Below are 60,948 nucleotides of genomic sequence, written 5' to 3'. Positions count from 1 at the left end.
GGTTATGCTGACCTAATTTGTGGGTTATGCTAAGTATCTTATTTTCCTCCTTAATCCAATCACTATTAATTGATAATAATTAAAACAAATGTTTCCAAATCATTAATGTTACAATATAATGTTTTAAAATCCATCCAATGGGCAACAATAGCCATGCAAAAAAATAAAACAGTTCGACATTTATTTATTTGGCAGTTTATTTTTTGAACAGATAGCTAGAAAAAGCTTGTGATACTTCCATGAAGGCAGGCAGATTCCACCGTCCGTTTTGGGGGTCACCCCAGAATCAAAGAACAAAAAAAAAAAGAGTGCATTAATCACTGTTATTTACAGAACTTTATATCAAGACTTTCATGAACCATTATCATTGAATGATGTTGACAAACATTAAAAATCCACCAGGAGACAACATATTAGCGCAACACACTCAGAAACCATGACCACCTATGGAGTTGTTCTAATAACTTGTAGATGCTACCGGGTAACATTAGCTAAATGACTGTCTGATAATGCTACAACCAAAAACATCCAGTAACGTTAAGTTGCATGGCTATAATATGAAGCTACCCTGAATGAATTAATAAGATGTTGTTTGCCATTATTAATACCGTACGTGTGGCTTGTGAAGACTAACATTACTTCAACTGTGTTAGCTAATATTAGCTGACAAACGTTAGCTGCTGCAACCATAGGCTACAGCCAGCCACCACGAAGCAATAGCATAGCTTCTAGATAGCTATATGGTCGTCTGCTAATGTTAACCAGCTTGGTATGTCCATTTTACCGTGCTTTCGAGATGTCTCGTAAATCCGCCGCCCGAGTTGGAAAGTGTAAATTACCCAGCTTTCTTGCGGCATTTTGGGCAGGCACGCCCACTTCACCTGAGGGTACCCCGAGGTGGACGTACGACCTTACAACAAACATGGCTGCGCCCATAGTTGAGATGAGATTACATGTATTTTTTTGGCCCATGTACTGTGTTGGTCATGTTAATGTTGATGTAATGCTCTTACACACTAGATTACATTGCTGCTTCAATCCGGTCACCAATTCACGCATTGCACGGTCTTGCTGTGCCTGCAATACAATGTAACAATTTGTTTTCCAGCCGTTTAGCTAGGGGCTACATGTAGCACAAAACAATAACAATGACTAGCCTCCTGCTAATGCCGCTCGTGGCTCGAGAGAAAGGCGTTCCTAAAGCCACTCATTCCTACAGTACATGTTGTACGAGTGGGTGTACGATGATACACAAGACAAATAAAAAGCAGCATTGCGTAGTGATATGAAAGAATTGACTTAGAAGCACAAAGCCCATTTTCCTTGACAACGGTCTGAAATACTTAGCAACGGTCTGTTATTCAGAATTAGCAGACCGCCGAACGTTGGGAAGGCCCATTCAAGTGAATGGAGCATTCTGCAGCACTATGAAGAGCCGTGTAATAACGATGTTTTTTCGAACTCTCAAATAACTACGCAGCTGTGTTAAAGTCACCCAGTGCTGGGTAGTGTACTTCACGTCAGGTGGGAGGGAGGAGGGGCACTGTCCCAAACTATCAACCCAACAAGCTGGGTTACAGAAAATAACCCAACATGAGTAAAAACAACCCCACAAAATGACCTGACAGCCTCAACCCGGCGTTTGGGTTGTGATTGTCGATGGGGAATGTCACTCTGGCCTGTCCTCAAAACTTGAGAGCCCTGTGCATAGTAGGGCCTAGGCTACACCCCCCCGACCGTCGGGAACCACCACTGGCATGCTGTGACGGAACGCAAGACAGGCCCCTAATTTTCTGTCTTGACTCACCTCACGTTACCCCATGTATTATAGCCCGGTTTCTAACAGGTTTCTGTGCCAACATGTAGAAACACTACTCCAGCGTTTATTTGGTGAATAGAGGTGCAAATTCCTTTCTTTGGTTGTTGTCTGTGATTCACATTAACTGTGTCACCGCCAGTGCATTGTAAACGTTTTTTCACAAATTGTGTGCCGTCGGACTCCTACGCACATTCCTACGTTTTGCCTGTATGGATGCGCAACATCTAAATGTAACATGCAAGATGCAACAACCATTTCTAAGAGCCCTATAAACAGGTTAATTTTTGACATTAGCCTACTACTAGCCTGGGTGTTCCCATGCTGCCTTGCGCGCGATTTGATTCACGCTGCTAAGGCAGCCTGGAAACTACCGCCCTAATTTTTGCCTCAGATAGGGTACCAATCACAGAACAGGGGGGAAAGCTAGACGATGATGAGCTATGCACAGACGCATTTGATAGACATCCGCGGCACCCAATAAACGGATCTGGGCATTTTTTTCAAATACGAGAAAATAAACGTTTGGTTCCCAGACCACGTCTCATTGAGAAGTGGTGGCGCTAGCCAGGCTATACTACTAGCATATGAATGCATTATTTATGTTGTAAGACGTGAAAGAAATGAATGACATAGGCATGCACAAATTCATCATTTAAACTAAAAGGGCATAAGTTTCATTTTCGCTATCATTGCAAGAAAATAGACTACAATATGGAAAATGCTTAAAAAATCCCTTTGAGTCTGATCAGCTCCAAAAATTAATGGGGTTTCCTTAGCCTGTGCTACACCTTTCCAACAAGTTTTGTGAGAACTGGTACCGGTACCTTTTGAGATATTGTTGACATGCCTATCGCACCGCTACCCTGGGAATCCAGAGTTCTCGCGGAAGCATTTGCTCAGCGAGAGACTGGCAACGAGTAAAGATGCACGGAACTTTTGCCCCTTGCATCGCGGGGAACCAATCATATCTGTGTATCTGATATAGGCGAGCCAGAGGCGAGCTAAACAGATGACGGTCGTAGTGTTATCTAATTGCATCAAAGTCAGAATCAGTCAGTTAACATTGGTCGTATTGTGTTATCCAATTGCGTGCAGTGAGATTTTCAAATGCATGCTTGGTGCCGCCCCTCGAGTTGGGCCATTACATTATTCGTGGCCAGACCCATAATCTTTCAGATTTGGATCTGGAATCTCCAGGCTATCACACCGCAGTATGGTGCAGTAAATGGAAGATTTTGATAGCGCACGCCACTTACAAAAAACGCAAACCCACCAGTACAAACCCCTCAGGGGTATACTCTCTCTGGAACCATCTACTATTTGTGCGTTTGATTCACATTTGATTACATTTCAGTTGGTGGTGCTTGTTGGTTTCCTATAGTAGCCTGTAGTGTTTGTTTTTCTTTCTTTACTTTTTTATGTCTGTATATTGGGGGGACATTTTGGTCATATTTGAATATGGGGGGGGGGGTCTGATAGTCTGGGGATAAGACATTCTCATAATGCCCTTTTGCCAGCTTGTGTTTACAACCCTTGTTTGTTTGAGCCACATTGATAGCACACTATTAACAATAATATGCACAATATTAAGTTGTTATAAGCAGTCTTCATTGCTTTGGAAATGGAAGCTTGTAATGACATCTTGCTTCACATTTCTGTTTGCAATTAACAGTGAATTATGGGCCGTAGCCACCTAGCTATCTAAATGGAATGTGTTTCAGTTGGCTCGGCATTTCATGTTCTTCATGCCCAGGGTCCTATTTTCTCAGGGTCCTATATGTTCCTGAGGTCCTATGTTCCCCAGGTCTTATGTTTCCAGATTTTGATGCGCATTCCACTTTGTGAGGGCTTAGGGCTGTGCCACTGTAAAACTGTGAAGTCCATGAGGGCTCACTCGCACCCTTTCTGTGTCCTTTCCGTAAGTCAGCATGTATGCAGACTTTACCCAAGGGAATTACCAACATTCCCATTGGCTCTGTTGAGAGGCACCATCCATTCACAGCAGTGAACTGATGCACAAGCTGCAAATCTGGCCTGGTGCTGTAACTTGGTGCTGTAACTTAGCCTACACTGTGAGAGATCTGCCACTGTCGTAGGTCCATCGAGAGGTTGAAGCTGGACTTCCATCCGGATCATTCTTCCATATTGTAGTCTATTTTCTTGCAGTGATAGCGAAAATGAAACTTATGCCTGGACTAGACGGACGGTTGCTGGGGAACTTTGAACTGAGAGCTGCCTTGAGACATCTGTCACAGGCCCATCGGGCTACTTGCCTGTGCAGAGACACTTCATTGGCATGTAGTATACTGTAAATGTGCCTGCGCAACATCTGAAATTTGTCCCGGTAAATAAGATGCAACACATTCTGTAATCTCAAATCCCTTTCTTCATATTCCAATCACCAACTACCGTGTCAAAGGAGAAGGCTAATATTGTTGTATTGACAAAGGGAGGCTTTACCATTTAATAAATGTATTCATTGTGGTACATGTTTTTTGGTAACAATTCCTAATATGACTTTAATGAATAACATTAAATTGTGTCTGATGAAAATATATGACATTCAAACAGTTTGTTTCTGATATATTTAAATAGGGTGGGAGGGAATATCTCTTTGGATATAAATCTGTATAATTTTGTATGTTTGACCAGAACATTCATTTACCTTGTAGCAGTTTTGAGCTGTATGAGATAAAACTTGTCTTTCTTCTTTACATTCCACAACCACATCTCATTACGATTAAGGTGGATACGGTTTTCTTAAATGTACCAATAATGATAAATGTAGTCATTGCAGTCATGTTTTAGGAGTAGTAGTAGGCTAGTATTTTATTAGTTGTTGTGAAACATTTCTTTTTGTAAATATAATGTGCAATGTTATGAATAGAGCTAAAAGTTTTGTGACTGTAATAATATTTTCTTAGAACAGGGGTTCATGCAAAATAACATTTTTTTTAACATTTTAACATTTCCTGAGCTTGTTTTTTGCGGTCTTTACAGCCGTCTGTCACTTCAGTTGGTTTATGTTTTTCATTATGTGCTTCTGAATCATTGTGTGTGTGTGTTTGTGTTTGTGTTTCAGAATAATTATCTGGCATGGCAATTTGTCTCTCTCTTCTCTACACCGTGTTTGCACTGAGCATGGCAACAGGTCAGTCAGTCTTGCTAGTAGGCAATCTAATTATCATGTGTTCTTTAAAAAAATGTTTAGGGAATGTTGCAAAGCGCTGCTGTCGGGTGGAAACCGACAGCAAAAAGTGAAAAAAACAAAACTGTATTAGGCAACTATGAATAAATGTTTCACAATCTCAAAAGTGAAATATTTAAGTTGTCATTCTTATCTAATTAAGTGATAGCCCATAATATCCCCCTTGTTCAAAGTTGTAATATGATGGCAGGTTTAGTGATTTGGGGACTCGGGAAGATATGAGCTCTCGAAGAAAACAGACCTTTTGACTCGAACTTGAAACAGACCTTTTGACTTGAACTGCTGTCCCTCATTGACACATTTTAACTGTGTCAAATTCGTCTTGAGATTCATACTCTCCAAAATGCTTTGGTGGTTTCTCTGGCAATGGCGAGAATATGTTTACTTTCAGAGCTACTGTGTGAAACAAGGAGGGAATCTTGTATCCATCCACGACCGTGACGAGGCACAATTTGTCGGGGAACTATCAGGCAACAGTCGGCCGACATGGTTTGGAGGCGCGGGGACTGCTGGGGTAACTTACTGCAGTGTATCTGTTTTCTTATACAGTAGATGTTGGTTTGATGTCTGTTTGTACTGTCGTGAAGTGATTTCAACATGTCTGACTAAGAGAGTAAACACAGATGTGTAAATGTAGGCCTACTGATGAAAAGATGATTTGTATGCAGGCTTTTACACTGTAAAAAAAGGGAAAAGTCAGGGCTGTCCAATTTCTTAAACCATATTACGCTAAATGACCAATTATTCTAGTTTTGAATAAAACACAAACTTATTGTTCAAATAGTCATTCCAATCGAGCAATCCATTTTTCAACATTTTAAACAAACTCATGTTTTTCTTTCAAACATAATGTTATTAGGCTACGTTGAACAGACATATTTTGCCACAATAATGAATGTATCCAACAGAATTATGTAAGATCAATGTGAAGCAAGTAGTAAACCTAATGAAGGCAAATGAACACATGGTGTCACCATTTCATTGTTTTCCCACAGGCCTTTGCAAAAACACTGAAATAATTATGCAGCTAGCAGTGTTGCCAAAGGTTTTCACATGGATTTTCTTAAAAAGGGTTATGATTAGAGACCAGAATTTGGAGCTGAGTTGTATGTTATACTTTGACACGAGTATGTTAGATATTGAGCACGCACAAAGTGTCAGTGGTTCAACATCTCTGGAATTCAAAGAAGTTGGATTACTATGGCAGTTCTCTTTGAACATGTTCACAAGATTGCATCTTGAGTAATAAATATGAAAAGGATTTTGACCATTGATGTTGCAGTACCAAGTGTCTGACTGCTCACTCCTAGTACAAGTGTCCTCCTGTGGAACATAATGATGGTGGATTAACAGGAATATTTAATAAAAAATTAATTGACATTTTTCATTGGAATTACTTCAGATTGGGTAACCATGGTATGAATCAATTTTGTAAATTGAAAGAGAAATATTGGACTAATTCAAGACATTTCACTCATGTGCAATCGATAGACAATAAAATCAAGTAAATCCAGTGTTTTTTTTTCTTTCCAGTGTACATGGTACTGGACTGATGGAAGCGCATTCGACTATTCCAACTGGCATTCCTGGGAGCCTGATAACTCTGAGGGAGATGAACACTGTATTGGTGTCAACTTGGGTAAATCATTATCCTCATTATCCAAACATTATCCTCATTCTCTCTGTTCTATAAAGGTTTGCATACTATAGGCCTATAGTTCTATGCAATATGGCTAAAACTTCCTCTGTGTTGATGTGGAAAAATAGTGTTGATCATGATTTTCCATGATATGTTCTGTGGCTTCTCTTGGTGGTGGCGTGTGGAATGATGTCCGCTGCAACGTTATTATGCCGTTTGTGTGTTCCACGTAGTAAGGTTGGAGTTTGGGGTTTGGAGTGTGGAGTTTTACGACTTGACTTTTTTTACTTCAATTTGTTTTTTAGTTCACTTGCATACATCTGTTGCTGTTTTGAAATGCCACAGTTACCATATAGCCTTAATGTTCCCTTCGTATCCACTGACATCCAAACATCCAATTTTTGAGGACCTTTGACACAGTCTTGCCTGCAGTCAATGTTGCTAGGAGAAGAACACTAACATCAGTCTTTGATTAAAAAAATGTGTTTCATAGATTTCAATTCTCAAGACATAAGGTGATTTATGAGTTCACGATTTTGATAAAGCTGATTATTGTTCAATAATGTTGAATAAAACGTACTTGCCCATACAAAATTATCTAATATAAAACGTGTTGCTTTACTGTAGTGTGCATGAGGTTTGTCCATGTGTGCTGTCTATGAGTGCCATTATCAGGGGTTAAATAAACCACACCATAGCCTTTTGTAACCTTCTAGTGGTGTGAGCCTATAGAGCACACATCAACTGACACATTTCCTTATTTCATGACATGTCATGCCATTATCTTATGATGTGAAGATTCAAACTTGGCAAACTGCACGATCTTTGACATACTGCATCACTGCCACTTTCTCTGGATACACACAATTCTTTATGAAATTCCATTACTGTAAGGAACACTGTAACTGACATTTTGCTTCAACTGCTTGGGCCCCGATCAGCGCTTGCTGATAATACTGAATCCTTTTTATTTAACTAATGAAATTCAATTACCCATTTTATAATAAGTACATCACTGTTATCATTCCATTTTAGAAGTCATCAAAAAGTAGAGGAATGGATGAATTATTTGATGGAAAAAAAACCACCAAATCCAACAATTGTGCTGATGCATTTATTTATTTGTCGGTCAGGAAGAAGGAAAGTTTCATATCAGAGATATCCAAACACCACTACCTAGAGAAGAAACAGAACATATCTAAATCATGAAAAATCCACATCAACACAGAAGAAGACGTTCTAGCCATCTTGCATGGAATTATATACAGTAGGCCTATGTTGTGTAGTGCAGAGCAGAGTATAACTCAACCAATGCAAACCTTTATAGAACAGAGAGAATCAGAATAATGTTTGATAAATGTTTGGATGATGAGGATTATGAATTACCACGGTTGTTGATGGCAATGCAGTGTTCATTTCCTTCATAGTTATCAGGCTCCCAGGAATGCCAGTTGGAATAGTCGAATCTGCTTCCATCAGTCCAGTAAAAAGCGAGAGTGCATTATTGAAAGGCATTCAATAGCCTACTGCATAGGCTACTGAATATTATCCTATAATACATTCTAATAAATGCAGTGAGCAGAATTTAAACATGGCTACATTACTTTTTTTGAAGATCAAAATGGTATAGGCCTAAGCCTAACAGCTGTTAGCCAAAATGATTTAATCTTTTCATCTGGGGATATTTTTGATAATAATTCTAATTTGATTTATTTTCTTCTAAAAGATCATTACTCAATCCAAAGAAGGGCAGTACTGCATTTGGATTGCAAACGTCCAATAAAGTCACAGAAAAGCCTCTGCACCATGCTCTGCAGTGCACACACAGCATCTTTCACACAAATGCGCTGGCTATCCCCAGTTGCCGAGCAACTTGAATGTACGACAGTAGTCGCTAAGACTTCTGGGATTTCGAGGCCTACTTGGAAAAACGACCGCCCTTTTCTGTCGAGCGGAGTAGACACCGTTGCTGGAGTCACGTTCTAAAAAACTTCTAAAGAAACCTGTGAAACCCTTACAGAGGTAGGTTTTGTGGTTATGTCACCCCAGTAGTTTCTCAGAACTCTCATTTGAAAGGGAAATGTCTGCTTAAAAGCTGATTTTAATGCGCGATTTGATGACGTAATGCCAATGGTCAAATAACAAATGGCGAATACAGTGAAAGGCCTGCTAGAAATGAGCATGGAGCGTTTTCTAAGGTCGGAGCGGCTTTACACAGTACACCACGATATCCAGTTACATTTTCGGAGAGGTGTGCAATGGTTATTTGTAAGTTTAATAGTGAAATTTGGCGCAGTGTTTATATATCTCAGTATGCTGGAAGGCCTTGGTAGCTAACATTAGCTAGCATCGTTGAATTACCCTGTCGTTTCTGTAGACTAGACTGCCTACATATCGTCTCATTGGTCAGCTTGGTAGACTACAGTGAGACATGTGATGTACAACTGGGGAGGCTGAATGACAGCTGTTAAAATAAAGTTGAACTAGTTTGATTATATTACACATCTGAACTCTTGACAAGTAGCCAGCTAAGTAACTGCTGTCCTGCGAAGTGAAGAGCTAGCCTGAGACTATTAACGTTAGCTAGCTAAATAATTAAGGCAAACTGAGCACCATCAGAGCCATTCTCTGGCATCACTGTTAACCAAGTCAACCTAGCTATCATAGCCAGTTCTAATCCAAAAGTGATGTAGCACTGAGGTCTACAGTGCTGTGCTAGTCAGTTAGCAATGACAGATGTAATATTTTCAACAGACGAGGCATTACACTTTGGGGACATATTTTCCTTTGGACTAACGTCAGTGTTAATGTTATCATTAACATACAACTAGGAGTCTGCGGGGGCAGCTCGCTCCACAGAGAGCCCACATTACTAAGGTGTAAGTTCTCGGAAGACCATAGCCCAAGATTTTGTTCTTGAAATGTTACCTACACCACAGGCCACTTAATGATAGTTACTCCTTTTCTGACATGTTTCTGTAATGTTTCTGTTGTTAGGGAAAGGCTTAAGCCATGGCTGATGAGGGGGTGGTGGAGTGTGGACATGAGTTCCCAGCTCATTACAAGGTCATGCTTGACAAGCTCAACGAGCAGCGCCAACTGGACCAGTTCACAGACATCACTCTGATCGTGGATGGTAAGACGCCACATATTGCACACATATTTTGTCCTCTTGGAAGTAGCAACTAAACGCCTGTATTTGAATGGCATGAAATTTGCATTATTTTTTTCTACAACCAAAGGGATGGTTTTCATTCCCAGTAAGCTGTCTGTGTTTCATTTATCTGCTTTCCTACAGTCAGAAGAATTGTGGCCTTGACTGTTTAAAGCAATCAAGTAATGTGTATTGTGGACTAGAGACCATCTTGAATTTCCCCTTGGGGATCAATAAAGTATTTATCTATCTATCTATCTATCTATCTATCTATCTATCTACATTCTTTGGCCTTTCTTATGCCATTCTTATTTTAGGTCACCAGTTCAGAGCCCACAAGGCTGTGTTGGCAGCATGCAGTCAGTTTTTTCACAAGTTCTTCCAAGACTTTAAGCAGGAACCATTAGTAGAAATCGAAGGTAGGTGTCTCATTGCACCAGATTCTCAGATGGCCTTAATATTGTCACTGCTTATATTTTATGTCCCCATTTGCATCACGGTGCTGATTTTACCCGTTCCTTTTCTATATCAGGAGTAAGCAACTCGGCTTTTCAGCACCTCATGGAGTTCACCTACACGGCCACGCTGTCGGTCAACGGCAGCGAGGAGGTCAGTGATGTGTGGAGGGCGGCTGAGTACCTCCAGATGCAGGAAGCAATCAAAGCCTTGAACACCAGGTCCGTCCCTGGGTCTTTTGCTATGAATGATTACTTTGAATTTGAATTTCTACTTGATGTAGATTTAACTCAAGCCTGTGTTCTATATGTGCAATATCATGAGGTTGCTTTCACGTCTCTCCTGTAGAATCAATGGCAGCACGTCGCTGGTCTCCACCCCAGTCCTGGCGGGGAAGAGCAAAGCCAAGAAGAGGAAGATCGCCGAGACGTCTAACGTGATCACCGAGACGCTGCCCTCGGTGGAGGCGGAGACGGTGGAGATCGAGGTGGAGGTGGGCGGCGTGGAGGATGCCTCGCTCGAGGAGGTGGTGGATGCCGCTGCCCGCAACGCCCAGGCCTCGTCCGACGACTCGGCCCTCGCCCTGCTCGCTGACATCACCAGCAAGTACCGGCCTGGGGAGACGGCGCTGCAGGGAGCCGGTGCCGACAAGTCCCCCGAGTTGGCGGCCGTAGCAGCGGCGGCGGTGGTGGACGAAGAGGAGCTGGTGCTTCAGGAGGAGACGGTGATGGCGCCGAAGGCCCTGGAGAGCATCGAGGTGGTGGAGGTGCAGATCTCGCAGCTGGACAACATGTTCCGCTGCGACAAGTGCGACCGCTGTTTCAAGATCTTTTACCACCTCAAGCAGCACATGAAGAGTCACGAGGCGGCCGGCGAGGGCGGCGGCGGCAGCAAGCCGTTCGTGTGCCGCCACTGCGGCAAGGCGTACGCACGCGAGGGCGCCCTCAAACAGCACCTGAACAGCTACCACTATGAGGCCGAGGAGCAGTCGCGGCGGCAGCGGCCGCAGAAGAAGGTGCATGTGTGCGAGTACTGCGACAAGCAGTTTGACCACTTCGGCCACTTCAAGGAGCATTTACGAAAACACACAGGTACGTGCACTTCAATCATTCCATTTGGAACTCTGGCACTCATAGCAGATGTGCGGTTGACGGCATTAAATATACTGTGAACGTTTTGCACCCTCATTGTTTCCTCTGTTATACTTTCAGTGGCTTACTAAGTTTTAAATGATCCATTCAGAACCGCTGAAATGAATGTGTTTATATTGGGTGCTTCTAGTTCAACATGCTGGCCAAGTTTGATCACTCTAGCTATGGTTAAGGGCTATGCGTAGAATTCTGTAGAATTTAAGTCTTGAACACATCATTACATTCATGTACTCAATACACTCCCATAGACTTGCATTGTGTTCTGTACAGCGCCTCTGGAGGTACAATGTTGTATTACAAATGAATATGGTCCAAAGCTAACTTGTTTGCAGGCTAACTTTAGTTGATATCTGGGCAACACAAAGCATAAGTGTTTTTGACAATATGTTTGAAAAATGTAAGTGTATTTTTGGGGCTTGTTGTCTTAATTCAGATAGAATAGTAAAGAGACTGACGGCAAGCGAGTGGGAGAGAGATGGGGCGGGGTCAGGAAATAACCCGGGTCAGACTCAAAGCTGGGCCCCCGTGGGCACTTGGACCCAACTGTGGTACGGGCACTGTAGCCAGTTCGGAACAGCACTCCCGCCCCCCTGTTGTTAATTCTGTGTAGGGGAAAAATCTCCTAAGTGACACTTCAAGTCCCCAAAGTGACACATCTCTAATTTGGAATATTCAGTCTCTCTTCTAGTTTAAGAACCCAGAGATAATTGACCTTGACGTCATTTAGCGTGTGTGTGTGTGTGTGTGCTCTCCACAGGTGAAAAGCCATTCGAGTGTCCGGACTGTCACGAGCGCTTTGCCAGAAACAGCACACTCAAATGCCACATGGCGGCCTGTCAGAATGGTTGTGGAGCCAAGAAGGGCCGGAAGAAGCTCTATGAGTGTCAGGTAAGAGGCTCCCAGCGGGAGTGTTTGTGTTGTCCATCTCAGTCGAGAAAAAATAGTTCTTGCCTGTGGCAGTTTCTTGTGTCCAAATAAGCCCTCAAAAACTTTGATAATCTCTTGTCTCCATTTCTGTGGAATGTTAGTAGTAATGATGGGGAAACCATATCAAGAACTTTCAGGTTGCAAACAGGGATGCAGTCTTAAAGGTTTAAGTTTAAATTGCCCTACTGAAGATGTTCTACAATGTATCTCCATTAAGAGGAACCAATAACTTCTTTTCTCAGGTGTGCAACAGTGTCTTCAACAGCTGGGATCAGTTCAAAGACCACCTGGTCATCCACACAGGAGAGAAGCCAAACCACTGCACGTTTTGTGACCTGTGGTTCACCCAGCCCCGTGACCTCCGGATTCACCTGCGCGACCTGCACGGCATCCAGGACGACGCAGTGACCAGTACCACCGCCGGCGCCGCGGAAGAGGTCGTCCTCACCGAGGCTTCCGCCGCCACCACCGTCCTCTCCACCTCCACGGGCGAGGTGACTGAGGAGGAAGCCGGACTGCTCCTGACCACGGAGGATGGCATCCGGGTGGAGCACGTGACTGTGGAGCCCATGGACGTGGTGGCCGTGGAGGAGACCCTCGTGGTGGAGGCGGAGGAGGAGGAGGAGGGGGCAGTGGCAGTAGTCACGCACCCAGGGGAGGAAGCAGCGGAGAGACTAAACGAGCACCAAACTGTGGAGATTCAGGTCGGAGAGGTCACGCACGTGACCATGACGGACGAACACTTAGACTCTGACGTGCATGTGGAGACCGTAGAGGTGGACGATTCAGGGGAGGTTCAGACAGTGCAAGTATGAAAGCCAGCCTGCAGGGGGACTCACTCTGCCTGCACCCGCTCCCTCTCTCATAAGGAAGAGAGAAACGTCTCGAATAATAAACAAATAGTAATATTTATTTTGAAACTGAGCTCCTCCTTCTGTGTCTTCCTGTATCCGCCACGTGGGGCTGAGGTGGCGTCTATGCTTGAATGCCGTTTGGTTGTTTTAGCAGGAAATGCTGGTAGAAGGATCAAATTTCTTATGTGTTTGTTTGCTTGTTTTGCGCATTTCATAAGACTCAAAAATGCAAAAATGAAAAGAAAAGATGTGCTGTCACCGAAGACATTCAGTGATCGATTGACAACTAAAAAAGAGACCAATGAGCGAGAGTGTAACAAAGAAAAACAGGCTTTATTTTTGTACACTTTCTGTTTGTTTACACACAGTCTGGTGTTGTCATTACCATTGATGTTGCTGTTGTGTCTGCTCAGGGTGGTGAGTGAGTCGCCCCGAGACTGCTCAAGGAAGTGACTGTTGATGATCGCTTACAGCATATGCGTCTCAAACTGCACTCCATAAAAACCCCTTATGCAGATCCGGTGGGACGTGGGTTTGCTTTCAAGCAGAGGTCTCCGGGCATCAACAGACTCGGGGAATGCACGCTGAACCAGGCTTTGTGTTGATCCTTTTGTAAAATGAAAAAAAAAAAAAAGTTTCAATCATCTTTGGCACAGAGCATTACAGTATTGCATTGTCTAATAAACTTTGAGTTTTAAAACAAGAGCATAAAAGGTGGTGATGTTTGATGACGCCTTATGGGTATGCTATAGTGTTGGAGTATTTCTGAACCAAAAAGTAAAAATTCATGTGAAGATATTACCTTTTGTGGTCTTGCAATGTCATTGGCATTATCGAAACATGGAGCATGTAATGGTATCGCATGATGAAGTCCTCAGGCACAAAGGCTGCACAAAGCAATTGAAAGTATTGTCACAATTTTCATATATTTTCATATATCCATCATTGCATTAATACATGAAACAAATGACAGCTTTTAACCATCAGTCAGACGGGGCAACTCAATACAACTCTACTACCCTCTAGTGTTTGAATCCGTTTCCAAACTACAGTCGACTACCCGCTGACTCATTTCGAATGTTAGTGGAGGTTCGTTTGCCTCGGTTCAAGTTTCCCATGCCTCGTGCCTTTGTTTGTTTGGATTGATTTGATATTGAGAGTGTTTTACTGAATATACGCTCCCATTTGACCATAGCTCTGAATGGTCTACTCGAGTAGAGGCATTCATTCAGCGTTAGGTTGCTAGAGTGATGGGTTACTGTATACTGTAAACCATTAGCACTGTTTTTGTTAAAAAGTTTTCATCTTATTTGTAGATGGTTGTTGGCCCTGTAATAAAACATAACACGCTGTTTTAATCCTCACCCGCAGTGTTGAATGTCACGGTGGGTGTAACGAGAACAAGGGAATCACTTCGCCGACCTTCCAGCGCAATAACAGTAAGTACCATGGATAGTTCCCACTGCGCACTAGTTTCATCAATAATGTTCAGTTGTGCACATCTTTTTGTCTGATACTGTTAAACCAGCGTCGTTATAGTTTACACAGAATAGCTCTGTACACCCAAATCCGTTGTCTTTATTTGTGCTGCTATAGAAAAGCAAGTCCGATATCAGCCTTTAAAATAAAATATATTTATGACGTAACATGTTCCCTGGGCTCCCGTTGGTTTAGCTTCTGTTCAACTTCCTCCCCCATACGTCTAATTGGCCACAAAAACTGTTAATCAAGAACATACGACTCCCTGTTGCTGTTCAGAAATCAGTATCATACACTTCAAGAGAATATGACAATACGCGAATAGGAGGAGTCATGCAGTGTCATTGAGAAAAACAACAAGATTATTAAATATGGGCACTGTCGGCTCTCGTGTGTCAGCTAGTTCGGAGGTAAGAGTTATCTTTCTATTTCCCGCAGTGTGCGCTGCAAGCAGATACTGGCATGACCAGTAGCCTACCTGTCGAATTGATTAGACGGTAGCGATGTTCTTTTCAAACCATTTATTTTCGCGTGAATTGAGACTGTTGCTTGACGAAATAAATAATTTTACCAATCATGCAGTCTCGCATAGGCTACTTCTTTCTTCATATTAGCCTATGTAATAGTCCAACACAGTCACAGATGCACAAAATAGCTCGCACCATTAACAGCCAGTTTATTCCATTGGTGAAATGATTGCTATTTTACAAGTAGCATAGTTCTTGATAGGACACAAGAAGTCCAGGTTATGGATGAAATGCAGTTTACTTAGTCTTTGGTACTTTCACCTGACGGGCAGGTGAACCTGGCAGCCTCTGAGCACTACATCACAGCTCGTCTAAAATGACGCATTGATGTTGCCAGTGAGAGTCAATAAAATGCGCTTGTTTCAGCGCATGACGATAGGGGGGATTACCCATACGTGGTTAAGCATTGGTGTGATTTAAGGTGAGCTGTCGCTGGCAGGACAGGGGCGCCACCACCTGCACAATCATTTGACATGAATTGGGTTGTTCGGTTCTAATGAGTATGCAGCTAAGACTCCGAGGAAAGGTTGGAGCTATTACACCATCACAGAGGTAAACTATCTTCCTGTATTCAAGTGTTGAGTGGGGAACATATGACATGAACAAGTAAAATGTGCATGATTCTTTCAAAATGCATGTAGTCTGGTGTATCAGCTGAGGTCTATACAGCCAAAGAAAAGTTAGGTCACTGAGTTCTGATAACATTAATTATTTAAAGAGATAGGCTATTGAACTGTGGCAATGAACAGCAATATGACCTATATGATGCAAAGCATCAGATGAGACCCTGCACATTGAATGGATGTGTGTTATATCACTCCAATGGAAGTGTTCTTGCGTGGAAGCTTCTAGCATAGGTCTTTAAAGAAGGTTGAGGGATGGGTCCTTCCTAATGACTGTCAAATGCAATGCTATTCATTACTTTTGCTTTGATTGCTGGCCTTCGTCGTCCGAGTGAAACTTTTGTGTTTTGGAGCCTTTGAAGGTGCATCAGTTGTGAGCTTTGTTTCATATTGAGGGATAAAAGCCTCTTTGATGCTTCGGAATAAATCAGAAGATGCAAATGCAGCGGAAATAGCTTTTTATACTGGTTGCCCATCATCTGCATGACCCCCTCCCCTCTGCCATGAGCCCTTTCTTGAGGCCAACACATGATCAATTGGCACCTTAATTAATATTTTTTTGTTATGATGATTTTTGACGCATTTGAGGGTTATGTTATAATGACAAACCTCATTTCTAACGATGATTTCTGGGGTAGTTTGAAGTTGGGTGCTGTAGAGAAAATAAGAGATTTAAGATTTATTTATTTTGGTGATGTTAACACCATCACTGCAGGCTACCACACACACACACACACACACACACACACACACTAAGGTGAATACCAACAGCATTGCAAAGATTTCTTCTTCCTTAGCAGTGCCATGGTAACTAAGGACCCTAGAGTATCATGGCTAATGAGTCTGCATGGATTCATTCACTTGGGGGAAGAAAAGACTGTCCATCAAGGGACTGAGATAGTGTGCGTAACACAGAATGTTTAATTTGCTAACTTTATTTGTCCTTGTCTCGCCTTATGTTTTTACATTTCTGCAGTAGATTGATATACAGAATAGTGGGCTATAGAGTAAAGCTGAGTAGGCAAGCTTTGTATACAGTTGCCATTTCCAGTGCATCGCACGGCGAGGAGTAACTCTTACCATGATAGTTTACCCTCTGCTTATAATGGCGATCATCACAAAACTGAGACGTAGTGTCATCACAAAATTGGCAGCTCAGCTCTCCTTACTAATGTTTTGCATTTGTCAATAGTGGAGACATGCAGCTTTGACGTCATGACACAGTACTCTGATGTTATCACATCAGTCATCTGAGGCCTTGGCTGCATATTAAATGCTAGTCAATAACAATGAAGGACTTTATTTCTGGTTTGTGAACACTACCTGGACTCTGGAACTGTAGCACTAGTGAACATAAAGAGCTGGGCACATGTAGAAGTGGGTTCATTATTGCTGTCATTTGTGAAAGAATGTAAACATGCAGTAAAAGAAAGCACTAGTTCCGCGATATTTAAAAATGGCAGGGGGGTGTTTTGTGTACGTGTGTGTGTGTGGTTGTGTTTGTGTTTGTGTGTGTGTGTGTGTGTCTAAAACTCTCATGGAATTGTTTGCCCATATAAATTCCAGAGTGGACCACCTCTTGGTTCCTAGGCTTGCTGGCCTCCTATTGTCTCCCATCTATTCACCCCTGAGCTCTTTATCCTCCTGGACCAGGCATCTCAATTAATGCACATGGGGGAGCTGTGTGTGTGTGTGAGAGTGAGAGAGAGAGAGGGAGTGAGAGAGTCTGCTTTTGTATGTTTTTGTATGCTAAACTTCTCAGTTTTCCCCAATGTGCTGCTCCCTTGCTCACATCACTCTCTCTCTCACCCACTCTTTATCCCCTCTCTCTCTCTCTCTCTCTCTCTCTCTCTTTCTTTTGCTCATTTCCCTCTCACCCTCCCCTCCCTGGTGGTGATTTTGAAGTGAGTATCCCAGAATTCTCTCTGACTGCCGAGGCACATGTTGTTATTTTGTCTCGATGGGGAAGAGATGATGTCAGTAGCTTGATGATCCTCCACAATTTGCACCACCTGACGTGCAGGCTCTTGAGCAGCTCAAAGCCAGCTGGTGAGTAATGTCGCACTATTTGGAATTACATGCTGGTCGTTTTTCAGGAAGGCACATGAAAATGGGTAGATGCTTGTATACTGATACTGTTGTTTCTGTTCATGTACAGTTGTTAAGTTGAAATGGAATGGTATAGTCATTAAATGTGAGTTGATGTTTGTTAAAAAGAATTATAATCAACAGTTTGGTAGCCTTTCAGGGAAATTCAGGGAAACACAACTCTTTTGGATTTTCATCTTGTTTTGTCTGCTACTTATTTGAACTTTTCTAGCACATGTTAATAGTCTGATATGCACATGCAGAGCACAGATTCAACTTTTACTCAGTAGTGAACATTTGATACCATTCTTAAGTCTGTTTGTTTACTTAAACTTTTTTTTGTCACTTAGGGTACTGTCATCCATTCTGTTAAGTGATTGTTTATAACTATGCTTATGACATATACCCACCCAATGTAAAGAGGTGAGGAGTTGTAGCATTTTCCTCTGGTGAATGTCCGTCCAATAGCAAAGTGAAATCTCACTGCAGAAATACAACACCGGGGCAGTGTGTATGGTGAGCTCGCTTCTCTTAACTGATAGCTAGTAATTACAGCCTAATCCTCAGCTGGGGTGGCTACACTCAAGCAAGCACAATGCATTGCCAGGCAACCAGGTGAAATGGTCAAACAGACCATAGATGTAGAAACCTATATACCGCATTGTCATTTGACATATTCAACTCCTATTGTTTTTAAATGTGCTATATAAATAAAGTGACTTGAATTTACTTGGCATATTAGGGAAACAGACCCTAATGATGGCAGGTTTCCGGCCTGGTTTCCATGTCTTCACCAGAAGTATAGAATGTGTTGAAATGGCAGAGTGCAGAGTACATTGGAATCCCTCCAAATCAGCTCTCTTTCTCAGAATGACATCTTTGGAATGTGTTCATTTATTCTAATTTCCACAGATTTGATGTCCCTTTGTGATGTATAAGGTCTGCCTGACACGCCTTTTGTTTTCAATCTTTGGTCTAAATAGTCGATTACCTTTAAGCTCCTCATTTCATGTGACAGATTGTTTTCACTGTTCATGAGGTCTATGGCAATCAAGTATTCTTTCACAGAAATGTAAATGTGCCTGTGTGTGTGTTGCGTGTTTTCACACAGACACACCTGTATCCCACATGAATAAGCTGCTCCGTCCATGCCAGTCCCTGAACTGAGATCAGCGGGGAGCACTCATGGTGTGGAGAGGCACGGGAAGGGTGTTTGAAGGTGGAGGAGCTGGAGTGTTCATCTTGGAGAGGCACACACTTTGATTTCCTCTGCCTTGCTCCCTCCTCCCCCCTCCACAGACCCACTGGCTCTGGAGAGAATCAAAGACGCTAAAACACAAACCTCATGCATGCTAAAACATGGATGGTGGCAGGTCTTTAAATCTTCCAGATTAATTGGATGGCGAAAACCAGTCTGATGCCAGTGGTTAGTTATTCTGTCTCAATTGTTATGGAACCCAATTATTTTATTGTAACTGAAGTGGTCATCAGCGAAGGCTAATCAGGACCGGCCATTTAGCTAAGGATTCTATTTCAAGGAAAATGTTCTTTAGACATTGCTGGCTGTATTGTAACGGTGGGTTTTATTTTAGTAGTATTTTAGTTTAGCATTTAAACTATTTACCGCATTTAGTGGTAAATAATATGACTGCTACACAGTGTTGCGTGTACTGTCCGAAGAAGATAAATCACGCTTCTCAACTTCTCTCCATTCCCCACTCCTTCAACTCCTTGTAAGCTGCAACTCTTACCCTTGGTTGCTGAATGAGTGATGAAACTGAAATTTGAAAATAATTGTACAAAGATATATGTGTTCTAATCCCACATTTATCGTTGTATTCTCTTCGAGGTCACAAACTAGTGTGCACTACCTAACCAAGGTCTGCAGCGATTGACAAAGTATTGTATTATTTGACATTTGGTGGCATCTAAGTATAATATAAGTATATATAATCTTTTGATCCTGTGAGTAAAATCTGACAAGTCTGTATTTGCATTGCACACATATACATCTGCCATTAATTATATTATACACTGCTTTGTATGTCTATATTTTTATCAATGTGTGCACACGTGTGTGTGTGTGTGTGTGTGTGTGTGTGTGTGCGTGTGTGTGTGTGTGTGTGTGTGTGTGTGTGTGTGTGTTTGTGTACCTGTGTGTGTACCTCTGTGTATGTGTTCACCTGTGTGTGTGTGTCTGTACAGACTTGTGTGCAGTGCTTCACAAAGAGACAAGTCTGCATATGTCTACTAGTGTGTACAGTATATATACGTTAGTGAGTGTATTCATTTGTGTGTGCACGTGTGTTTATATGTGCAGTGCATGTGTGCATTGCCAGTGGGCTGTGTATGTGATTGTACAATCTTGGGTGCACTGCCATTGTGTGTATGCATGTGAGTGAGTGAGTGAGTGAGTGAGTGAGTGAGTGAGTGAGTGAGTGAGTGAGTGAGTGCGTGCGTGTGTGTGTGTGTGTGTGTGTGTGTGTGTGTGTGTGTGAGAAAAAAAAACATGAGCCAAAAGCTTTTATTCCTTATCAGCCTAGTGCCCACCAAGTATCATGTGCCCAGGCATTTCAGTGTGCTGGGAATCACTTTGAAAAAAAAAAACACTATATGACCGCATTGCGCTTATTATTATTATTTTTTATTCATGTCATTGAAAGCTTACCTCAGAAGAAATGTGACTCTTAACTAACAGCTGTTCAGTCGGCTGTTATCACATAGCAGAATACTTTGCATCAGGTAGTATTCGGACATTGACCATTCACACCCTATAGATTATGATTATTAGAATGTTTTTGGTAGAAACAAGATGTAATGCCGCCTCATCAGTTGTCCATCAGCCTTTGTGTGTGTGGCCATGGTTACGTACTTCATGTGTTTCAAACACCAAAGTTGTTTTCAGTTGGAGGCTATGCCAACTAAGAGACCGATACAGAAAGCCTTTTTTTTACCTACTGCAGTAGCACTTTATAATGACTCCCCCTGAGCACGGAGAGAGAAGAAGAATCTTTTAGAATATATTTTTTAAATAATCTCTTTAAGGTTATTTAGGCTATATCTTGGATTATATGATTATATGAGTGTTGTGTTTGTATGGCTGCCGGAACACTGTAATTTCCCTTGGGGATGAATATCTAATCTATCTATCTATCTATCTATCTATCTATCTATCTATCTATCTATCTATCTATCTATCTATCTATCTATATCTTGTCAACATCATTTAGTCATTCTTGTCGGATGCACGGTACCAGCTCTAATCAACAAGCCTGCAGAACTAATTGACTGAGTGGACAACTGTCTCCTCTTTGGGGAGGTTGTTAGGAGCTCTCTGTACGTGAGATCTTTGTCATGAGTCCTAAAAATGTTCTAGGAATTAACATTTCAGAGTAGACGCACATGTCTTTAGGACTTTTCTAACCCACTCTTTTTGTACAACCTGTATAAACGTGTATATCACTCATAGAACTCATTGTTGAATTCTCAAAATATACTGGTGGAGATTACCCACTGCAAATCACTGTGTGCAAAAAGTTTTTGAGTGGCAAGAAAGTTACGTGATCAGATGTTTTGTTGTTATTGTTGTTAGTTGTTGTTAGTCGTCAAGTGGCTGTTTTTAATGAGGAGCCCTAAAGACTCACCTGTCACATATGGCAGTGGTAACCATGTCCTCTTTAAATCCTTCTGTCCACCCCCCCCCCCCTCTCAATCTCTCCCTCCATAGGCGTAAAGGGGATCCCTGGCTGTGCCAAAGACTAAGGTGGAGATTTGCAGAGTCGATAAGTAAAGCCGGGATTAGGATCTGTGGCAACCAGCGCGCGTTCTAATCCCGACAACAGGGCGGCCGGAAAGAGAGAGAGAGGGAAGGTTGCCGGGCCCCTGGGGAAACGTGAACCAGAGAGGAGCCAGAATCCGAGAGAGGCGGTTGAGCCCTGTGGAGTGGCAGTGGAGGTGGTGAAGAGGGGCCTTTTGCTGCCCGCAGGAGAGACGGTAAGAGTCCCCGGAGGGCGGCCTTTCCTGCTGAGGACATCATGTTCCGCTGAGCGGGGCCACAAAGGAGCAGCAGCAAGCGGCAGCAGGAGAGGGAGGAGGAGAGGGAGGGGGAGACGTGCTCCTCCGCTTTTTGGAGCAGGGAGTTTGGCAATCACAGCGTCCTCGGCGCACTCAACACCAGGCTCTGTCTCTCTCTCTCTCTCTCTCTCTCTTTTTCTCTCTCGTTATTGATGAGTGACCGACGCCGTCAAGAGCCGCAGGACCTGCCAGCACCACCAGCTCCTCTCCCCCTCATCCACTTTAACATCTGCCCACTTCTGAGGGCTTTTTAGGATGCGGAGACACATGGACACGCCCGAGGTCAGAGTGGCCACTGAGGACAAGATGCAGAGGTGAGCTGTCACTGCACATAGAAAGTCACCCAATGAAGCATGTTAAATTTGGCTTCATCAGCTTGCTGTATCAACTCCAGAATTTTCTATTTTCAGGAAAGTATAGTGCAGACAAGAAGCTAATTTACCAGTGCTATTGACATTATTCACATAATTGACTTTATTTACCATTATGGCAATGCTACTCATATTTGTGTTTGTATGATATGCACATTGTTTATGTGTTCCTTGTAATGTCTATTGTCAGTTCCAAGTCAGTCCATATTCACATTTCAGTTCACAAAACATTTTTCCATTCTTCACTTTTCCATCTCAAGTGTTTGCTGATGATCCATCTGCTGTGCCTCTTTGACAGTTTGTCACCTGAAAAAGACCAGACCTCCATGCCATGAGTTAAACTCCCGCTCCTGCTCACCCCCCTGCTCATCCCCCCCCCCCCCCTTTCCACCATCCCCAGGACGGGATGACGGCTGTGCACCCATCTGAGGGGGGCACTGTCTCCTCCACCAGCTCCGTGCCCGTGGTGCGCTCCGGGGCAGCCGTGGCCCCTGCGGCCCCCCCTGGGGGCACCTCTCAGCGCTACGCCCGCTGGAGCCGGCAGGACAGCTCGGACATCTGCACGGACGATGAGGGCGGCGGGGGCCCGCCGCGACGCCTCTCGCCCCTGGAGAAGCTCAACCTGGACATGTGCCAGGACGAGAGGGTCGTGCGCGAGCTGACCGTAGGCCGGCGCATCGGCTTCTACAAGGTGCGCGGCGAAATCGGCTGTGGCAACTTCTCTCACGTCAAGCTGGGCATCCATGCCCTGACGAAAGGTAACATGAGGTTCTAAACATCAACAGACGAACACTGTTTAAATCATCTAATGGATATTCCAACCACTAATTAAATCATTATTATCCATTGGTGCTTATGCTTGCAATTACTGTTTATATATATCCTGTTGATATTGGCACTGTTTTCTCAGATAAAGTACTGTACTGATAAAAACTGTATTTTCCCATCATGCACGTGGGAATGAGATGGCTTACGTGTTCACTGTGAATTATAGCAGCATAAGTGGGAAGTATTAACTCCCCACTTAATTTTCTTCTCCTCATGACACCCACAAGCACGCGCTTGTCTGAAGTTTCCACCAGCAGCTGAAGTGCGCAGCATCCTCACAGTTAATTAGGCCCCGATGCAATCAAGCGATATCTGACCTTGGGCCGCTTACCACATTACAGGCAAAGCAATGACACACGACACGGCGTATTGCATATTTTATCATTTTTATGATGCCCTCCTTGACATGGTAATGTGAAGTGGGGGATTGCCCAACTCCCTCTGTCAGCGGCCTCTGAGTGCCACATCGGGAGCGGATGACTCGTCTGGCCTGAATTGATCAGAACGTCTCGGGTTTCTCCACAGACGTCTCGAATTTCAGCTCACCTCATTAGAAAGTGAAAGGGCGTGTTGAGGACAGATGTGATCTGCCCTTTCCAGCAGTGAGATGAACGGGCAGAGAAGGCGCTTGCTCTGGTCATCTGGAAATCCACGACGAGGTGTAATGAGACTCTCAATGTGCCCCTAACAAAGCAGATTTGGAGAAGTCGCCATTAGCCTTCAATTATTCATGCATATTGAATTACTATAGCACTTTCATTGCTGTCCAAGTTCAGACTTCTTATGATATCAAAGACAGACAGACAGAGCATGCCCTGCAGTTCTCCTAAGCTCTTACAAACCCATACCCTATAAACATCTCCTACTGGCATGTGAATAAAACCATAGGTTGCTGTCACTGCATGGTGTCAGTGGATGAATGTACACTATGCAAATACTGATGTTGAACTGTGCACCCATACTGATCAGCAGAGATGAAACCAATGATGTGACATCAATTGAATATTAGCTTCTTGTTCTGATTATAACCAGCGATCTTTGGGGTTTTCCATTTGTGGTATTGCAGTTGCATATTAGGTATTGTGTATTGGGCACTTAGGTATTGGTAATGTGTTCTCATGGTAGTGCATTTTTTTAGATGACAAATTCATCCACATACACTTTTATTCATACATGTATATTGTTGTCCCCTTTCTCACCCACAGACAAAGTGGCCATCAAGATCTTGGACAAGACCAAGCTAGACCAGAAGACGCAGCGTCTGCTTTCGCGAGAGATCTCCAGCATGGAGCGCCTGCACCACCCCAACATCATAAGGCTCTACGAGGTGGTGGAGACCCTGACGCGCTTGCACCTGGTGATGGAGTATGCGGCTGGGGGAGAACTCTACACCAAGATCAGCACCGAGGGGAAGCTCTCGGACATCGACTGCAAGATTGTCTTCTCCCAGGTCCTGTCGGCTGTGAAGCACATGGTAAGTGTGTCCGGCTGTATGTTACGCCATACAGATGGCCAGTCAAGGGTTAGCTTGGTTGGGCACCAGAGTCTGTGGAAGAAAAGCACATTAATGTATCATGTCAGCTTTGGTTCATCTGTTGATTTGGATGTTTGTTAAATCAAATCAAGTCTCGCAAAACCAAAACCAAATTGTGGACTGTACCTTTGAAATATTTTTGTGTGTGTTGCAAAGCCAGGTTAGTAAATCTAAGTTAACCCTTCAGATTAAACATCAATGAGGGTTGAACCCTGATCAAAGCTTTGGTATACTATAAAAGAGGCAGATGTTGGATATGGCAAGGGTTGTTGGAGAGACTAAAGGTGGGTGGGCTGTTATGTCTTCCCTCATTTTGTCATGTGTGGAACCCTGGTCTGTTATGCCTCCTGATGGAGAAGAACTTATGATAAGAACTGATTCTTTTCTTCTCTCCCTGCAGCATGACAACAACATCATCCACCGGGACCTGAAGGCGGAGAACGTGTTCTACACCTGCAGCACCTGTGTCAAAGTGGGCGACTTTGGCTTCAGCACGGTGAGCCGGCGCGAGGAGACCCTCAACACGTTCTGCGGCTCGCCGCCATACGCCGCGCCCGAGCTCTTCCGCGACGAGCACTACATGGGCGCCTGCGTGGACGTGTGGGCGCTGGGCGTTATGCTCTTCTTCATGGTGACAGCCACCATGCCCTTCCGCGCCGACACTGTGGCCAAGCTCAAGCGCTGCATTCTGGACGGCGCGTACATCATCCCGGCCTTCGTGCCCGAGCCGTGCCAACAGCTGCTCCGCGGCATTCTCCAACCGCAGTCGGCCGACCGCCTCACGGTGGCCCAGGTCATGGCCTGCGAGTGGCTACGGCCGGTCGACTTCCCCCCGGCCGCGGAGCCCTTCAAGCTGGACCCGCTCTACCTGGTGGAGGCCGAGCCTGCTGAGCTGGAGGAGGACGAGCTGGAGGTGAAGAACATTCTGGAGTCACTGGGCATCACCGCGGAGCACCTGCACAACAACCAGGGCAAGGACTGCCGCAGCTCCATCACCGGGGTCTACCGCATCCTGCTGCACCGTGCGCACAAGCGCCGTGCTGTAGACAGCATGCCAGTGGTGACGCATATGGTCAGCGAACCGGTCACAATGGTCACTAAAAAGGACCGCTTGAAGGCCTACCGGAGCCTGCGGCACACATCTAAACTGTGCGTCATACTTTGATCTTGCAGTGGGACTTGTCTTAAACAGGGATTGGCCTATCTCTTTTTGGGAGCAAGAGTGTGGTTCTTGAGTGGAGTAGAGAAGTATAGAACATGTATTTTTCATCATGACAAGAAAATAAAATTAATTGCCTGATCAGGAGAAGGTGAGCATGGAGCTCATGTTGTCGAACTTTGCTATGACACCTTTGAGTTTGTGTGATAATAATGCCATGATTGTCATGTATTGTTAATATGCATTGTATCCAATAAAACTCTATTATTGAATATGAACCTTCTGATGCTTTTGGCCAAAGGTTTGTGAAGCGAGATTCGCATATGTATTTTATTCCCATGCAAAAAGCCTTCATCAACTGACACTAGGTTTCCCAGAATCCTTTTCGAAGACGTCGAATAGACGTCGGTGACTCGCCATTACAGTACGTGATGACGCAATTTTTGCCTTGTTGGAGGGTGATTTCATCAGGAAGGCAAGACACCCTGCGGTTTCCTATTCATGTGACTGCTACATCTTACGCTAGTGTTAACAGTAGTAGGCATACAAGAGTTGCGACACAAAAGGTAAGATGATTCATCAATTCCTGATGTATGTGTTTTCAACGCATTCAAATAACCAATGCAAATGTAGACTCCGCTATGGTAACGTTAGTCTTTTATGCAACATAGCTGGTTGGCGTAAGCTAACGAAGACACTATGGTAGTCTTGTTAATGTTAGCCTTGGATGTCAAAATAGAGCTCGTCCACTAGTGTTAGATTACTCACTACTAGTTTGACAGAACTGGTTTGCTGAACAACATGCGTTTGGCAGTTGGCACGTTTTACTTTGGTATTGCTTTCTTGGTCCCAAAGCTAGCCATCCTATTTATTTGGGTGAATAGCATTGTAACCTTGTCTGAGGAAATGACAGATTACAAGTTTCCTGTTTTTGTGGCATGCATCTGACGTGCTAATGTCAGCGTCGTATATGTGCAAAGCTTGACGGATAACTTAGGGCAAAGTCCTGCTAGAAAAGCATACATGTCAGCACACCTGGGTACAACTGTAGCCAATTTCAACGTAACGTGCATGAGTTTTGACAAGTAAGCCGGTCCATTAATTTTATTCCTGTCTTTGATTCTGATCTATCTAAAAACGAACGAAACACGTATGTGTCAGACTCGTTTTAATTTCATGAAGTGTGTACGTTTGGTCTGAATTTCATACGTAAATGTACTGCGGATGTGGCATCGTGCTTCTTTGTTATGTTTCTGGCCTACATGTGTCATGTGGTATTTGTAATGGGTGGGGATACCATTATTTTATGGCAGGGCGACGTCCGCGAGCGTATCTTATACAGTATTTATTGCTTGTTCAGCATTAAATATATTAAGTCTATAAAAATGCATGTTGTTCGTAAGGTGTTGTTGGTAGTGGCCCACGTGTGGGCGTTTTAATGTTGGCATCCTATTATTCTAAGTAACAACGCCGTTTGTTTCCTGTAAAACCAGCATTTCAGGGTCTACGGTCCCTGTTGATAATCGGTGAAATCTCCATTCACAATGTCTCTCCCTGACAATTTGCCGGAGATGGATGGAGCAGACCTGCTCGGTCTCCTCTTTGAAGACCAAGACGTTGGGACCCAAGGTCCATTATTCTCTAATGGGGATATGCTTGACGACTGGCTGTCAGAACAAGATGTAAGTCTCTGGGGAAATAATCATAGCATGTTTGCACAATTGATTTTTTATATCTCATGTAATTTATTGTATTTTGGCATTGATATCTGCTTTTCTCTTCAGTTTTTGAAAGGTTTCCACTTTTAATTACACACTGCTAGAGAATGTGTGCCTTGACAATATTGCAAATGTTGCCTGCCTGTTGTGTAGAACACATTCTGCTATAATTGATTTATATCTTTTTGTCATAAGTCGATAAACCAGTCTGCCCTACAATTAGAGTTTATACAGTTACAGTAATTATCTTCTTAAGTAATTACAGTTGACCATTATGTCACAACAGCTTGTGGTATGCGTTTTAAGGAAAAATGCTTTGACGTCATTGTGAAAACAGAGGGTGTGACTGGGAGGAGTGATTGGAGTCATAACTTTTTGGCAGGCTCAGTCAACAAGTATACCCTTCAGACTTCAATTGCATGTGCTTCACAATATAATGTCTACCAGATGTTCTGGTTGTGTGTAATTGTGACGTTGAGGTAAATGCTGCGTCACACAGTGTATGTGGCGATAATGAAATGGTAATAATGAGCAGAGTTAGAATCCAGACCTCCTAGTCTCATCTCATCATGCATTTTCCTCATCGTGCTTTCTCAAATGCCAAGACTCAGTCTGTACTGACAAGCTCTCTGTACTTGCCGTCCAAGTGAAACCTGACATGTGTGCCATTTCAGGTGCTGAACGCCATGGACACGGAGGACTTCCTCAACAGCCTGCTGGGCGAGGAGGTGACCGCCGACGCATCGTCCTGCCTCTCGCACTCGCCCTGCGGCAGCGACAGCGGCATCTCCGACGACAGCGGCGGCTGCGGAGGCGCCGGTGCCAACTTCGTTTGCCCCAGCCCCCAGAGCAGCGACACGGAGCTGGCCTGCAGCCCTGTCTGTATGGACGACTCGCCCGAGGTCCTGGCTGTCCAGTCGGACCACAGCTACTCCCTCATACAGAACGACGGCAGCATGCTCGAGAGCGTCAGGTCCGAAAGACCCGACTCTGACGTCTTCATCGATCTCAGTAAGAGATGGATAGATACTTTATTTATCCTCACAGAAATGTAGGCGTCAATAGACCTCTGAAGTTCACCTACAAAGAGGACCCAAAGCTCTCCTTATATGGGCAAAGATGGTACCTGGATCTCCTTATTTGGGCAAAGATTGCAGTTTTTGGGTCCTTTTGTAGGCGAACTTCAGAGGTCTGTTTAGAGTTATGGACTATAGAGGTCTCCCACCTGTTTTCCTCTGAGAGCTACATGAACTGAATAAGATTTGTATGCTTTTTAAAGGTTCCTTTCAACTCATTTACATTCTCTTTTTGTAGACTGTGAATTTGATTTCGTAGGAATTTTAACATGTTGCTGGGTTATCAGATTTATGAACATCTTCCTCAAACCTTTTGAAGAGCTACTTAGAAACAGGTGGGGACCCCTGCTGTGAACTAGAGTGGACCCTAATGACTTTTTGTTTTTGACCTGGATTGCAATATGTATTTTCGTTTATTTGTTCTTCAGATGACCTGGAGGAGGCCATGATTGAAGACGACTGTTCTGATGAGCTTGACTGTTCTGATGAGCTTCCCTGCTCTCTCACAATCGAGGATTCAATGTATCAGAATAACTCTCCAGAGCAGGTATCGGGAAGTCAGTTTTACACCACAAAAATGCTGCAAGAATAATGCTGGATTTTTAGTCTTGTCTTAGCTTTAAATATCTTTTACTGAGATGTGTATGTGTAATCTTTAGTTCCAGTTCAAGGAGATTGTTCTTACTGATGAAGAGAGGAGGCTTCTTGCAAAAGAAGGCGCTACGATACCAAGCCACATGCCTCTCACAAAGGTATTTTTAACTTTTGGTTATTATGACTTTGTAGTGTTTTGCTACATATCCTTGAAGCAAGTCAATAGGGTGAACCTATGGTACTGTTTCTGAGAATTTCTGAGATATTTCTTAGTCTACTACCCTGAAAGGGTTGTTAGAAAAAATTTAGACAACACAAATGCAGTGATTCCTTTTTTGTTTTTTATTCGGAAGGCTGAGGAGCGAACGCTGAAACGTGTGAGGAGAAAGATCCGGAACAAACAGTCTGCCCAGGAGAGCCGCAAGAAGAAGAAAGCCTATGTGGATGGTCTTGAGAACAGGTAAGAATGTGTGAGGTGCTGAAGTGTCTGTGACAATAGACACGATTACTATAGAATGCAGAACAGTACAACAGAACAACTGACTAGACCAGAGCCCGTCTACGGAGAGCCTTGGCACTTCCTATTAAGCCTCATTGTATCGACATTGGTTGCAGTTCCATTAGAATTCCACTGGGGGTGATCGCGGGCGAGTGCAGGTTGAATGGGGGTCTATGGAGCTAGATGGCTAAATGTATCTCTTTCACCTGCTTGTCGTGGAAGAATCGTAGATTTTATTGTAGTTTATGCAAGTTCAATATAGATTTTAGATCTAAAGTTGAATGAACGAGTACTTATGTCCTTTTCATTTCTTACAGGTTGGGTCGTTGTTGCCCATATCACGCTAGCATTGTGCTAATGAATGACGTCATTGACATATTTGAAAGGCTTTTTAGCAGACTTACATGACTTCAAAAAATTTAACAATCAACAGTGTGTATTTTCTTTGCCTCTCCTAGCGAATGCAACATTCAAATTACTACTCAAAAAATTATATCAAGAGAAAAGTGGATATTGAGGGGTAAAGCTCCATAGACCTCAATGCATTCTGCACTCACCTGTGAGCGCCCTCAAGTGGAATCTGAGGAGGAACTGCAACCAGTCCAGAAACCGGAAGTAACCAGACAGTGCCAATTCTCTTCCTATTAGACATTCTCTGACTAGACTACATACTGTTTGCTGCTGCTTGCTTTGGATGCTGCCACTCCTGTCTCAGGGATTGTGTATAAATCAAGAGTACCAGAGATCTAGATGCCATAAACAACATGGTAATGTAGTCTATCAAATTGTAAACTGTAAATCTCAGTTTATTGTGCTCCATTTGTGTAGGGTTGCAGTGTGCACTGCCCATAACCAGGAACTACAGAAGAAAGTCCAGCTCTTGCAGAAGCAAAACATGTAAGGCAACCATTCTTCTCAAAAGCCATTTTATCCTCTTAAGTTTCTTCTATAACCAGCAGCTTATTATTATATGTGTTCACAAATGTGTTCTTAGTTGTGGTTTGGTTATTTTTGTTGTGGCATATTTTAGGTCTTTAATTGAGCAGCTCAGAAAACTTCAGGCCATTGTGAAACTGTCCACAATGAAGACCACCACCACCAGCACCTGTGTTATGGTAAGTAGCATTTCATGTATTCAGCTCTGTTGTTCTTTAGCATGGGAGCTAATAACCCTGTATTTATTGTCTGGGGGTTTGATCAGTTTTTTTTATTTTAATAGAGGGCCATGTATATGTTGTTGTTAATCATGTTTTTTTTTGTTTTACAGGTGTTCCTGTTGTCCTTCTGTTTGATTATATTCCCATCTGTGAATCCATTTGGCAGCAATCAACAAAAAGGAGAGCTGTATGCTCCCTCACATGGTGAGTCTCCCAAGCCGTAAACTAATCTGTTAGCTAAAGTCATCCCCAATCAGAGTTGTAGACTTTAACTCAAATTCACTCTACCCTCAATGTCCCTCAGTGATTTCAAGGAACATCCGCTCCCTGGACACGTCAGCCGAGCTGCTGCTGGAGGTGGAGGACGTGGACGTGGGTGTGGGTGTGGGAACGCCGTTGGTGGAGAACGCCATCCTCTCCAAACACAACCAGACGCCAGGCGTGCAAACGGTGGAGCAGCCCGACTCGGAGACCGGTGTCAACAGCAACTCGTCGTCCGACTTCCCCAACGCCGCTGCCCAGCAAGACCTGAAGCCGAGCACCAACAGGGCCTCCGAGGGCCACTGGGACGCTGCCCCCGCACCCGTCGTCTACGAGGGCATCAACGCCAAGGAGAACTGGATCGACCCCAAACCGACATCGGTCATCTTACAGCAACACCGTTCCGACGAGATGTAGGCCTGAAAGGGATATTTTTTGTTTTTCTTTCATTTGTTTTTTTAATTCAGGGATATTACTCTCTGAAGGGCCCCATAAAAGACCCTTATCTTGACCTCTGTTCCTAGTGTCCTATGGGCAACTTGTGCAATTCCTGTTATTTGTAAGCCTTGATATATGTTTATAAATGTAATTAATTAACTCATTGAAGCTGTTTTCGGAAGCTTTGTCTTAGAGTGCCAGCAATCTAGACCATTGTTGATGATTTTTGTACAGCCACAGCATATTCTGTGTTATAGCTATGAACACATACAATGGCTCGTTTAAAAGGTGAGACTTTAAGCTCTCAGTGGGTGCAAACCACTGGAGATAATGGAGATATAACGTCTTTCATGAAATATTAAGTGTTGCCAGTAAACTTTCCGGGAAGTGATCAGTGAGACCTGGCGAGACTGCCACCTAGTGATAGACCCACGAAAATGGCCTGGTTTTGAGAGGACGTGCATGCGTCACTGATTCGACCCAAAGCGGCAACCGAGTTATATGATAAAATGTCCAGATTGTGCGTTTTCATGAGTTTTCGATCGTCATATATTTCATTTCCATTCTTCACAGAGTTCCCAACATCACACATAAGGTGTGTTAGAGTGTCTAGTTTCGTAATTTAAAAAAAAAAAGCTAAAAACGTAATATTATGTTTTTGGCACTCAACGCATTGGAAGGAAAAACGTAATATTACGTTTTTGGCACTCAATGAGTTAACAAGATGAGATTTCACACAGGGCCCTTCAAATGAAATGTCATATTTTTTTGTTTACGTTTTTTTCAAATGTAGAAAGTACGTTGCTACTGAGCTTTTGACTGCACTTTCTTTATGCACCTTCAAAGCTACTTCCTGTGTAACAGGCCATGTCATGCAAAGAGAAATGTAAGTTTGTCCCTCAGTGTTCACGTTTGATAAAGTGATGGGCATGAACTCATCATGTGCTCACATAAAGCCATTGCTGGGCAGTTGGCCATTAGTTGTATTCATTTCCCTTGTAACAAGGGTGTCCATGCTTGTAGTATTTCTTCAGGTTACTTAACCTCTTTAGATGTTTGCAGATGCCATTGGCTTGAATTAAATAACGAAGGACTGTCCAGTGTCCACCCAGCCCCTACCCACCCCTAATTTCTGTTCTGTAATTTATTTTATTTTTGCTTAATGTTTTTTTTGTTTAGCTGTAAATATGATTTGCAACCATTTTCTGCTAGCACTATGTTGGCTTGTAATCATCTTTCAAAAGGTTGTGGGTTTGGACGTATCTAGATTCATCTAGATTGGTTCCTGAAAATGTAATGACCTGCTTAGTCAGTGATGCATTTAGTTATCTGTAATTTAGTTACATTATGTATTTTATTTGTGCTTGTAAAGGTATGTTATGGGTCCCTTCTTTAATTTTTTCACCTGTTCATGATAGTGTAAGGAAATATTAATGTTATAAAGTAGCACTGATGTATCCTAGCATAGACTGTGAATGTGTACATCTTTCGTCAGATCATGTTACTGAAATTACTCAATTCAAATGAATGTTTTATTAAAAAGGTCTTAAAGCTTGATTACATTCTGTCGATGTTTCTTTGTGTGGAGTGTTTGGACCTGGCAGGTTGATGTGTGCATTCTGAATCACTTGTGCCACCAGGGGGCACTACAGAACAATGGTGATGGAGTGAACTGGATTGGAAAGTGATCGCAAACAGACAATGGAAACGGAACAGACAGATCATAGCTTGTCAGACTTTCACAAAGCACAGGGTAGGCGTCAAACGTCAAACGTCAAACGCCTTATTTTGGTCAAACAGTCCTGCGCAAGTCCAGGTGCATCCTGAACTGTACTGTAGATGTTATAGTTACATTAGATTTTGGGACATACTATCGAAGTACTATAGGACAAAGAACAGGCTACAGATATTAATAGAGGTGTTACAAACCATCATAGAAGTATTGTGTATATCTTTAGTTTGTGATGTGTAGTTAGTTTTAGCCTAATGTTGCGGTCATATGCAGTTTCACCATTGTGATTTCCTTCCTGTATACACTAAACAAAGTTCTACAACAGTATACAAAGGGTCTGGGATATTCGAGAGGGAGAGGGGTTAGTAGGCCTAAAGGTTATCGCCACAGTTATAATTCGGTTGCACCTAATGGAAAGACATCATTCAACCTGTCCTGACCTAACTGTTGTATGGTAGCCTATCTATGTTGTAAAGTCTATTAAACTGGAGAGCTTATTAAGAAAATACATTCTCCCCTATCTTGGATTTTGTAACATTTTTGAAGCAAGTCTGGATTAGTGTCATATTTTATTACCTGAGTTTGTGAACTCTATGGTAGGAATTCAGTGTGTTTACCTGGAGCCACTGGTTTGTCTTGGGAGACTATCTGGGCCAGACAGCCCAAAAGCTGAGAGGCCAGTTGGCATGGGTCCTGCAGGAGAACAGGCCTGGATAGGAGCAGCACCTGCGATAACACCTGTACATCCAGCAGCTCCCTGGTGTGCAGCACAGAGGAGGTGAGAGGAGGGAGGGTGTTAGTGGGAGGAGGTGAGCAGATGGAGAATGAAGAAATGTGCGGAGGAAGGGAGAGTGTAGAGAAGAGAGGAAGACACTAACTAGTTATGACAGCTGTTCAACACATTTGCATGTAATGACGCAATGAAATAAGGCCAATTTGTTTTGTTTGTTTGTTGTTTAGGGGTAGGACTATTCAGCAGGGAGCCAGTATAGTGCATGTTGACTAACATGATGACATTAGCCATTGGAAATTAAAAAAAAAAAAAAAACCAGCAGACATTTGTACAAAATCAGTTGCATCGATGTTCGAAAGCATTGGTATTTGGTCAAGATGGGGAGAAACTGCGTCAATGATGTGGACAAGTAATAAGATGATATATGGAGTTTGAATAAGCAGTTTTGAGAATTACAATTCTGAGAAATGCGTCAAAGCATCTGAGAAAAAACTGTAAGTGACAGTGGGATCATTCTGGCCATGCATGCGTGAATCAAGACACAAGATGACCTGAGGAAACCATCTTACTTTTCTCAGATATTCTGATGAATTGAACTAAGCCATGCCAAAAATTAAAACGGTTGATAGGCTATAGCCTACTTAAAATCTCACTGAAATCTATACTGGAAATCTCAAAGACACAGTGCATTGGTATGGATGGATCATGGGTGTCGACGGGGAATTGTCATTGTAGCTAAATACCGCAAACATCAACATAGTTTACTGTAAATATTTAATAATTTACATTCTGCATAATAACCTTGACAAGTGGTAGGCTATTGTGATGCTCATTGATAAACAACAGATGGCGCCATTGACTTTCTTATCGGAATGACTAGGTCACTCTCAGTGACAGAGCAACACTATGCAGTTCAGTAGCCTAATGTTCGAAGTGTGCATTGGTCTGCATAATTAGATTAATGCCATCAAAAGAAAATCACAATATTTATTCGCTTAAATTTGCACTTTGTGAACAAGGTGTAACTTTCAACCAAAGATTCATAACGCAACAGCGTAGCATGTTTGTACGACTACCAACAGATGGCGATGTAAGAGAACTTAATCGTGGTGTTGTGGAGGCTGAGCAATTCACAAAACTCATTTTGTGCAACAGCCACTTACAGTCTGCAAAAATATTAATTTGTTGGAATCCCCAAGACTACATTGGTTAGATAATCAAAGAGTGATGTTTGCATTTTCGGAAAAGAATATGACCCAAAAATCCTCAACAATGATTTAAAGCCATAGGCCTATTCAAATGCCAGTTTGGCAAATTATTTTTATTGTTTAACCTTAAATCTAGAAGTTACTGTGCACTCGTAAAGACACTTAAACACAAAGCACTTTTTTCAGGCTGTTGGGATAGCAGCTAAAAAAGGGGCAGTTGCTCGCTGACAGAACAAAAGAAGCGTCCGCTGTAATAACCGAGTGTCGCGTGTGCCTCTTTTGTGAGACGCTTTCAGCAGAAAGCAGGTGGGGCACGCGCTCATTGTAGGGGTTGGGGGTTGTTTCCTGCACTCAGTCGCCACACGCCAAAGACTTGACGAATTAGGGGATGTCTTTGCAAATGCAAATAAGAGGCGTGTGTCAAGCACTATCAAGAATTGCATATGTGGGTTATTTTTTGTACCAAATACAAATGTAACAATGTCGAAATGCAATGCTGCATTATTCCTATAAAGGTGTCTTACAGGTTTTGCAAATTGTGCTCTTTTGCCTATGCGCAGACTGGACATTGTATCTTAGGCCTACATGAAAAATAGCCAATTATTATCATGATTGTTACTGACCAATTGTATTAGTAAAACTGGCCATTGGAGCTCTTACGGCTCTTACAGTGAAAATAAGCGCAGCCGCTGCATTTTGACTTTTGCTATAACTCATTTATTTGTACAGAAGTACAGGCTATTGACACGGGCAGCCCAGATTGCAGTAATCCTCCCACGTGGGGTGTTTACAGGCAGAGAGTGTTGTGGTGGTGTGGAGCGGAGCAGGAGCCAATCAGCGACGACGATTGCGAGAGAGTCAACCCCACTGCCGAGAAACAGCCCTAACCCGGTATTTAAGCGCTGACTTCTCTCTCTGTTCTATCTTCAGCCCAGAGCGCACACAGTGAACGAACTAGGACCTAAACCTTTCTGGATACTATACTAGCCTACATCAACCATGACTCTTGAGGAAGTTCACGGACAAGATAACTCTGAAACAACTGACAGGTAAGGCACTTGTTTAGAGGCATTGTAGTGCATCACAATAATGAATGCATTTACTGCGCAATTGCTTACAATAGTGACTTAACTCGTTATTCTCTTTTCCACAGAATGCAGGTCATCGGTACTGCTTTGGAGGAGCTACTCGTTTCGGCGAAGAAACAAGACTGCTTGACAGTCGGGGTATACGAATCAGCAAAAGTCATGAATGTGTGAGTAAAGCAGCTAATATCTTTATGGAACCTATTAAGTATCTTTACTATAGTTACATGAAAGGCTTATTTGAATCCGTTTCTAACCAAGTGTCATTGTCATTCAACAGTGATCCAGACAATGTGGCATTCTGCGTGTTAGCGACTGACGAGGAATACGAATGCGACATTGCCCTCCAGATCCACTTCACCCTCATCCAGGCTTTTTGCTTTGACAATGACATCAACATCGTGAGGGTGAATGACATCGAGCGCCTTGCCGGTATTGTTGGCACTGACGAGTCGGATGAACCTAAAGACGCTCACTGTATTCTTGTCACGGTAAGCTTTGGCACCGCTTCAGTTCCTGTTTGACCTACCATGCCATTTATGCTGCAGCTATTTGTAGGTTAAGTTCGTGTTTGGGTCATGCTAATTCTTGTGCGCCTTGTTATTGCAGAGCCCCAATGTGGACTCGTGGAAGGATCCTGCTTTAGACAAACTCCGGCTGTTCTGCGAAGAGAGCCGCGGCATGTATGAGTGGGTGCCGACCATCACCCTCCCCGAGCGCTGAACTGGGCCACTTCTCTACGCTTCTGCAACAGAAGGAGAAGGAACCTGTTCCGAATCACCGAGTGTGAAGTTCCCACTCTGATAGCGGAGGATGCAAAGCGTACCTCCAGATTTCGGGGACTCTCTCTGGAATGGCGTGCTGGCGCTGAAAGAAGAAGATGGACTGGATGGGTACAGGAAAGTTCTGGGAAAGTCGACGAGGAGTTGACCGAGTCGAGACGGACTTATGTGTTGGATACAGTATGATTCCATCACACCCTCCACACTTGCAATCTTGGATGGGAAAGAAAGATAGAGGAGTCGAAACGTCAAAACTGGAATGTGGATAGATGGACTTTGAGAGTTTCTAAAGGGAAACAAGGAAGGAACTGGACTGATGCATGAAATGAACCTGAAATGGCATGGTGGATTTTATAAGATTATGGGACATTACTGATTGAAGCAATGGTGTTAGCTTCCCCTGGCAATGAAGCTAGTTGTTTCTGGATGGACTTTCAGACAAAATCACTGAGTCATCTTTGTTATGCCGAAATGATGGAAAAGAGATGTTCTACAGTAAAAACAAAATGCAATGATGCTGTTAAACAATTTGCAGACATAAATAAATATTTCAAAAGTTTATCCATTATCACTTGTGTCAGTTGCTTGTTTGGTATGTAATGTAATGCTTGAGCAATGCAATATGCAGAAAAGAATGCTCCATTTGTTCAGTCATGCCAGGCTAGTGAGATACGAGACTGCACACTAGGCAGATTTTGCAGGAGGAATGGCAGGCTGTTAGCAAGCATGCTGCTGAGACCTCGTGGGAGAACAGTTGCGACATAGTCGTGGTTAGGTCCCATCTCTCTCTTTCTCTCTCTCTCTCTCTCTCTCTCTCTCTGACACACTTGCTCCTCTCTTTCAGCCATGCGCCCTGACCTTTCACCAGTCTGCACCAGCTGTGTAAGAGCTCGGTGCAGGGGGGGGGTCTTCGGTGGACAGTGCCAGGACCTGCTGGTGCAACATCTTATTGCACAGTCCAGTCCACTGGGTACTGCAGAGAGAACTCCCCACATGCAAATGTGACAAGCCTATTTGGACACATGTGCTGAAGTCCTCTCGATTGCTCTCAATGTATTATGCAAACGCAAGTGTAGTAATACTAAATTTGGTCAGCTTGCTTGTGTAGCTGTGCTGTGTAATATATGCAGAGGCTGATTGTTAGCAGGAGCTGCAGGGCCAGCAGCACATAGTACAGTGTAGGCCCAGCTCTGAAGGTCAGGTGCACCGAGGGTAAATGCCAGCTGTAACAGGTTCTGCTTAGATTAAAGCGCTCAGAGAGAAAAGGAAAGCTGACTAACTTCACACCCACACATATACACAGATAAGTTCACACACACACACACACACACACACACACACACACACAAAATAAGACACTGATTTTTATCTGCTCACTCTACAGTTAAGACATCACTCAAAGGGTTATCACAGCTTTTTTTTTTCAGCAACTGCACAGATGAGTGTACACACTCGACACACGTGTGCTGATGATCAAAGGAGTTGGGGGTGGGGGGGGGTTCAGAGTAGAGATTTGCAAGAAAGCAAGAGGTAGTGGAGGCTGTGGAATTCCCCCGGGTCATTGGGCGTCCAGCCTGCAGCCAGTCTCACCCACATGACAAGCATTACAGGAATGATCCTTACAGGAAAGGAGGGCAGGCCTCCTGCCGTTTGCTGTTCAAGCTGAACAGAGGTTTCACAAACATGGGCAGGTGAGATGACCACTCGTGTTAGGCGTCATCATTTCTCAGGCGGTAGGATACTTTCTCAGGTCAAGGACACACCAGCAGTTGCCCCAGTAACAAACTCAGCACCTGCGGAAACATAAGTGCCAAACACATATTATAATGCTGTGCTTGCTGCTATTACAGAACTATCACAACCATAATACTGTTTCCTGTGGATTTTAGAATATATAAAATTGCGGTTGTTTTTGCCACAGTAACTTATATAATATGTCTGCACCTGACATATATATATATATATATATATATATATATATATATATATATATATATATATATATATATATATATTCACAACTCTGAGTGCATATGTGCAGGCACAATATCATATTCTACATTTATAAGTTGCTTACACCACACAATTGAAATCAGGAGATGTGAAGATCACGTGTGGCAAGTGGGACATCCTCTTCTTGTGTGGCTGTGGTTCACATGGACGTGTGGTTGATGGAAACAGAGTGCTGTCAGGACGCGCAACTCCATGAGGTTGCATCTTTCCGGTCCACTTCAGCAGTGCTGTCATATGATTGATGTCAAGTGACAGTCAGTCAGTATGAAATAGCTGTATCACCATTGCATTGAGAAAAATGACATATTTGTTAATAGATCCAGTAACTATGATTTTTTTTTTCAAAATTGGAATTCATTGAATAAGCTCAACAATTAATTGAATTGGCAGTTTGACAGAACTGTTTGTAATTTCTGTCAAGGATGTTATGTTGTTTTATTCTTGGAACTGGTGTGCCATGATTAAAGGAAGAAGCCATTAGACATTCAAGTGTCAACTCACACAGGCAGCTTGATTAATTTAGTTTCACTTGTATTAGGATCACTAGATGTGACATTTAGCCTTGGTTAGTGTCTGCGCTCCTTTCAAATGCCCCTTCAGTTATATTACTCTGTCTCTGTTTGTGTCACACTACTTTCAGTAATGCTGCCCTTTATCCATGTGCAGCAGGTGCACTTTAAAGCAAAACTAACAGAAAGAAGCTAAACTGAAAAAAAAACAAAAAAACAGAAGAGATGTGTTGCAGATGGAAGACAACAAAGGAAGACCCCCCTCCTCCCCTCCCCTGATTCATGGTGATCTGCTGCTGCAGCATGACTTGAAGCACAACAGAGGCACTGAAAAGAAACACACATCTGCCAAATACAACACACATGACTGCAGATGATGCAAAAACACAAAACAGCTCTTAGACTGTTTTGCACACCTGACTGGCATGATATCAGAAAACAAAGCATTTTGACACTGGGAACAAAGCACAACACAATGTTGGTGGTGTCAATCTGCGTTGTCCTCAGAAGCAAACTCCTGTTACGTGTCGTTGTCTCCAATTCATTGAACGCCACCTTCTAGAGTTGGCTCTGAGTTCCTTGTTGACTGGAGCTCCAGACGGGGCCATACGGGACAGTGTGTACTGCCTGTCACCTGGGAGAGATTAATACCATGACCTCATGGGCCTGTTCAGCACGGCTGGCTGCGTGCCCTGACTCTTGCTTCAGTGTGGCATGGGCTTCCTGAAACGTATCTAGGGTTCAAGGGTTCCACTTCCAGGGGCTTCCATGGTCCAACTTGTTTGCAATGTCGATTATGCAGTTTGAAATAGTTTTCAGTGTATTTGTTTATCATTTGATTTCATGGTTGTTGTGACCAACAGAGGATGTCTGTCTAATGTCTACACATCGAAATGCCCAGCATGCTTTAAAGTATTGTGTTGAACATTTTTGCAAGCCTGAGACCTGGGCAGACGAGGCCAGTAAATGCTTACAAACCTCCTTTATTCTTGTTCTGCAGTCTGCATAGCTCTGAATTCTCCACCAGGGATCTAGGCTTGTCCCTTTATGTAACCTGTAATGAGATAAGTGAGGTGGAGGGGGCTGTATTGGGTGAGCAAGCGCTTCCAGAATAGCAGCAGCAGAAGCAGCCATGCTGAATATCCGCAGTCCTCCCAACACCTCATGGTATGAGAACAAACACTTGGCCCTGGAAGTGGGGAATAGGGAAGTGGAGTGGTTATGCAGGGGTATTTGTCCAAGGAATTTGATCAGTGGCCCATTTTAATCTGTGGTAGGATATAGTTAAAAATAGCATTAAGCTTGTGGCATGACAGGGTGAACACAGGGGCGCCTCTAGGGGGAGGAAGTTAGGACGATTCTAAGGGCCCGGCACTGACAGGGGGCCCCCAGAGAGCCCCCTCCCTCCCCCACCAATAATACTATAGGCTATATTATCGGAGGGCCCAGAATTATTGTCTGTCATAGGGCTCAAATTATCTAGCAGCACCTGTGGGTGAACAACTTTGAAGTTTCAAGTGTTTTTTTAAATGCTGCCTAAAATGTATTGGCTAATTTGCCTCAGTTTGCCATATAGTGGAGCTTCCTCTATGGCATATTTGCAAAATTCTTTTTGAGTTTGACCCATCTGGGTCACGTCTTTGCAGAGGAGGTGCCAAATCCCGCACTCTCCTTTTAGAGATGTGGCAGGCTCTATTTTCGGTGCCGTCGCAGCACTCGACAAACACTTTTGCCACGCTCTCCCTGTGCTTGTCCTACAATGGGGTGACATCACAGAGCTATCTGGAGATGAAGGAGCGCCGGCCAGCCGGCCGGCCATCACAAGGCCTGTGATATGAGCAGCAGGCATCCGTGCATTCTCCAGATATTTGGCAGCTCCTTGCGCATTCTCTGCGGAGTCCAGAGTTAGCAATGGCCTAATAGGGGCTGGCGAAGGGTGCCTTGCGACGTCGGAGAAATGCCTGGCATCCAAGTGCCCGCCCAAACAGACCCTCACATAGATGCGGTGCGAGATCACAATGCTATGTGTGGTACTCCAGTGAACACCTAACAAAAACATCATCTTCAAAGTATCCATCCTTAAAAGCTCCAGGACAATAACATATTTTGTCTTTTTGTCTAGTCCAACAGAAGTTGTGTTAGTTGTAAATGTACATCTTCATACTGTGGGGTTTCACCCTTTGTCCAAAAATAGTAAATGTTTCGTACAGTCAGGTTAGAATGAAAGGCATAACTCAGATCTTCCTTTTGTGCTCTCAGTTCACAATATCCTTGTTTGGCTGCAGATAGTGCTTTGTTCTTCTCTGCTACAAGCCTACAATGAACCACAAGCTTTTTCGGGGTGTGATGCGGTGACGACTTCATTGTGTAAAACACACAGTATGACTAATACTGGCTTGTCAAATATGCAAAACAATATTATTCAATTGGTAGTCACTCGTTAACTGCAGCATCATAGATTCATCAAGTTATTCCTTTTATCCTTGGTGCAAATTATGATAGGAATGAGAATGGAAATGCACAAACTCGTGCATCATCCGAGATCACGAGTAATGACGCTGATGTGATGTTGTGACAAGGAATGTAAATATGTGTGAAGCAGCACACATTCCTCTGTGCATTAAGAAACTAATGGCCAGAGCTTATTGGATTGTGCTGTTAAAGAATGCACATATACAGTAGTTAAGACTGTCAAGCTGATGCAATGCTCTTCGGCAAAGTGTACAGTGACTATTTCACAAGATCACATCATATCTGCCCTGGAAAAACATTGGAGGTCCCTAGCAACAAGGAATCTACTCCTCTCGTTTTTCCCCCCTCCCTCTTTCCCACTACTACTACTACTGCTTCTGCACTTTTCCCCTCCTACAGGAACTCAAAACAGTCCGTGTGTTTTGACAGCCGAGCTCTGCCATTGCTGGAAAACAAAAGTAAGCCCTTTTTGTTTTGGTGATGTTCCATAATCTGTGTGGATGAGCCGGTCGAGGGGGAGGGGCCGCTGCCTGAGCGATGGGAGAGCCTCGGCCAATGGGACGCGGGGGCTCCCCCGACAAGATCAAACACGGGCTTGTTGCTGGTGGTAACAGGATTGCCATTGGCTCGGTGGGGTGCTGCACCCTCAGCCTTGGTATCCTGGAGAGTGGGTATTTTGAACACAGTTATTATGTTTATCAAAAACCTAATGTACTTGATTAACCTTGTTTTTCCCCTTCACTGTCAAAGAGGGTACCCTTGGGTGAGCTTTAGAAGAAAAAATGACCACAGTGTCACGAAAACCCCATTTATAGTTGATGCGTGTCGGGGCTGCTTACCATGTAGGCCTACTTTTATCCCACAAAGAGACAACAAAAATTAAGCAACACTGAGAAATACTGCGAATCATTTTTAACAAAGAGGGGGTAGGACTGCCCCCTTTTTTCAGGGAACATGTGTAAATAACATGTTTGTAAATGTGTGGGTATGTTTGTTAATGCAGTATTCTTTCATCATCACACTGTACTGTACTGTATATTGTTACAGATTTCACCACATTCCCATCTCATATATTGTAAGCTGGATAACTGCAAGGAACTAACTGTTAGATTGATCTGGTCTTACTGTTAACAATTTGCCCATATGTTTTCTTGTATTATATATTTTTTGTATGCAATTTAATTTTGCATCAACAATGTATTGCATCCTGATATGTTTATGGTTGTAAATAATTTCATGATCAATTCTTTCTTTACAATGTACTGTAATGCAATGTAATGTAATGTTTTGGCTCTTTCAGTGGGTGGTGTCTTCCCAGACCTCTGTTGTTGCTTTGGAGACTAGCCCAAAACTTCTACCAATCAGAAGTGTGCATGTCATTCAGCCCTTTCTACTGCTCTTACTCGCTCTGTTGCACTCCAACCAAGCGGCGTGTTGACTCGAGGTGATTTTTAATCTCTCTTCTCCAGGAAGAAAGCACTACTGGGCTGATAACTGCTTACCAGAATCTGTTTGGGTGACATAGTATAGTATCTCCAGTAACCATAAAACAGGGCGTCCATTGCTGATTGCCAAACACAGTGTCCAGAGTGTCCTGTCCGTTCCCTCTCCTCCCTGGTGCTATTAGAACCGCCTTTACGACACCTGCAATCAACTCACTCTGTGTGTTTAACATTATGAATGAATGTGTATGGGTGCTTGACAGCTTATTAGTGTGCACCCTGATAACTTGCTTTGGTCAGCGAAGGATAACAACAGCATTTATACAACCCACCACGATACTAATCAATGTGACAATGAAAAACGAATAAGTCAGACAGTAGAAGGTGTGTATGCGTGCAGCGCTGTAAACACAACACCCATAACTGAGCTTGTTATCTTCCTGAGGGAGACAGGAGCAGGTGTGGGAGAGCCCAGGCCATGCTGCTTGGTTGTGTAAACAGTTCTGTGTGTGTTTGTGTGTGTGTGTGTGTGTGTGTGTGTGTGTGTGTGTGTGTGTGTGTGTGTGTGTGTACGCATGTGTGTGGTGTGTTTGAATGCAGCATGGGGGTTCAGCTCTCTCATATACACAGGATGCAGCTGCTTTTGTGTCACCAAAGCAAGAAGCCACCAGCCTGCCAGAGCACCCCAGAGAAACCTCTCGGCACATCTCACTGCTTATGGTTAGAGGAAAAGAAAAAAAACGAGTGAAAGAGAGAATGAAAGAAAGACAGAATCCACTCAGACCGTGAGAACAAAGAGCCAAAACAGCCAGCAGTAAATAAATAAATAAATAAATGGATGAAACATTTTTGGTGAACTGCACAGAGGCGTAATAATGCATGTAAAGCATTATGGGGATGCCCACCCTCAGTCACCCCTGCACACATTACTGTGCATCGAGGGTGTTCCTCACTGCTTCAATTGAGCTAGACAGAGAAACGAATAGAGAGACAAAGCTCACAGGCACACAAAGGTCACGCAGCCACACAAAGGTCACGCAGACACACAAAGGTCTCTGTGCTACAGAGCAGCAGTGGGCTGTGTGTGGATGCCAGGCTGTGTGTGTGGAGGCCAGTGTGTGTGTGTGGAGGCCAGGGTGTGTGTGTGGAGGCTAGGCTGTGTGTGTGGAGGCCAGTGTGTGTGTGTGGAGGCCAGTGTGTGTGTGTGTGTGTGTGTGTGGAGGAAGGCCAGGTCAGTCTGTGGTTGCTGTACAGTAGGCTGAGTGCTGGGAGGCTGGGCAGGGGATGCTCCAGTGGGGGAGTGTTAGAGACCTGGCTGAGCGAGAGAGAGTAAGCGAGCGAGCACTGGGCAGACTGGAGCCTGCATGAAGCACAAGGGGTAGAAATGAGCACCAGCCACCAACCAAAGGCTATTAAAATGTGGACGTTACTGGTAGATTTCAGACACCAAATAATGTTTTTCTGTAGAGTGGCTGGTGAACTGGACCAGTAGCTGGTAGATGTTTCCATTTCCTCCAGAACTGGCCCTGCTTCGGCCTCAGCTGCTCCGATTTGCAGGGGGCTTTGAGAGGGCAGTGTGTCCAGACGCCTCCCCTGACCACACCACATGCCACACAGACACACACACTCAACCCAACACACACACACACACTCTCTCTCTCCATTTGTCTTTTGATATGGTTGGTCAGTTGATATGGTTCCATTTGAGGAAGAGATTTCTGTCTGTGTCACTTCCTGTCTCTTCGTCTCATTGTCTCTCATCCTCTTCTTTGTCAATTTTCTCTGCAAATCTGACTTCCTCCCTTTTTAACAACACACTTGCATCTACTCAGCAGATAGCCCGGATAGAAAAGGATTTGCTTTCATGTGTCCACGCTCTCATCTTCTCTTTCAGATCATCCCAAACTGAACTATGCTTTCCTGTTTTGAAAAATAAAATGATATGATCAAAATAGAATGATATGATCAACATAGAATGATACGATCAAAATAGAATGATATGATCAAAATAAAGTGAAATGGCGGACAATACTCGGAGAGAGGAGAAGCCCAATGCACAACAGAAACCCATGAAATGTGCACAAATTCAGCTTCTTTCACCTTGCTTCATGGCAGCAAAGAGAGAACATGCTGCTGCAAGATCAGTTGGCTGTGGTCTTTGTGATGTCTGTATTTTGTCCCATGGAGAAAGGGAAGGGGGTACTTATCTAGCTACTTTTTGTCTTCCTCGTCTTTGTGCTCCACTGATGCTGTTGTCTAACAGAATCCCCCTTCCCCCCCCACCCCCTTCTCTTTTTTCTTTCTCTCTGTCTCTCTTTCTTTTTCTCTTACTCTTTCATTCTCTCTCTCTTTCTTTTTCCTCCTTTCTCTCTCTTCTCTTATATTTTCTATTTTCTTCTCTCTCTCTCTCTGTCTGTCTGCGCTTGGTGACGACACGCTGGGAAGGACGCCTCAGAAGCAGGCAGATGGGGTTATTGGGTTCACTGGCAGACGCGTCTCTTGCCCAGAGGCACTGGCTGCTGCTTCTGCTGCTGCTGTTGTCATCTCCGCTCTCAGCCATGAAAGATTTTTCCTCGTCCACCACCATGTGCTTGGTCAGGTCATCTGCACATACCTGTGTGCTATTGGATCACCTTTGTTACCTTAAAAATCCTCTTCAAGTCTATGTATGGTTTAAGAGTTTGTTAGCAGCCCATTAGCGGTTAATGGATTTCATATGAGAACTGTTAAGCACCATGGCACGCAAGTCATTGTGAATGGAGACTACTACACTAGATAAAAAGTGTGTTTGTCTCTCACTCTCTCGGTGTGTGTGTGTGTGTGTGTGTGTGTGTGTGTGTGTGTGTGTGTCCTCTTTAACATGTGTATGGGTGGGAACGGTTCTGTCTGGACATGCAGTCACAGCAAAATGAAATTGAGCATGAATTCACACGCACACAAACAAATACAAACACATGTACATGCACATGTATTGACACACACACACACACGCACATTCAAGTCTTTGATCCTCAGTGGCAGGTGCAAGACAGGGGTCAGGTGTGCTCTTACTCATCACTATGAGCCATATGGTATTGCAGTTCGTCCGCCCACGCCAGCCAACCTCACACAAAGGACCCACAGCTTTCTCTCTCTCCCCCTTTTTTCTCTCGCTCTCTCTTCTCCCTCTCTCTCTCTATCACTCTCTTTCTCTTTCTTTCTAAACCTACCGTACCCTCACCTGCCAGCTGGACTGGGACCAATCACGGCACCTGGTCCTGGCCGGACAGCGCTTGAGTGACAGTGAGACTCTGCCCACGCGCAGGCACTAGCTTGGCCACCCGAGCTCACGGCTGCAAGCGGAGCGCGGCTGTGAGGTCTGAGTCAGGCCCAGTGACAAAGCATGACACCGTGGCAAGCCAAAGCCAAGACAGACAGATGGACATGAATCACCAGCGAGCGCTTTACAACCATGGCCAGCCTGGACCCCTCTGCAGCGTTGTGTGCGCATGCTGTTGCAATGACCACTGCTGACCTGGGGCTTTTTTGCTCAATCACGATGAATGTAATACTGTTAATTGCTGCACTTCCCTTTTTTTGTCCGCCTGCGTCTGTGTCTGACTGCTGACTGCTCCACTGTCTGGCTCAGCTGAACTCGTGCCAAGGCAGCACCCCAGCACACCATCCCCAACCCCCCCCCCCCCCCGTCCCCCCCCCGTCCCCATTTATGTGTCTAGTTTCTTTTCTATCTCAATCTCAATCGTCTCACTCAGAGCAGAGTGCAGTGTTGAAACTAGAGTGAAGGGCAACAGTTTAGTGACTGCAGACCTGGAGGTGATTGTGTGACGAGCACGCTGGGACTCCTCTCTTTCAACCCTCTCTGGCTAAATGGATATTAAGGAGAGCTGAATGGTGCGATAAGAGTTATGGAGAGACAGAGAGAGGGGAAGAGGAAGAGAAAGAGAGACAGAGAAAGGGAGGGAGAGAAAGAAAGACAGAGTCAGAGAGAAAAGGGGAGAGAGAAAGACATAAAGAGAGAGAGAGAGAGAGAGAGATGGATAGACAGCTGTGTCTCTCCCTCTCCCTCGCCTCTGCCCCTGTGACAGCTGCCTGCCTGCCTGGCTGGCCGGATCGGCCCTGGGGCCCACCGGGGCCTCCCGACGGCAGGGAAGATTAGAGAGGCACTGGGCACGTGGGGCTCTGCTCCAGGCACCCCATTCACCACACACACATACACACACACACATCCATACACATAAACACACACGCCAAACCCCTCCTCAGATGTAAGCAGAGCCTCTCAACCGCTCGCCTCTCCAGCACTGGAGGACAAAAGACAAGCAGCCCCCAACCCTACTCCACCAACCCCCACCCACCCAGCCACTCACCCCCAGCCTAGCACAGGACCAGGAGGGGTCTGTTAGTGGGTGGGACACAAAAGAGGGCCAGCAGCACAGTCTGTGCTTTAGACACTGAGAGGCTGAAGGATGGAGAGAGAGAGAGAGAGAGAGAGAGAGGGGGGACAGAAGGAAAAAAACAACTGATGTGACAGCTGCTCCTCCTAGAAAGAGTGGAAATTTAAGCCAGGTCTTTTCACCAAACATTAGCCATTTGTGGAGGAAGAATAGAGGCTATAGTTCTTATTTAATGGCATGGGGGGTGGAGGGGGGTTAAAGTTGGAAGCGTGTCTGAGGGGGTGGGGTGGGGGAGAGTATGGGCACACTTCTGACACCCTCCCTCCTCAAAAAGTCAGTTTTGTTAATGAACACTGTGCAAACACTTTCACCTCCTCAAGGATAAACGTCTGTATGTGACATCTAGGCAACCGACTCTGTTTCCACTCAAACAAAGACAGAAAGAGGAGGAGAGGAAGGTTCCGGATGACACCGTTTTAACATAGTGGCCTTGTGTTAAATGAGGGCAGTGAACGGGTCCTCAATGGATCACTAGCAAGAAGTTACAGAAATACATTGACAATAAGTTACAAAACATGGACAATGGTAAAGATTTTAAAATACTTTTCATGGCATTTTTTTCATAGGCTGGTTAAAATTAAATATTGGATATTGATATCTTCTTGGAATAACTCTGTTTACCGTATAGTGTGGGCAACTGGACCCACAATAATCCACAAGCATGAGACAGTAGAAGATAAAAAATGGGGCCAAAATCACAGATTGAACAGCTGAATGTGTTGTTTTACATAATGAGGCTAAAATGGTAAGAAAGTGCCGCACACGCAGGCTCCATATGACAGGTCTTTACTTAACTACATTTCGGTCTATAAGGCCTTCATCAGATTTTTTCTTAGATAATGAGGCAAACATAGCAGGCACGTTTGTCATTAGTAATTAATTAAGACAGACACGTGTTACACCAGCAATGCATGAAAAGCATTTTTTAATTCAATTCAAAATTCTGCATTTTAAATTGGCCATGGCCTGGTCGCCTATACCCTCTTCATTACCCAAACAAACCGACTCTGGCGTCCGCATGGCACAGACTTGATGCAAAGTGACATGTCCATTCAATAGCACGGCAAACATAATTAATGAGCAACCGTCTCATTTTAAAAATGCCCCCATCAATTCAAAAGACAAAAGACAAAAGACCTTTAAGATGCAAATGCCGTCGTTGAGGCTGATCTGAACACACAAGCTAATAAACACAATCATGGCCATTGCTGGCAGAGCAGTGTGTGCCCATTATAGGGACACCCTACAGTGTTCTCACAATATCAAGCATATATATATATATATATATATATATATACAATATAATATATATACAATATCTATTATCAATATACTGCCCTACAAAGCCAAAGAGCAGTATCTGCAAAAATGCCAAACTGAGAAAAACAGCTTTTTGTGTTTTTCTTACACCAAGTATAAGCATCAAATTATATTCAACAACAAGGGGTATCATTAGATAGATGAAAGTGAAGTGAATATTAAACATTTTGTTTTTTGATAGGCAAAATTTGGTAGTTTTATAGGCTATACTGCGCTTTGCCTTTGCATTGCTGCTTATACTTACATGGCCATACAATAACATTTTGCAGACTGTAAGTGTAGCAAGTGATCATAATCACTCACCTTTTATATTAATTGAGGAGGTACTTACTACATTTTTAGTTAAGATATGCTGCTTGATGCCTTAACAATGGCAACTCTGTCATTTATAAATATTTATATAAGGGACCGTTCGTTATTTATAAACGGGGTCACCGGAGGGATTTTGAGTGCTTCAATCAAGAGTTGTATGACCCTCCCCTGCCTGCAAGAATTAATTAAAAAAATTATTAACGACCCTCCAGCAGCCTTTTCAAAAAAGACATGACCCTCCCTGGACAATTGTTGATACCTTCCACCCACGCTATAAAGCGCTATGGAAACACATCGACTTAAGCTGTTGTTCTAAACTCACCCTCTTCTTTCTGATCTTACACATCACACTTCACCAAGATGGTGGCCATTTCAGTAGATCTACTCACTAACATTGTTGTGGAAACACAATAAGCATGGAAACTAAATGCACACTTCCTGCAACTGCATTAGCCTACTTGAAATAAGTTACTCCTCTAGTAAGTATTCACATGAAATAAAACAATAAAACATTGAGACCATTCAACAAGCACACTGGGTAATAACAAATTCAACACATGAACTTGTTGCTATGGACTCATCTCTAGGCTTCCTCAGTCATTGCAAAGTTGCCGAAGCTGAACATTATCCAAAGCTCAATTTCTCAGACGAGCGTCAATTTGGGAGCTTGCTAAACTCCTTCCTTCTCAAATGACTTGAAAAGGCTGTTTGCACAATTTCACAAATAATCACAGGGACCGAAAAATACCTAACATGCCAACTTTTTCCGGGTTTAGGCCTATCATTTTAACTTTTCCCCACTGTCTTGCCGTTTCTCTCTCGGCAGGAGATTAACAAATTGCACTTGTTGCTGGTTACCAATAAATAGGCCTACTATATATTTTTTTGCAAACAACAAAAACAGAAAGGATGGAGACAGCAAAGCTAGAGATGGGCAGGAACAAGGTCAATTGGTAGAAATGCTTGTCAAAACGTTAGGAGCTGGATGTGTGGATGAATGAAGCACAAGTATGCTTTATAAGCATGCACACTGTTTAAAGTTAGGCTAGGCTACACGGTAAACTACAAGTAAACCAAAGTTAAATTTAGCTTTTTTAGGGCTGGATAAAGTTGACCAAATGGATATAGGCTGTTAGAGTAGGCTACTTTGTTGCTCCAACCCTTCCAACGTTAATGGGGACGGATGTTGACATTTTCCGTATTTTGCATGAGAAACCCGGGAAATCTCCCTTATTTTCATTGTTCAATGTTGACAGAGCTATGGAACGAAAGAGAACGTTATATGGCGACAGAAATCAACAATCAAACAAGCCACTTTGATTTTTTGCTGTTTTCATTAATACCAAAGATGGGTGATCCCCCCCCCCCCCCCCCCTCCTAGACAAAAAAAAGTTAGATGACCCTCCCCTCAACAAAGAATAAAAAGACATGACCCTCCCCTATTTTCCTCCGGTGACCCCGTTTATAAATAACGAACGGTCCCTAAAAATGGAACAAAATCAATCGGGTATTCTTGTAGACTTTCATGTCAAGCAATATTGCATTGCTGCACACCAAAATCTAACCTTTGACACCTTTACACACTGCTGCTTATATTTGTCAAAGTATATGTTAATTACTTTGTAAAATCTGATTGACTATTTTGAATGAATATGATACTTTCACTGGCATTTAATATTGTGAGACTGTATCATGATAAACACCTAATGTGTGTGTGAGTGTGAATGGTAGTGGGCCTTTTTAGAAGAAGAGAAAGTCCAGGGCCTTTTTTAGTCCCAGTCTGTCCCTGTGCACACACACACACACACACACACACACACACACACACACACACACACACACACACACACACACACACACCCTATTAGAGTAAGGGCAAGTGAAACAAAGGCAGAATGCAGTAATGGCAAGTGAAATCAAGGCAGTAAGGGCAGATACTGCACTCTGCCTTGGTTTCACTCTACTTTTCTATACAAACTGCAAACTAAAAATTTAAATGTAAATTTAGCTAAGAAGTTTATTAAGCAGCCATATGAAATTTTAACAGATTGAAGAGCAGACCATGTACTTCTTATTTGTGCAAAAAAAATGTTTTTGAAAAAGAGCAGATACTGCTCTTAGCCTTTGTAGGGCAGTATAATATAATACAATATCTGATTCACTAATTATAACTATTTGACCATTCTGCACATTTAGGGAGTGTGAAGTTGCGTAATAGATTAAAAACTCAAATAATGGTACGGTATAATAGATGCAAATGTATTAGACTATTAGTCAAATAAAAATGACATCATGCTAAATGAGAAGAATATTGCTTAAATTAAAATATTTGAAATATATTAGGCCTAGTATTTTATAATAATATAAAATAAACGACCTCTTGCTAATTATTGAGGAAGTGAGCCCTGTAATGTAGGGTTTGGGGTTAGGCATGTCCCAAAGCAATCACCATAAACCCATACACACGGAGCAGTGAAAAAACGCTAATTCATTAGCATTGCCTAACTTTAAATGCATTTCACTGTGACTAAGAGGTCAGTGGCTTTTTAGTGGTTTTCATCATAAACAACTGTGTTTTGAAAAACAGAATCAGATATAGCTGTAGGATGTAGCAAGTCTGCAACCTCTGTTCACAACACGACTGAGGATAATATAAAAAGCGGTTATGAAGCATGTAAGCTTGTCATTTCCTTGCACATAGCTCCCCAAAGGAAAACCTCTCCCAACACTAAATTGACATAACTTCACAATAAATCCATCCATCAAGCTGTGTAGATTATCTCAACCTGACTGAAAGCATTATCCTGCTGACAAGATTGGGGCTCCCATCATCTGATCAAGCATCTGCATTGACAGGCAATAACAACAATAAACAGTCTTTTTCCCCCTTCACCCTCAGATAATCAAGTCCCTTCAGCTCTTAGTGTGGAGAAAGCACACATGCTGCCACATCAGAGCCCATTCTTAAAAGGACACTGCTCAAAGGTCCATTCAGGCGTGTGATGTTAATCAGACCTGCAACGTTACAACAAGTCGTCATCGGTGGCTGACAACAGGTTAGTGTCAATGCATCAGATGCAAAAGATAATTGCCAGTGCGCCAAGTGGCCCGTGGGCGGCTTGTTTACCTGCGGCACGTGGCAGCAGATTGATATCACCACCGTGTTTAACAGATGTGACCACGGACGGGTGGTGGTCAGTGTGTGTGAGTGAGTGTGTGTGTGTGTGTGTGTGTGTGTGTGTGTGTGTGTGTGTGTGTGTGTGTGTGTGTGTGTGGAGGAGTGAACAAAGGGCACACTTTTGTGTGTCTATACAGAGACTGGGACTGTTGGCTGGAAGAGGCCATGTTGACTGTTTGCTGTCTGTTCTCCAATCTGTCGTGTTTGCAGTCATAACAGGGCACACATGCCGGCCCCTGATAGGAATCTGAGGGAAAGGGAGAGGGGGGGGGGGCAGCTTGCCTTACCTGTACCTGCTTGCCTGCACATCTGCACAATTGAGAGACAGAGGGAATCTGTGTGTGTGTGCATGTGTGTGTGTATGTATGTGTGTGATGGTAGAGATAGAGGGAAATGTGTCAAGGTAAACTTCCACTACTAAGCCTTAACCTGAAACTCTCCACCTGCCCTGGTCAGTAATCTTCCATGTGGCAGATTGTGATCAGATATGCATTCTTTGATACAAAAGGTGTTTTCAAAAGAAATAGTCATGTAAAGAATGCATAGGTTGAAAACTGGACACTGAATACTTTTGGGCCTCATATGACTCATAATGACAATTTATTACTTGAAATTACTTGAAAAAAGTACATGAAATGGAAAAAATCACACACACACACAGTGACAAAAGGTAATTTTGGTTTCCTTTAGTTATCAAACAAATGTGTGAGAAAAAATGTCTAAAAATACGTTTTTGAGAATGTTTGCAGTATTAGTCAGTAGCCCAAAGCTGCATGAGTGAATCATGTTAAATAACACCCAACCGCAGAGGCTGCTGTTTTTCTCCTTGCAGTGTGGTTCACAGATACCTGGCACCAGCAGTGTGTAAGCTCTCCGCTGCTCGGCACCATGTCTCACCTGGCTGACAATGTTGACACCACACTTGTCCATCATCTCAAGGTGAACAGAGTGTGCTGACTTCCAAGGAGACTTTGTGCACATCCCAGGTGCTGAACAAAAAAAGGGTCAAGTTTTTTAGGAAAAAAGTTCGCACACTCCTTGGTATTCTTTTATTGAGTTTAATTTCTCATTTGGCACATGGCGTTTCGACCTTGCGATCTTCCTCAGATTCACTTGAGAACAGAGTGTGCTGCTCAAAGCACCAGGTGAGTGGGTGAGGTGCAAAAGATGACCCCAGGTGTTAGAATTCGTCCCTCCGTGTGAGCGCTCGAGGGGTCACGGATGAGTGCCGTTAGAAAGTATGCAGAACTTGACAGAAGAGCTAAGAAAGACAAACAAGGAGAAGTGATTGAAAGCGATAGAGGGAGAGGTAGAGAGAGAGAAAGAGAGAGAGAGACACAGGAATGTCCTCTGACTCACAACGCAGTCATAAAGTCTCACACAAACACAAAGAGAGCAGAGCCATGAAAAAGAGAGGGAAAGCACAGAAAAACACAGAGAGAGAGAGAGAAAGAAAGAAAGAAAAAAAGAACTATAAATAGTTGTTTCATACTTGAGGCCTGACTCGCCTTTCCCGGGTCTTTGTATGCGCGAGTGAATGGCCTCATGTCAGGTTTCTCCTCTTAGACTAGTGCGACTACCGTGTGATGTTCTCCTTTGAAGTTGCAAAGGAGGCGAGATCTTAAGGTGGACCATCTCCTTTGATCATGTTCCTGGGGAGTTACAGGAGATGACAGAGAATGAATGCTGCCATGCCATAAGGCAGCGGCTTTATTGTTGATGGATGAAATGGCGTCCCATGAGGTTTTATCATTGTATTTACTGCACACTTGCAAAACTATTATAAACCCATTACAAGCACTTTAGAAGCCCTGGTGTAGGTTTGGGATGGAGAGATCACGGGAGTCAAGCAGCAGCATTAATTCTTTATTTTTCAGTTTCCTGACGATTGCTTGAGTTGTACGGTGGAAAGTATAGGTGGGGACTTTGGTGAACTGCTCTAAGAGGTAGTCAGAGGCTCCTGCTGTCGGTGTAACAGAAGTGCAGTGCTTGGAAAAACCCTTCATATCTCATGACTATTCAAAAAGTTCAAATGCCCCATCCAAATCCTCTGTGTCAGAAGGAAATTTTTAGAGAAACAGCCCACAAGCTTAAATAATTTCTTTCAACATAACCACTGAGGATATGCAGAGTAAAGATCAAAGATCCTTTAGATAAAAAAGTTTTTTGAAATACAATGTGGGGTTTTCTTGTCAATAACGGTTTCAAGGTTTTAGTTTTTACTTTAATTTCAATGATTAATCTCTAATCTTTTTTCATCCCCATGTGCTAAGGCAGATGTTTGATGTGTTCATGGGTTTCAGTTCCTCTCCATCCAGCAAATTCATGCACTACAAAGTGAAACTGAATTAACATGTCTTGTGTTGATCTGTCTATACAGCTCATTTCTCATGTATGAAATAGGGCACTCTGCCAGAATCCTCTGGCAACATCTAATTTACATTAACTGCTCTTACACCATAGTCAGCCAATGCTCTAATAGGTGACTAAAGAAAAAAGTAAATTATAATCTTAATTCATAGACAGAAAATCCATTTACATTACTTCTGTAGATTCTCTTGTGGCACTCTAGAGAGGTGTCAACACAGAGGTGTCTGTTGCAAACCTCCTCTCTCTATCAGGCTAACTGGCTGTTACAGGCCGGTGGCCTTGCAGGTCTTGACACATACTGACACATGCTGCCAGCTAACGACCATACGATGGGTTTGTGAGTCCCAGAGGGCCATTCATCCTGCCCTTTTTCTCTCTCTTTCTCTCACTCTCTCTCTCTTTCTCTCCCTCCCCACTTCTCTGACTCTGCCTCAGTTAAAGAGCTCCGGCAGCTGCCCCTTGTGTGCGTGAAATCTCCAGATCTGCGCTGGACAGGTAGCGCCACATGTTGAGAATTAAAAAGTCCTCTCGAGGAGGTCCTCTCGCGTTACCAGCTGCACGCGACAGCTGCTGTAAAAGCGATCGGCTTTCACGCTTCGCTCTGTGACCAGTAAAACGTGCGGTTAGAGACGTGTATTCTCTTTCTCGTTTACTGGGACAAGGCTTAACGTCAGCGACAGGGCATGTACTTGCAATGCCGTAACTTGATAGAATAGGATTGTCATGGTCAGTGTGGTTTGGTTGGTATTTTTTTTAAAGGAGATGAACTATATTAAAACAAACCTGCACAGGGTTTCATCACAATACAAGACACTCTAACAATACAATAATACATGAGGTTTCATCACCATGCAAATAAATGAAGGCTCTCTAAAGACAATTGCTCATTGTACATGCAGAAGCTCACAATCCCCAGTGACAGTTTTTATTCAGTTTATAGATATGGCACCTTAGACGTGTGTACATAAACTGACCACTTCATAGCACTCGATAATTGGCCCTCCAAACATTCATGGCCCTCCATGCATTGTTTTCTCGTAAGTTCTGCACAAATCAAAGACACGAGTGAGAGAGAGAGAGAGAGAGAGAGAGAGAGAGAGAGAGAGAGAGTGAGAGAGAATGTGAGAGAGAGGGTGACTCAGAGAGAGAGAGGGAGAGAGCATTACAACCCACTCTTTCCCCATCTTGCTGTTCTCCTCCATATCAAACAAGCAATCAGGAAAAGCAGCCCGTTACTCATTCCCCCTGTGTACATCTGCCAGTTCCTCCGCTCTGAGAGGAAATGAGAAAACATAAACATTTATGCCGTTAACAGTTATGCCTTCCGCAGACAATGAGGAGCTCAGTGATGGTTCAAAGGGGGCCTGTGTTCTGGTTTACAGCCACCTCTACCTGATAAGACCGCAGCAGAAGTCTGCAATCACTTTTCTCAAACACACTCACGCTTCCATGTGCACAACAAAGACCCTTTATGGTGCACACAATGGACCTTGTGAGAGGAAACAGTTAAGGTAGTTATGAGATGGAAGTCTCTGATTCAGTTGATGGCCTATGGACAGGGAATAACTACTGTACTGTACAAAAGACAGACATTCGTTGAAATTTACCATGTTCTCCAGAACAACTGGCACCCTTGGGAGAGATAAGGGGCAAAATGTCTGCCAGATTGCATAAAGGCATTACATAGGGGATTTCCATTTGCAGAAGGGCCCTGGTTGATGAAAACAATACGTTGATCTGAAGTTCCCTACACATGGACAGGAGTGCTGTAATACCGTGTCTACATCACAGCGGTCATCCTTGAAGGATGCATGAGTCATGTTGAGAAGGGGATATTTGCTTGGATAGCTATCACTTGATCACACACACACAAACACACACACACACACAGACACAGCAACACACACACAGACACAGAGACAGACACAGACACACACACACACACACACACACACACACTCACACACACACACAGACACAAAGAATAAAAACTGCAAAGACACAGTCATGTCACACGGACACTGGATCAGGCAGTCACACAACAGTTGCCAGTCACATGTATGTATGTGTGTGTGTGTGTGTGTGTGTGTGTGTGTGAGTGTGTGTGTGGGTGGGTGTGAGTGTGGGTGTCTGTCTGAGGCTCGAGTCAGCTGAAATCAAGCTCTTCTCTGAGATTTAGGGGACATTATGCATGTGTGGAGATGGGGTCAGTTGCATCATTCACAATTTCACATGTACCGTACACCCACACATGAAGACACTTGACTGTTGTGCAATGCTTACAAAAGAAACAACCCACCGTCTGTGCATAGGGACATGTGCTAAAAAAGGATGTACAATATTATGTTTCCCTGACAACACAAAATAATGCATGTCAGTTGCAAAAGCTTGGGATCTGGGACACTAGAAGCAGTTTAATAGTGAGCGTCCTTCAGAGTCCAAAAGAGAATCTATCACTTTGATCGCAGCCACTCCCAGCTGGCCATAACAGGCCAGGGCTATTCATAGCTCACAGCATATATAATTATACAGTACGTTCATAACTCGCACTTATTACATTAAGTTCTAAATAGCCGAGACTTAACACGTTCACACAAGGTTTGGAGATGGCAGACACTCTGTACTCTCAGGCCTCGGAGATTTGAGAACTATTTTGACAAGTACAAAACTGAGTCATCATTGTGATAAAAAGAAAAGTTCTGAGGGTAGGGTGATATGGGCTGCAATAGGATCCCAGAGTCCCTGCATGGCTCTAAATTCGAGCTTTAGCTTACTAGGTCTTCAATTTTTTCACACAGACAGACGTTATTTTGAAACCCAGGGTAAACTAAAGTGGAGTCAGTTTCCTATGAGCTTGTCCTTCATGTTATATAAGCTCTTATAAGTGATTGAAACAGCATGGCATCAAAAATGTCAGGACGTCGGCAGCATAACAGAAGGTAGAGTTGCAGTGCTGCAAAATGGCTTTCTCCACTTTTGATCGCATGCTTATAGTGCAGGCTATGCACATGTAAGGCAGGGGAAAAGTTGTTTCTTGGTGTTTTATGCCCACAACGTTGTCTTCAAGGCAGCGCTGCCTGGAAGGCGCTATGGTTAGGCATGGGTTAAGGTTAGGGTTAGGTTTAGGATAAGGTGCCTTTAAGTCGACGGTGGCAGCGCTGCCTCGAAGACGGCGTTGGGGGCATAAAATGCCATCGAGCAGGAAAGTAGGGATACCAAGGGCTCTGCACTGACAGTGGCCCTCACAGAACATAACTGTCATGATCATTATCTGCTTTCACTGAGCCCAACATGCCTAGCAGCACTCCACGGTCCGCATCTCTGTTAAATTAGATAGGATAAAAGAAGAAGAAAAAATTGGTCCAGTGTGACTAGAATTTTGGTGCATTGTGTCACAGAGGTTTAGTGAGGACAACAGCAACAACAAACTGCTTGCTTTGACAGTGGAGAACACGTCCTGTACTCGAGCTCAGCACGGGAAGCCACAGGCAACCGCAGGGCCGAGACGAACAGACCCCGCTTGTGTTCGGACCTCGTCCCCTCATTAACGCTGCCAAAAAACTCTCCAGCCCACTAACCCTTAAAAAAATAAAAAAAAACCTCTATTCCTCTTTTTTTCCCCCTCATCTCTTTCTTTCTTTTTTGTTTTCTGCCCCTGGGCGCTGTTGACGCAAAAAAAAAAAAAAAAAAAAACGACTTAGAGAGGGAGGTCGGTATTTATCAGCGCAAGTGGGCTCCAACAAATGAATTTGATTTGCTGCTTGACTTTTCCGCCGGGACCCCCGCTGATGGAAGATTGTGGGGCGGCGGTGGCTCAGTGGAAAGCTTTTTGCGTGGAAAAGGCCAGCGGTGACGGTGGCGGAGCGAAACCCACACAGGGAGGCACGAGAGTGGCGCGGTCGCGGCCGCTCGCCGGGGAGCAGCACAGATGCGGGATTGTTGTGCGCTGCCTGTTTAATCCGTCCCCGTTGCCTTTTGTCAGGCCGGCGCAGCACAAGGGCCCCCTTTGTGTGCGTGCCGTGCAGCACAGAGACATGTAGCCCAGGGGCCCCAGCAGCAGACCCCAGGGTCCACTAGGGAGATTGGGAGTCCATCCAGCATGCCTCCATAAATAATGATGCTTAAATATATACAGTGATAAATGAGCTATTTCTACGGAGCTGACCATTTGTTGACTTAAACTCCTTAATTCCTTGTAATGCCGACATATTACTTATAATATCATAATTATGCACTTATGACTGACATCTGTTAAGTAGAAATATGTAAACAACAAATAGACATGTAAACAATGCAAATGAACAAAAAACAAATGCTTTATTTTGCACAGGAAGGAACATAAATATATGTATAGTGTTTGAATATGTGCACCATTCTTGATAGAATTCTTGAGAAATTAGGAAATATTATGTGAAATTGTTGTCATTATTGTCTCTACAACATTATGCATATAATGTTACATATGTTTACATAATCTAGATAAAGGACATGTGGAACAATATATGGAACAATGCTTACGTGTTTGTTCTCTGTGGTGACACCCATTCACTCGTAATTTGTAAACAAACAAGCAAACAGCCAAAACAAACTAGGTCCCCAAGCAAAACACCCGGGGGATCCCTCAGGATGTTATTGTGCCGTTCTCAGCAATAACCAATTGGGAATTACTGGGGGAATTACACTTTCCTTATCTCTGTACATGATGCATCCAGTGTGTGTGTGTGCGTGTGTGTGTGTGTGTGAGAGAGAGAGAGAGAGAGAGTTGGGTGACTGACAGCAGAGAGGGTGTTGTTTGCTCTCTAACCCCACCAGTGTATGCTGTTGCTATGGAGAATCTTCCATAATCTGGGCGAAAGCTCCCCAGCAACGGCGCCAGGGCACCCATAAAACCAGGCAATCACAAGCTGCCACAAATTAAATAGCATAAGCAAAGGGGGGGGGCTTCGTCCCTGTTTGCTGGACCAGTGCCTGCCTCTCTCCAGCACAGGTAGATGGTGGTCATGCCTCCGCTGCCACCGAGATAAACACATCAAACTGTTAATCCGGATGGCCAGATTATGACACAGAGCGCGGCACAAACAGAGGGAACAAAAGCTCCACCACTCCAGTGGAGAGGAGGAGGAGGAGGGGGGGGGGGGTTTGATATAAACATCCATCCACCAGATTACAGTAACTCTTGCTGCAAACAATCCAAATGCAATCTGGGTGTTATTTAAGAAAGTTTTTTACATGTCTTCTCCCTTACTTGCACTTTAGGGATTGACAATCCCCCCCCCCCCCCCCCCCCCCCCCCCCACACACACACACCCCTTTTCCTGGAGATTACTGAAAATCTGCTCAATGTTTGTAACTAACTGTTTCTTTTTTTCCTGATCCCAAATCTCTTGTTTTAGTTTTGAACAGTTTCTCTTTTGTTTCGTCACATGGTGCAGAATTTTGCGTGATGAGACTTATTTTGACAGTCAAAACAGACACGGCCGCCTTTGAGATTTCTACGCCAGAAGCTGCTGAATGGTTCTCGGCCATGTGACGCTCCAAGAACATTTCATTCTCGATTTATTTGGCTGGTCTGAATAATGTTGGCCGTATGAGCGCATCATTAGAAAAATATGACACCAACCGGAGCCATATGTTCTAACTCTGAGGCATTTCAGACTGTTCTCTAAACATGCTCTTTATTTGGTGGACTAAAAAACCCTCACTA

General features: G+C 43.6%; 4 protein-coding genes and 1 long non-coding RNA gene across 11 annotated transcripts; 4 read left to right on the top strand and 1 right to left on the bottom strand.

Annotated features, from left to right (window-relative positions):
* Window positions 1–7,766: 7,766 nt before the first annotated feature.
* On the bottom strand, window positions 7,767–8,525 carry LOC121690061. Its single transcript, XR_006024980.1, has 3 exons — window positions 8,271–8,525; window positions 8,053–8,132; window positions 7,767–7,842 (listed from the first exon to the last, which is right to left on the bottom strand). It is a non-coding gene; the product is annotated as an uncharacterized LOC121690061 (long non-coding RNA).
* A 19-nt stretch (window positions 8,526–8,544) lies between these two features.
* On the top strand, window positions 8,545–13,911 carry znf131 (zinc finger protein 131). 4 transcript variants are annotated; one of them, XM_042070387.1, is made up of 8 exons: window positions 8,779–8,934; window positions 9,498–9,545; window positions 9,664–9,802; window positions 10,138–10,239; window positions 10,353–10,497; window positions 10,625–11,367; window positions 12,185–12,315; window positions 12,597–13,911. In XM_042070387.1, exons 3-8 carry the CDS (start codon window positions 9,679–9,681, stop codon window positions 13,167–13,169), a joined length of 1,818 nt encoding a protein of 605 aa, XP_041926321.1. In that variant the 5' UTR covers window positions 8,779–8,934; window positions 9,498–9,545; window positions 9,664–9,678; the 3' UTR covers window positions 13,170–13,911. The 4 variants fall into 4 exon arrangements, with proteins under 4 accessions (XP_041926318.1, XP_041926321.1, XP_041926320.1 ...); XM_042070386.1 differs by having other exon boundaries at window positions 9,421–9,545; XM_042070384.1 differs by lacking the exons at window positions 8,779–8,934; window positions 9,498–9,545 and adding an exon at window positions 8,545–8,688.
* A 1,047-nt stretch (window positions 13,912–14,958) lies between these two features.
* Window positions 14,959–26,163, top strand: nim1ka (NIM1 serine/threonine protein kinase a). Of its 4 annotated transcripts, XM_042070388.1 has the most exons (6): window positions 14,959–15,097; window positions 21,156–21,261; window positions 21,653–22,313; window positions 22,771–23,128; window positions 24,404–24,672; window positions 25,133–26,163. In XM_042070388.1, the coding sequence occupies exons 4-6, from the start codon at window positions 22,777–22,779 to the stop codon at window positions 25,895–25,897; spliced, it is 1,386 nt and encodes a 461-aa protein (XP_041926322.1). In that variant the 5' UTR covers window positions 14,959–15,097; window positions 21,156–21,261; window positions 21,653–22,313; window positions 22,771–22,776; the 3' UTR covers window positions 25,898–26,163. The 4 variants fall into 4 exon arrangements, with proteins under 4 accessions (XP_041926322.1, XP_041926324.1, XP_041926325.1 ...); XM_042070390.1 differs by lacking the exon at window positions 21,156–21,261; XM_042070391.1 differs by lacking the exons at window positions 14,959–15,097; window positions 21,156–21,261 and adding an exon at window positions 15,112–15,766.
* A 191-nt stretch (window positions 26,164–26,354) lies between these two features.
* Window positions 26,355–33,191, top strand: creb3l3l (cAMP responsive element binding protein 3-like 3 like). The gene is made up of 11 exons (XM_042070609.1): window positions 26,355–26,457; window positions 27,385–27,573; window positions 28,284–28,620; window positions 29,114–29,232; window positions 29,345–29,437; window positions 29,633–29,739; window positions 30,607–30,675; window positions 30,809–30,893; window positions 31,046–31,139; window positions 31,240–31,789; window positions 32,351–33,191. The coding sequence occupies exons 2-10, from the start codon at window positions 27,436–27,438 to the stop codon at window positions 31,611–31,613; spliced, it is 1,416 nt and encodes a 471-aa protein (XP_041926543.1). The 5' UTR covers window positions 26,355–26,457; window positions 27,385–27,435; the 3' UTR covers window positions 31,614–31,789; window positions 32,351–33,191.
* A 3,021-nt stretch (window positions 33,192–36,212) lies between these two features.
* gadd45ga (growth arrest and DNA-damage-inducible, gamma a) lies at window positions 36,213–37,742 on the top strand. Its single transcript, XM_042069817.1, has 4 exons — window positions 36,213–36,356; window positions 36,461–36,562; window positions 36,673–36,883; window positions 37,002–37,742. The coding sequence occupies exons 1-4, from the start codon at window positions 36,307–36,309 to the stop codon at window positions 37,113–37,115; spliced, it is 477 nt and encodes a 158-aa protein (XP_041925751.1). The 5' UTR covers window positions 36,213–36,306; the 3' UTR covers window positions 37,116–37,742.
* The last annotated feature ends 23,206 nt before the right edge of the window (window positions 37,743–60,948 follow it).

The sequence above is a fragment of the Alosa sapidissima genome, chromosome 18 (assembly GCF_018492685.1).
Source record: "Alosa sapidissima isolate fAloSap1 chromosome 18, fAloSap1.pri, whole genome shotgun sequence".
Lineage (NCBI taxonomy): Eukaryota > Metazoa > Chordata > Actinopteri > Clupeiformes > Clupeidae > Alosa > Alosa sapidissima.
The sequence above is the reverse complement of the archived record's forward strand: the minus strand, read 5'-3'. Positions and strand labels throughout refer to the sequence as shown.

Coding starts and splice junctions, on each gene's coding strand:
- gadd45ga (XM_042069817.1), top strand. CDS start 36,307: ATGACTCTTGAGGAAGTTCACGGACAAGATAACTCTGAAACAACTGAC. Junction 36,563..36,672: donor TCAGCAAAAGTCATGAATGT/GTGAGTAAAGCA, acceptor GTCATTCAACAG/TGATCCAGACAATGTGGCAT. Junction 36,884..37,001: donor CTCACTGTATTCTTGTCACG/GTAAGCTTTGGC, acceptor TTGTTATTGCAG/AGCCCCAATGTGGACTCGTG.
- nim1ka (XM_042070390.1), top strand. CDS start 22,777: ATGACGGCTGTGCACCCATCTGAGGGGGGCACTGTCTCCTCCACCAGC. Junction 23,129..24,403: donor CATCCATGCCCTGACGAAAG/GTAACATGAGGT, acceptor TCTCACCCACAG/ACAAAGTGGCCATCAAGATC. Junction 24,673..25,132: donor TGTCGGCTGTGAAGCACATG/GTAAGTGTGTCC, acceptor CTCTCCCTGCAG/CATGACAACAACATCATCCA.
- creb3l3l (XM_042070609.1), top strand. CDS start 27,436: ATGTCTCTCCCTGACAATTTGCCGGAGATGGATGGAGCAGACCTGCTC. Junction 29,438..29,632: donor GCCACATGCCTCTCACAAAG/GTATTTTTAACT, acceptor TTTATTCGGAAG/GCTGAGGAGCGAACGCTGAA. Junction 31,140..31,239: donor GCTGTATGCTCCCTCACATG/GTGAGTCTCCCA, acceptor AATGTCCCTCAG/TGATTTCAAGGAACATCCGC.
- znf131 (XM_042070384.1), top strand. CDS start 9,679: ATGGCTGATGAGGGGGTGGTGGAGTGTGGACATGAGTTCCCAGCTCAT. Junction 9,803..10,137: donor CATCACTCTGATCGTGGATG/GTAAGACGCCAC, acceptor TTCTTATTTTAG/GTCACCAGTTCAGAGCCCAC. Junction 11,368..12,184: donor GCATTTACGAAAACACACAG/GTACGTGCACTT, acceptor TGCTCTCCACAG/GTGAAAAGCCATTCGAGTGT.